Consider the following 72089-nt stretch of genomic DNA (forward strand, 5'->3'; position numbering starts at 1 on the left):
TGGCAACGGCGTTTGCTGGTGGTCTTGCGGTTGCAGTCAGTAAAATAGCAAGTTTTTCTGTAGATGTGGGAAAGCTCGTAACCTGGGTCTTTGAATCTTTCGTAGGTAATTATACTGTTAATTAATTAATTAATTAATCTACTAATACGAAGAATGAGACGAAACTAAAGTGTTTAATTTCACAGGAGGATTGCTGTCATTTCTCAAATTTTCCCCGCGACTGAATGAGAGATATGATAATGGGGTTCATTGCATTTATATTGACCTTCTGTTCAGAATCTCTTTATAAGAGTAGCGAGAATAAACTGTTAATTGTTGCAGGAGTGAGGTTATTAATGATCATATTTGGGAGTTTTATTGCTCTTATGGTAAATATTTGTATACACCCCGTTTGGATCGGCCAGGAACTTCAAAATCAAATTTCTTCCAATGTCGTAAAGCTCGCAGACCTTTGAGAAGGTAATTAATCTGCTTTAATTTTCGCTATCATTTATGCTCTCGTGCCATTCCTATGATTGGTGCCATATTGAACCTGCAGATATTGATCCCTTTTGTTCTGAGCCTCCTCTGTTTTTTACTTTTTTCTTTTCTCTCTGTTTTTTCTTTTAATTAGTAATTTAGTATTTCGATTTTGGTCATCGTGAACGATGCCTAGTAGAATTATGAGTTGTTGACTTATATGTGGACACTCCTCATACTTCATTTCATAATTTTTCACTAATTATGAGAGTGCTTGTTACTGAAATTTAGAAACTAACGAAAAAGTGACAATACAATTGGCAGGATTTAGTGGTAAATACTTCAACAATTTAGAGGATACAGCAGAAGCTGAGGATGATGACCCATTTCTAAGTATACTCTCTTCAAAGACTAGTGAAGAAACAATGGTGAACACCAATAACGATTCATGATTTCACACATTTTTATCCAGAAAATTAAGGTCACCCCAACAATACATATACTCATCACGCTAATCTGCTATATTTAATTTGTTTTGGTATGCATAGGCTTTTTGGGCAAGATGGGAACCTTGTCATGGCAGCTTCAGGTTCCGCCATCCATGGAAGCAATACTTGAAGATTGGAGACAAGATTCGGTCGTGTGCTTGCAGAATTCAAGCTCTCAGTGTCTCTCATCTAGTACGTACAATATTTCACATCTCTTTCATATTAGTTAGTTGAGACTATAATCGTTTAAGTTTAAGATCATTTGTTTAAACTAATTTTAAGTTTAATTCAACACTACAATATACCTCATTTCGTATTTCATTTATATATTATGAAATTATCTTTTTTTCTCGACGGTGACGCGAGACTTTTAACATTTGATAACACTGTTTTTTGCGTTTTGGCATGCAGACCCCATATGAAATTCGAAGCAGGATTGAAGAGCAATGCAAAAACATGATGGTTGAATCTGGGAAGGCCCTTAGGGAATCATCATTTATGCTTAATCTGATGGTTAAGTCAGCAATGCCAAATCTCCATGTGACGAATGCCGAAAGTGCTACTGAATCTCTTAAATCTCTTCTGAGAGCAAACCCGTGGGAAGGTGGTGATTTAGTGGAGATACTACCGGCCATTACAGTGGCATCACATCTAATTCATATAGTTTTGTGTGTTAAGGAAATTTGTGAAGCTGTTGAGGAACTTGCAAACCTTGCAAATTTTGAGCCTTCCGAGATATTCCATCGAGGAACAGTGCAATCTACTTCTGATAATGATGGTACGGTTGCTGTGATTACTGAAAGCCCATATGATGCATGAATAAGACAAACATTCGTGGGATTCGTCCAATAGGATACAAAAATATAGATTATGATACTTTATTTCATATTTAATGTTGTAAAACGTTTATTTTATATGTATAAATGTTGTATTTTAAGATGGTTTGAATTTTTGCTGTAGGTTTACATACTTAATTTTATGATTTTTTTAAACTTTTATAATATTTTATTTGTTGCTATTAATTTAATGTATATTCTATTTAAAATAATCTTTATTTATTGTGATTATTATTTAACGATTCAGTCTAAAATAATTTAAAATGGTTAGATGTTAACACACAAACGTGATTGGTTGGTATAAGGACACAGTGGTTAATAACTTTCTATTTTTCAAACATTTTTTTCTCCTGCCGTCACAACAATTAAGAAACAATAAATTCATCGTCACAACAACTAAGAAACAACTAAGAAGAAGGAGATGCTGACTAACGAGATTGGTCAAAGGTGTAAGCACACCTGATGTTAATAGTTTATAGACTTTTAAGTTTTAAGTTAGAAGCAAGTAGAATGAGTTCAAATATTTCATTGGATTTTTTCATTTTTTTATTTTTTAATATATTTTAAAATTTTAAAATTATAATTCATCTGTTTATTTTAAAGACACAACATACCAACATAATAAAATCTAATAGAAAATTCAAATTCGGTTAGAAACCTTTAAAACTTTTCTAACTAATTTTTATTGGGTTTAACTACACGTTTTATCACTTAATTCTTCTTTTTTTTTATTATTCTTTTCTTTTTCTTCTTCAACATATTTTATAATTAAATTTTAAGTTTACAATTTTATCATTCAAATTTTTTCTACATATTTTACCATCATGTTTTGTGATGCTCTAAACATCTTACCGTGACATCAATTTTGCAAGCAAAATTGTTTTGTTTTTTTATAAAAAAAAAAAAGAGGCATTTTGTTAAATTTTAACATATAAAACGTAGGAACATTTTTATTGAACGAGAAAACGTTACAATGACGGAAAATAAGTTTAAGAACAATCCAGAATGCCAAAAAAAGAGAAATTAAGTATCATCACTTCATTATTTACATCATTAGAGAAGTCAAAAGGAATCCCATTATAGTATTACCAGAGAAAGAAAAATCAAAACAGAAAAAAAAAAATTCATATCCTATTCTATAAAATCCTGGAGACTTTAGGTCAAATAGCTTCTTTTTGTCTTTTCTCTTTTTCTCCCTGCAGCTTAGCAAACGAAGTAGCTCACAGAAAGAACGGCCAAAATGGATAACCAAAATGAAGAACTAATTTTTTATTTTTTAATGAAAATGAAGTAATAAAAAATTATCTTATTTTAAAAACCTTATATATATATATATATATTCTAATTTTATATTTAATAATCATTTCAAAAATTAATTATATATATATATATATATATATATATTTATTTATCTTCACCAATTTTCTATCAAAATTAGAAACACCAATTTTCTATCAAAATTAGAAAATGCACACATGTGTTTTTGCCTGTAGAAAAGAGAATATTTTCAAATTTTTCTATTAATACGGAGTGCAGTCAGTAACTATAGCATATAATTAGAGAGGATATTTTCATCCTTTTCCCCGTTAATAGGAACTGCAGATAGTAATTACAGTGTTGAGGAAGGAATAGCATCCAAGTATCATATTTGGTGTAGTTACATGATATAAAAGCCAATTAATATAATTCTTTTAATAATTTAGAAGTTAAAGGATGGAAATTACGTTAACAAAATTATTCAACTTGCATTGATTTGTTTACTGATGCTTGAGAATTACTTATTTTAAAACTTCTTTTCTTTTTCTAATTTTATAGTGTATAAAAGTGTTTTTCTAAACAATTTCGTTGAAGAAAAAATGGCATCCATATCTAACTAGTTATCTAAAACATATTTAAATTATAAATATTAATCTATACTTACATATATAAAAAATCTATACTTATATCTAATTTTATAATTATAATAATAATAATTTTCCTAATTTTTTATCATAAAAAAACAACACACATACACCTAACCATATATTTCCATTAATTATAAATAAAATGGCTTCATCTCAAATATTGTTCAAATCAAACCACCCTAGTGATCTGAAACATAAAGGCTAATATAAGATTCACATCAGAAGGGATTTCTGTTTCTAAATTATTAAAATATGAAACAGTCATAATTTAATGAACTAAATCATATTTATCTAAGCCAACATAATAAATGCTGATATTTATTGATTGACAAATTAAGAAGCAAAAGCATATAAAATTGCTTCGAATTAAATAAACCAACTCAGACAATACATAAATAAATAAACTAAGATAGTTTCGAAAGTACACTTCATTGAGAGAGGAAGATCTTAGACAATACATAAATAAACCAACTCAGAGAATAAAGAAGAAAATCGAATTAAAAATGACTAATTATAACTTGTATAGTCTGGTACATAAAATTAATTTTTAAAAGGTAAGAAGTATTCAGAAAAAAAAAATGAAAAGTCTCTATAAAAAATTAGCGTACACATTTTTTAAATATACATGATATTATATTAATAGGTGATAATAATGTAGTGTTTTTAAGTTAATGTATAAAATAAAATTATATTTATTAAAAACAAAGTAAAATATATCATAAAAGATCAGAGAATAACGGTTGATACATAGAAAAAGAAAAAAATAGACAATTTTTTAAAAAAATTTGTAAAAATAACAGTTAATTTTTAAAAATTTAATAAACAATTATATTTTTAAAAGATAAAATTGATATTTTAAAGAAATTCTTCTTTTTATATTGTTATAAATTTAATACGAAATTTATAGAGCTAAAGTGATTTTTCTTTTTAATGATACAACTAATATGCTCAAACATATAAAGCCCAGTATAACTCAATGCATAGGCAGATGGTTCCAGCACCCTATATTTTCCTTCTGTAACCCCATAGTCCTGATGAAAAGACATTTTTGCCCTTACTGAAAAATAACCCTTCTTTTCCATCTCTCTTCTTCTCATTCCTCATCCACAACAACAAACATGGTCGGAGAGTAAAAGTCGTACCATTGACTGACTATTGGAACTTTCTTGGAGTGTCATTACCCTTACTACATCACTTGAAGAGGTTGGTTTTTGAAAAAGTTTGGCTTTTGACTTTTGTAGGTTTACTTTTACAATTGAATAATCTGAAAATATTCTTTCTTGAATGCATAATTGGAGACGCATTTTCAAATTTAAAAATATATTTTGAAAGTTACTTTCTAAAATATATTTTTTCAATCATTTCAGAATGTGCTAAAATTTTTAAATATATTCTGTTTTTCCACTCTTACATTTAAAAACAACAAAAACAGAGAGGCCTCTGCAAATAGAAGAATATGGGGTGTAGGAAGCACCTGCACAACGCTTATTTCCATACAACACAAGTCACCGACCATAGGGCTAAATTGCGCATTATAGTTCGCATCTTCAACTTTTTCGCTCGGTAAGATACATTTAATCAAAATCATTCTCTTGAAAAATTTTCAAGTTTTAAACTAAATACCCAAAGATATTTTTTGTGTTTTCACTTTACTTGGTTTCAGACACTATAGGTCAAGCAAAATTTTTCCTTATAAATTTAGCAATTAACCAATTGAGCTTACAAACTTTTAAGTTTTAAGTTAAAAGCAGGTAGAATGAATTCAGATTTTTTTTTCTAAACATTTTATATTGTTATCTTCTGTTAAACATTAAAAATACACTATGTCTTAATAAAAAATTCAAATTTAGTTAAAAAACTTTGAAATTTTTCTAACTAATTTTCATTTGGTTTAATTACACGTTTTATCACTTATTTTTTTTATTATTCTTTTCCTTTTCTTCTTCAACATAGCTTATCATTAAATTTTAAGCTTCACAATTTTATCACTCAAATTTTTTCTACATATTTTACCATCATGTTTTGCAATGCTCTAAACATCTTACCATGACATTATTTTTGTAAAAAAAAAACGTTTTGTTTTATAAAGAGGCATTTTCTTAAACATTTAACATATTAATTAAACATATACAAATTGAAAAATATAATGATAAAATATAAAAAAAAGAAACAAGATGGTAAAATGCACAAAATAATGACATTTGAGTAATAAAATGTTTAATTAAACATTGTTATTATTTCGATACAATAATTAAACATATACAGACACCACACTATATCAATAATAAAAAAATATATTATTATTATTTTTTATTTTTTTTAATTTAAATAATTTTATCTTTTACCCTATTTATCATTTTCTTTTCTTCATTCATGCCATTATCTCAAGCTTCGAGTTTTGTTTATTGAAATTTATACAAATCCACCGTTTTGATCTTTTTTGCCATGTCAAAATGTTACGGACTGTACGGTACATTTGTTACTATTTCTGCTATGCGTTCAACAAATAACATAATGAACACGAGTTCTAGTCAAATAGCTGTCCAGACAAAAGAAAACCACATAGTCTCTTACGTCAAATTCTCGCAAATCTGGTTGCAAATTTCAAAAACCGTTAACTTGATAAAGGAAAAAAATAAAACTTAAACATGGTAATAAGAATAATCAGAAATGTGAAAACTGTGTTTAGAGGATCGATGAGATGAAACATGTCAAACACCCTCGAGTGCAACCATGTGTAACCATTTCACACTATGTAGGATTTTCTCGTGAATGAGAAAATAATTTTTAAGAAAGAAGACTTACACGCTTAATGTTTTAAGATTTAAAATTTAATTAGTATTTTACTCTATATTGAATATATATATATATATATATATATATATATATATATATATATATATATATTTAATTGTTTCTTAATATTTTTTTATTAAATTGAGTTTCAATTTTATTTAAAATCGTGCAGAATCTCTTATTTGAATAGGAACAAGAGAGAAAAGATATTTCATTTCAATGACGTCCAAAATAAATAAAGATGAGACTAGAAAAAAAGAAAGAGAATATTGGAGTGGTAGATAGGGATATTAATGGAGCGGATAGGATCAATGACGGAACAATGTTGGGACTAAGGAAGGTCATGCCTTCCAATTTTTTTTTATATATTTATATAATTTAATATATGATTTTAAATATTTTTTTTAAATTTAATATTTTAATAAATATTTACACATTTATATTTATATATAAGAAAAAGTTTTCTTTTTCACATTTATTTTTCAATTTAATCTTTTAAACATTTTTTAAATAAAAATAATTATTTTATTAATATTATTTTTTAAATGGTTATTTGTTTAATTTAATCATTTTTTATTTTTTAAAATTGAACCATTATAAATGAAAATTAATTTTACTAAGATTATAAAAATTATTTATATCTAATTTTATAATTATAATAATAATAATTGTACTTTTATTATTTTTATTATCATACAAAAACATACAATGTTTTGACTAGTTTATATAAAAATTTTAGGATTACTCTTTTAGTTCCTATTTTCGTTCAAAAATATTAAGTTGGTCATCTAGTTTTTTTTTAATTTTAATTTGGTCCAAATTTTAAAAAATTATGTAATTTTGTTCTTTTTCATTGAATTTATTAAATCAAATCAATAACTTTTCGTCAAAATTGAAGTTGTAAATGATTTGCTTTGTTGGTGTAATTGGCATAGTATTAATTTTGATGAAAAATTTTTGTTCCACTTCAAAAAATTTAACGAAAAAGATAAAATTGCATTAATTTTTATAAAATCGAGACCAAATTGAAACTAAAAAACACTAAAGGACCAACATGATATTTTTGGACAAAAAAATGGACTAAAAAATAATTTAACCGAAATTTTAGCACTCCCAACATATTGCATGAAGTTTTGCCACTGGGTAGGATACGGATCCGTTATACGGGTATCTACATATTTTTTTTAATATCCACGGATATTCACGGATACCCGCAGGTATTTACAAAAAAAAAATATTTAACAATAAATTCAAATAAAAATACAATGCATAACATTTATAAATTTCAAACAAAGTGCAAATAACCCATTTAAATAATATTGAATGACAGTTTACAAAGAAATGGAGTTTTTTTAAAACCAATTGATAAAATATAACTCATTTAATTTCAATGTGTTAATATTTTAATCATTTTTTTTAATTTAAATTAAAATACAACAGGTACAAATATCTACGGCTACAAATACTATGATCCCCGTACCCGTCCCGTTAACATGCGGGTATAAAAAAATATTCGTACCTGTTACCCGTGGGTATCCATTTTCTATTCGTGGCGGATGTTATCTGCAAATACCTGCAAGTACGAATTTTTTTTCGCATCCCTAGTAGTAGAGGAAGGAGAGACACTTCGATGGTGGCAATAGCGTTACCTAAGCATTATGGGAGAGGAGGATCAATGGCAACCACAACATGGCGGCGACTTTGAGCTACGAGCAAACGACGATAGGAATTGTTGAAGCTTGCATGTTGAAGGAGTAGTGGCAACACTTGTGACCAGCAATGGTGACTCGTGCATGGAAGAAGAATTAAAAAAAAACAACGAAAAAAGAAAACAAAAAAAAAGTTTAACATAATGACACGTGACATCCAACGATGTTAGCGCCAATTTTTGCGAAACATCATCATTGCATGATTTTAAATAAAATTGGAACTCGATTGAGTAAAAACAATTGAGAAATAATTAAATATTAGCCTTCAAGGAACCAAAATATTACTTAAAACTTGTTATAAAAAAAAAAATCGTGATCAATTGGATAACACCACCTTTAACAAAAAAAAAAAAAAAACTTAAGGTTTAGGGTTTGTAGATTTTTTTTTTCTTGTATGTTACTCAATCTTTTCATCTATATTTAATGTGAAATCTTTAACTTATACTTGGATTTATAATCCCCTTTAAGTGTGGGTTGAATTTTTGTTATGTACTTTTACTACAATAGGATATACTTGTCTCATCCATCTATCTCAACACACTTCCTTTAACCTTAACAATTATTGGGTCTTACTAGAACGAGATATACTTGTCTTGGTCTAAGTTGGACAACAAAATAAGTCATATACACTGGAGAATTTTTATCTGAGATAAACTAAGAAAATTTCTTACAATAATCTTTTATATAGATTTGTTATGACTCATTCATTTTAATTTTTTTCTTTGAATCACTCTATAAAAACTTATATGTCTGTCTATTTGATTGCTAAATGCTTCCCATTGTAATTGTCATTGTAGCACGTGTGTGGCCCAGCCCATAAGGGCCATGCGGACTTGACGTCATCCCCACCTTCCTCCAGTATATCACTGGCAGTCTCTCGTGAGTGCGGCATGCACCTTTTCGTTTGTTTCGGTTTTGACGGGACGTACTAAACCCACTACGTACCACACCACCGGGCGGCTCACCTGAATGCCGCTAAATCTATAAACGTTGAATAAAAATAAAAAAGTTGAACAAAATACATTTTACATTAAATAAAATGGTAAAAGTTCAACATTATATAAATAAGAATACTCATAAGTTTTATAAATACAAACTAATAAATAAGAAAACTCATATATTAATATTAATTTGAGAAGTTGATTTTGTGAAATTTCATTAAATTTAAAAATCTTATTTTATAAAATCGTATCAGGTTTTAGTATAATTTACTCTAAAAAAATCTTGATAAGTACTCAGTGTTATTCTTTCATCATCTAAGAATTAACATGATATGATAGTTCAATGTTGTATTGTAAGGAGAAGGGTCAAAATCCATAAACAACTAATTTGGCCGGTAATTGAAATTAACACACAGGCCTAATGAAAATGCATTTTCTTCTTCTTCCGTAAGTTCAGGCATCGATTTTTGGAACATCGATTCAGTGTTATAATTTACATGTCTTTTCTTTTACGTCTTGCTTCTTTCATCAAATAAGAAAGAATATATATATATATATATATATATATATATATATATATATATATATATATATATATATATATATATATATATATATAAACAAAAAATAAAATATATTTAATAGAGTATTTAGAATGTTTAAATCCTTTTTACAATTTATGTACAAATATGATTTAACTAGTAAAGTAAATAAAACATCTAAAAACTTCTAAAACTGTTCTACAAACTAAGAAATTTTCTTTGCTTACTAATTGAATCAATCAACAGTACTATATTTATTAATCCAAGTTCAACACCATTATTTTATAAGAGAAAGTACTTAAATATAATGAGCTTGTTGACACAGAAATTCTTATGGTGTATGTAGGTGTGTGTATTTCATTCTGATATTTTGCATATGCTGAAAATCTATTACATTGTTTATTTCAACCATCTAAGTTGGCAAGTTGAAAATTGTCGGGTTCACACAACTCAGATTTTTGGTAAGTTATAATAGAGCGTTAATTAAGGATGTTGGATAAGTAACAAGATCATGAACAAGTGGATTAAGTGTGTAACAGCTAAAAACTCGAACTCTTCATTAAAAAGATCATAATTAAAAAAAATCTCGTTAGCAACTTATTTTAGTCATACAAAAATTGTTAATCATTATAATGACTAATTTACAAAATAAAAAATATTATTTACTAAAAGAGTCAATATTATAAATAAAAAATCATAATTAGTTATTAAATTAGTCACTAATTAATTAAAGATTAATTTATAAATCAATTCCTAGCAAAAATCTTGATAGTTAATATTTATTGACAAATTTTTTTTAGTAACTAAATTTTAGAAATTAATTATAATTTTTTTATTTCTATCACTGACTGTTTAAGTAATTAATAATTTTTTATTTTATAAATTATAATTTAAATTGATCACATAGTGGCTATGTCACTAAGATTAATTCTAAATGAAACATTTTTTTTAGTGTCAATCTTGCTTTAACATGTCACAAAACTTACAAATGTGGTTTATTAATGTTAATTATAATATTAAATGAATATATTATTATGGTTTTATAATACTAAAACTTAAATTGAATTATTCTTCATCATCTAAAGAAATAAATGTGCATAAAAGAGTAAGATTTGTAACCGTAGTTTTTTTTTCTTCCATATTAAAGTTAACTTAGGTATAAATTAATTTGTAAAATGTACTTTATATTAATTTAATTAAAAATTTTAATTTATACATAAGTTAATTTAGTTTGGAGAAAATTTTATCTTTATTTTTTATGAAAAATACCATAATATTTTCCAAATCAAATATATCTTAATATTTATGTTTATATCATAACATAATATAATGATGTCCATTATAAAATGAAAAAAAATATATATCTAAAATGAAAAAATATATCTCTTTGTCCTTTTTAAACATGTTTTCTTATTTACATAATTAATATTTTCAGTTCATTTATAAAACAAAAAACAAAAAACTGGTTTACTTGCACTAAATTTTTTAAAGTGCAAGTTATTAAAACGCGAGAAAAAAAAGAGCAAATAAATAGGAAGTTATTATAGAGCGAACGGAAACAGTGACTACAAGTGGGAAGTATAATAAAAATAAAGTGTTTATTTCATGGAAAAAAATGAAAAAAGAGATAAATAGATTAATTAAAACAGGTAAAAAAAAACTAGTTATTTGTTTAATTTTTTCGGTTTTGGAATGTTTCTTTTAGAAATAATTTTCAAAACACAATATAAATTTTGAATAAGAAATTGATTATTGGTTAATACGAAAATATTTCAGAAAAATATAAATAAAGAAAGGTGTGAAGGGAAACACACACTACACCTTCCCCTTTTGTTTTATTAGTTAGGCCATATCCAACATAGATTTCTCACCAAATTCCTTAAATTGCAAAATTTCTTAAACCACATTTTTTAGTATTCTTCCTGTCAAATCATTTTTAAGAAACTCATGCCTAACTTTGCACCAAGTGGTAAAATTCTTTTAAGAAATCTTGAAAAAAATGATATTTTTACATTTTTACTTTCACTTAATTATGTTTCAAATAAATTTTACATATAGAAAATTCTTTAAGAGAATTCATGTTCTTGCTAAGAAGTAATCACTTCTTGTACAATTTTTTGTTCTTAAGTTGAAAAAATTGAATGTGTGGCGGAAAACTTTTCCAATGATAAATATCTTTAAGAATTGTTTTTTCAAGTTAAGGAATCCATTAAAAGATTACCATTAGAGATGCTCTTGTTTTCAACACCCCAAATGGTGGCCCGGAGATCCATTAAATTCAATATGCTCCATTAATTAATTTTTTAATTAATTTTTTTAGCTATAGAGTTACGGGTTTTGTTAATCAGTCTCTTAAAGTTATTGGTTAAGAATAATTAATACTTATTTAATTTTATAAAAATTCATAGTTAATTATGACATTAAAATAAATCTGACTTAATAATCATTAATGCAATTTTATTTTATTTAAAGAACAAATATTTTCATGTTATACGTCACACACATCACTACAAATTCTCATATTACATGAGAATTTTTATGTAAATTCGTTACAAAACTTTGTAAGAAAAAACTTTTTTTGCTATTTTTTCTAAGAATCTAAGAATCTTAATTGGCATGTAACTTCTTCGTGTAATTATTTTCTACAAAATTATAAAATTCGTAAGTATTTCTTACAAAATTTGTTGTGAAAATTGTTTTATGCCAAATATTTTGCAAAAAAATTGACAACAATTTTCTGCAATTTTTTTTCATAACAAAATTTATAAGTATTTTCTACGAAAAAAATTTCAAAACAAAATTTGCAAAAAATATGAATTCTTTTAGTAGTGACTTTCGTGTTAATATTTTATTTAATGCTCATTGATAAAAGTTAAAAAATAATTAAATAATAAAAAATATATTCAATGTTGCTAAAAATTAAATATAATTAAACATAAAAAGGTTAAACATTTCAAAAGTTCGAAAAATAATAATTAAAGTATTAATTTGAGATTTTATTGAGTTTTCAAAATGCTTATTTTTGTCTTTATAAAATCTGTTATATGTATTTATGTTATTTTAATTAACAAAATTAATTATTTCAGCTTTTAATATAAAAATATTAATCAATGTACATTAATATAAAAATGATGTAGCATTCTCCCATATTTAACTAATGGAATTAAATTAAATCTCTCTCTCTCTCTATATATATATATATATATATATATATATATATATATATATATATTTATATTTTGTTAGATTGTTCATAAATCTAAATCCAAAGAATTGGTTTGAAATTTTTGTGCCTGTGCGTGTATATATATATATATATATATATATATATATATATATATATATATATATATATATATATATATTAAAAAAAATTGATGTCACAATTGAATATGATATTAATTTTAAAATTAATATTTTAAAAAGTTAATAAATTTATTTATAAACACACAACCTTTTTTTATAAAAATTGACTTTAAATTCAAAATTCAATTATTTAAAAATATAAGTTTAACTTAATTTAAATATAATTATTTCAACTTAAATTAAATTAAATTTCTGCCTAATCATTTAAATTTATATTGAATTTAAATTGGATCTTTCCATATCCATCCTGCATCAAAACAATGAAAAAGGTTACTCACATCTAATTTTCATACTTAATTCCCATCCAAAAATTAAAAAATTCATACACAAATTTTGGTTTTATAGAATGTATAGAAACGTATCTGCACTTTAATTCTCATATATCTGTTTATCGAAGCATATTTAGCTGTCCTTTCCCTTCTTATTTTAGTTAAAAAAAATGTGACTTTTTATTTTTATTTTTTATCAGCAGATAAATGCAAAATCTACATCAGCTTTTATATTTTAAAAAAAAAGTTTTCGATATAGATATAGGCACATTATCTAATAAAAAATGGATCATTTTCCAAAATGAGCCCCGTGACTTAATTAACTATAGGTCATAAATTATGACTCTGCTAATTCAATCTGAACCTTATGTATTATCTGTCATTTTCTCATTCTCTTAAAAACAATATTAATGACAGATTAGTAAAATGTATGCATCAATTGCTTCCTATGTGCATCACATGTTCATGAACTTTCTACACAGTTCAAATATATGACTCTGCTAACGTCACAGAACATGATTGTCCTCTATACCACTGTTACTTTGTCTTCACTTTTCCAAAACAACACACGCACACACATTATATATATGAACCTAGAATTACCATACCAAGCGTGCATTCTTGTGTTATTTCCGATCTCATCACGTAGCTCATTGGAAGAACACCAAAAATGGAGAACCCAGGTTGCACTTGTACATGGCGAACCATGTACGAGAAACCACGAACCATGTTAGTTAACTTCACAAACATGGTTGTAAAACTCGGAAAAGATGACCCCAGAAGGATTATTCACTCCTTTAAGTTCGGATTCGCACTGGTATTAATCTCTATTTTGCAGTATTTTCGTCCCTCCTTCTATGTTCTTGGTGACAACATAATGTGGGCCGTTATCACTGTCGTTCTTGTCCTAGAATTTTCCGTGGGTGAGTAATTAATTAACCATGTTTTAATTACCATTTTCCTTTCGTTAATGTAAACGTTTAGTTAACAAATGTGATATGTAATGTAACATTTTCCAGGTGCAACGCTCGGAAAAGGTTTAAACAGGGTGTTGGCAACGGCGTTTGCCGGTGGTCTTGCCGTTGCTCTCCGCACAATAGCGAGTTTTTTTGGAGATAAGGGACAGGTCGTAATGATTTCGGTCTCGGTATTTTTCGTAGGTAATTATACTACTAATTAATTAAAGTTTAATAATAATACTTATTAGATATTGAGACGAAATTAATTAATTTACAAAGGCGTTTGATTTCACAGCTGGAACGGTGTCGTTTATGAGATTTTCCCCGCGACTGAAAGCGAAGTATGAATATGGGATGATTATTTTCATTTTGACCTTTTGTTTAGTCGCTCTTTCTGAGAGCAGTGAGAATGAACTGTTGGAAGTTGCACAAGAGAGGTTATTAACGATCATAATTGGGACTTGCATTGCTATTACGGTTTGTATTTGTGTATGCCCCGTTTGGATTGGACAGGATCTTCACAATCAAATTGCTTCCAATGTTGTAAAAATCGCCGACTTTTTGGAAGGTAATTAATCTGCTTTAATTTTTAATTTTCGCCGCAATCAAACCTAATAATTATCTGTGTTCATTTTCATGCCTAAATCTTGAAAAAATTCTTCGATATTTTCCTATGGGTTTAATTATATCTTCTCCATGTTCCCTTTCTTTGGGTCTTCTTTTTCAACTCTTGATAGTTAGTTCTTAGGTTTGGTCTTTGTGAATAATGATGCGTAATAGAATTATGAGTTTTTGACTTATATGTTCACACTCCTCATACTTCATTTAATAATTTTCACTGATTATGAATGTGCAGGATTTAGAGATGAATACTTCAACAATTTAGAGAACACAGCAGAAGAAGTCGAGGAGGATGATAAGTCATTTCTCCACAAATATGAAAGTATCCTATCTTCAAAAATTAATGAAGAAACAATGGTGAACACAGATAACTATATTCATGTTTTCTCACATAATGTTTTTTTATTTTCAGAAAATTAAGATTGTCAAGTTAATCTGCTATGTTTGATTTGTTTTGGCATGCATAGGCTGTTTTGGCGAGATGGGAACCTCGTCATGGCAGGTTCAGATTTCGCCATCCCTGGAAGCAATACTTGAAGATCGGAAACCAAATTCGGTTGTGTGCTTACAAAATTAAAGCTCTCAGTGTCCTCCTCCTTCGTTCTGATCAAGTACGTTCAACATTTCACATTTTTACTTACGTACACATCATGCAAAGATCATTGAACAACACTGTTTTTCGTGTTTTTCCTTCAGACCCCGTACGAAATTCGAAGCAGGATTGAAGAGCCATGCGCAAACATCATCATTGAATCTGTGAAGGCCCTTAAGGAATCATCATTGATATTCCAACACATGGCAAAGCCAGCAATGCCGAATCTCCATGTGGCGAATGCCAAAAATGCTTCTGAATCTCTCAAATCGGTTCTGAGAACAAATCCGTGGGAAGGAGCTGATCATCTGCAGATAATACCGGCGGCTACAGTGGCATCACTTCTAATTGATGTAGTTTTCCGTGTGGAGAAAATTTGTGAAGCTGTTGAAGAACTTGCAAATCTTGCAAAGTTTGAACCCTCAGAGTTACTCCACCGAGGAACAGTGCAACCTATTTCTGATAGTGATGGTGCGGTTCATGTCATCACCATTGCTGAATGACAGTGGTCACAATGATTGAGAAGAAAGACCTGCTAACGAAATCGGTCAAAGTTGTAAACAGATATAATAAACAGATGATGTTTTTAGTTTCGGTTAATAACAGTTGCGTGGTGTATGGGATAGTTTTGTTATTAGATTTTTTAAAATTATATAAATATCAAGATCAATCAAAATATCGCAATCATGTATTTATATTGCTTTTATTCAAGTGGTTTAATTTTATCGAATTTGGATTATCTTATGGTTTTTTTCTATTTTTTTTATTTTTCTATTTTTTGTGTTGTATCTTTATAATATACTGATTACCATTAATTTTAACGTTTTAAAATATATTAAAAAGATATTTAAAATATCAACACAGTTTATTTTTAATATTTAACAGAGGACAATAAAAAAACTAAAAATCAGTAAAAAATCTGGACTCAATTTTATCACACTAATTTTCAATTCTATTTAAAGATGTTTGACTATCATATAAGTGAATGAGTTCGTAGCTGAAAGGTTATTTTTTGATATATAATTTTAGGAAGGAAAATTATACTTTGATTTGTATTTTTTTAATTTCATTTTTATTTTTTGACGTATTTTAATGTGAATTATTAATTTTTTTAAAAAATATAATGATATATTAATAATAAAAATCAAAAAATCATAATATCATCATTCTTAAAGTTTTGTCATTTGAATCCACCTCTTAATATTTGTGTGGATATAAAATTATGAGATAATATTAGTTATATTAATCGTTAAAAATATGTTTTCTTCTTAATATACGAATGGATTAAAAAATATAAATTAAGATTTAAGGACTTGTTTAAATATTTTCAAAGTGTGGTATCATCTTTATGTCGGTTCTTTAAATGAATTTGTAAATATAGATTTGTAATAAATCAAAATGTGGTATGAACGTCAAGTTATAGTATGATAAGAGACTTCAAAACCTTACATTAATTACACAGGCAAGTAAAAAAATTTAAGCATGATAATGATAACTATGTGTAGGGATGTCAACAGGACGGGGCGGAGCGAGTACGGGTAGTAACTTCTCCGTAGCTTATCTGTTGGATAAATATTTGTCTGTACCCGTATACATATTTGTCGAATATTCGTTATGTAGGTACTTGCATAATTGTTTAATATCTACGGAATTTATGGGTACTCGCAAGTATTTACAAACAAATAAAAAAATATTTAATAATATATTTTAATCATAATTTCAAATAAAATACAATACATGACACTCATAAATTTTAAACAAAGTTCAAATAACTCATTCAAATACGGTTGAATGACGGTTTACAAATAAATATTTTTTGTTAAAACTAATTAATAAAAGAATAACTCATTCAAAATCAATATGTTATTATTTTAATAATGTTTTTTCTATTTTTTTTAATTTAAATTAGAGTATAGCGAATACGGGTATCCATGGGTACGGATATGATATATGTACTCGTCCCGTTACCATGCAGGTATTAAAAATACCCGTATCCGTTACCCACGGATATCCATTTACAATATCAATTTTCCATCTGTTGCGAGTTTTATCCGCAAATACCTACGTGTACAAATTTTTTTGACATTCCTAATTATATGGCCGAAGAGCTTGTAAATTATAATTAATATATACCACCATTATAAAAAATTTGACATTTTCTGAAGGAAAAAAAAATTAGTTGGTAAAACAAATTTTACAAACAAATATTAAAATCTTCATTACCATCATATAAGTAATGGATCCATTAGTATATTAGAATTTTCGTCGATAAAATCTATAAGTAATTGAATGTTGTAATAATTTGTTTATAAAATTTATCTATGGATAAATTATTATTTTTTTATTTTGACCATTTTATAATACATTTTATTGATAAATTCGTCAATAAAAGACTAAATTTTCTACCAAATCTAACAAAATAAATTCGAGATGAGTGAAAATGAAAAAAGAGCAGGAGAGACAATCAAAGGAAGTGACATTGTCAAAGGAGGTAACAACTACGACTTTCAAAGAGAAAAAAGGAGAAGTAAAAGAGTCGGTAATTATTGATAAATTTTGGTCATGATAAATTTGTTTTATCTGTCAATAAAATTTACTAACAAATTTTTTATTGACAAATTTTTCAATACTTACTATTTTCATCATTATTTTTTGTTTTATCGAAGAAATATATTTTTCTATTATTGACAGATTTTGATAGAAATAATTTTTTATTTCTTTTAGTGAAGAATTTCATTATTATGTCCATAACATTTTATTAGATGTTACCTCAAACAAGACAATAGACAACTATTATTTCTACAAATAGTATACAACCATGTTAATCATAAAATGTTGTTAATGAAGCATATTTAAAATATTTTATTATTCTATTTGGATTGAGACAATTTATGTTTTTTTATCCAATTTAAAATTGATTATAAACTAAAATATTTTATTTTAAACATGGAATTTGAAAAAAAAAAAACAAAGATGAAGAAGGATGTTCATCTTAAAGGAGTACAAAATCTTAATTAATATAACTAATGATGATCTTAAACAAAAATAGAAAAAAATTGTAAAAGTTTGTACCATATTTTTTTATTTATTTGTTATTATTGTTGTTGTTTGGTTGGTCTATAAGATGTTGGTGATGCATTAATTGTTTAGATGTGGTAGTCAACTATCTACTTCAAGGAATGCATGTAATTTATGTTAGTAAAGCATTTAATAGATTGGTAAATTTTAATGGTAATTAGATGTTTTAGTCGGTAAATTTTATCGTTAAAAGGGAATGTAAAAGATTTTGTCTTTGTATTTTGATTATTACAGTGATTTAATTTAATCACAGTTGTTTTCAATTTTATTTAAAGATGTTTAACTTCATATAAGTGGTTATTTGGAGATATATTTCTTGGAAATTTGTTAGTTGGATCTAAACATAGGATAAATAAAGAAAAAAAGAGTTTGTCATATGAATCCACATCTTCAACAATTGCCTGGATGTATAGAAAATGAGATAATACTTGTTTTATTAATTGTTAAAAATACAAATTATGCATCTACGAAATATCTTAATAAATAAATACGACTATTTTTCTTTAACTAAGGAGAAGCGTATAAAATGTTTTCATCTTCATTGAAGGTATTTAACATAAAACAAAAGAAACTTAATACATATAAATTGATTAAAAAATTAGAGGTAATAATGCAAAACGGTCCAACCCACAACTTCATAAAAAAAAATGTGAAGTGGGTTGGAATATTGAGTTCGCTGACCCATGTGGGTTTAAGATAGGACGAGTTGTCCAAAGACCCACTTACTAGTCTCCATTAGTTTTTAAGTAAACATGTTTGTTCTTGAAATAATTGCATAGAAGAGAGAAACTTTAAGCTTCTTTTCTTGACAGGAAATTCTTTCGATCATAACAGCTTTTATGGGGATTATTATTTAATTCTTCATTCATTAACTTCTGAAATTTATGATAGTTAAGACTGAAAAGGATTAATATTTAATTATTCATTCATTAACATTAAGTAGTTTTGTTACAAAAGATAATAAATTATTTTGTTTTTGATTTGCTTTGAAATTAAAATTATGTTTTGTTAATTCTGAAAAAACGAATGCGGATCAGGAAAACAAACCAGTTTCTGAGCTACGAGGCGGGCCTGCCTGACCTGCTTTTTATGGGCCAAAACGTGAAGCAGGCCAAATAGATTGGGCTGACCTGATTTTTCATCCCTATAAAAAACATAAACTAAGATTTAGGGTCTTGTTTAAAAATTTTTAAGTGTTATATCATCTTTATTTTGGCTCTTTTAATGAATTTGATAGATTAAAAAAATGTGACATGAATTTTAAGTTCATACTAGTATGATAAGAGAGTTCAAAACCCTACATTAATTACATATAGGAATCTAAAAAATTAAGCATGATAATTGACAATTATTTTTGATAAGTGGTTGAGGAGCTTGTAAATTCTAATTAATATCAATCATTATAAAAAAAGTGATGTTATTGATGGGAAATAAATCAGTTGATAAAACATACATTAAAAAAGTTATTAAATAATGACCAATTTTAATAACAAAAAATATGTAGTGACCAATTTAGAAATCAATTTTCAATTAATTTGGTAGTCAAAACCTTGGTAATTAATAGTAGTGATCAATTTAGAGACCAATTCATAATTGAAACTATTTTAGTTATGAATAATTTTTGTATAAATTGATATCTAAAATGGTCACTATAGTGACTAATTATTTTTTATCACTAAAATTGGTCATTATTCAATTTTTTTTTGTAATAAGATTTTATTAAGAGATATTAAAATTTTTATTAGTAGATATTTCTTTTAGTAATTGATCCGTAGTAAATTATATTTTTTATTACAAGCATATATTTTCGTCGATAAAATATGCCGGTAATAAGATGTTTTAATAATCTATCTACAAATTTTGTCTATGTGTATCAAAGTTTCTATTTTTAAATTTTGAAAATTTCGTAGTAAAATATGTTAGTAAAATCAAATGAACACCAATTTTTTTGAAAAATCTAATGAAATATGTCTAATAAATAAATTGAAGGTTAGTTAAAATAAAAGGAGGAGGAGACAAAGTCAAAAAAGGTGAGAGTCAAAGGAGATAACAATAAGGACGATAGAAAAAGAGGAAGAGGATGGACAAACTATTATAGAACAATGAGAAGAATAAGAAGAGGTGATAATTATTATCAAATTTCAATGTCAATAATTACCAACAATTGTATGAAAATTATTAACAAATATTTCATTGACAAGTTTTTGATCGTCGCTTTTTCATCATAAATTTTTGTTTTACTAATGAAATTTTATTATTATTATTATTGACAAATTTTTTCTGTCAATAATTTTATTATTTTTTAGTGGACAATTTGTTTTATTATACCTATGAAATTTTAATAGATGTTACCTCAAAAAAATAGTAAACAACACTTATTTTTACAACTTTTACGCAACCATATTATTAATCAAAAAATGCTGTTAATAAAGAATATTTAAAATATTTTGTCACAACATATTCTTTTTTTGATTGAGATAATTTATGTTTTTATCCAATTTAAATTTGATTAAAAATTAAAATGTTTTATAAATTAAATATGAAATTTGAGAGAAAAAAAAGTAAAGAAGATGTCCAACTAAATGGAATACAAAATATTGCTTATTATAAATAATAATGATGTTCAACTGAAAGGAATACAAAATAATATTTAATATAAATATAAATAATGATGATGTTAAACAAAAACAGAAAAAAAAAACTGTGAAAGTTTGTACCATAAGTTAATTTGGTAGGTTTATGGATGTTGACGATGCATTAAGTATTAATTATTTAGATGTGGTAGTCCCTGTCTACTTTGGAGGAATGCATGCAATTTATGGTGGTGATGCATTTAATAAATTTGTTAGTAAAATTTTATGGTAATGTGATGTTTAAGTAATTTGTCAATAAATTTAATCGGTAGAATGAATGTTAAAGTTTATATTTGTATTTCAGCTATACGGTGTAATAAAATACATTGATTATTGATAATCGGTAAATTTATCGGTAAAATTTATTTTTTATCAAATTCAACAAAATATGTCTTATAATTTGAAATGAGTGACAAGTCATGAATACGATACATGTATATGATACGTTGATATGTTTATTTTAGAAATAATAGGATACGATATCTAATAAATGCATGATCTATGAATATTGAAATGCATACAATAATTCTTAAAAACACAATAAATATTTGATTGTTATTGTGTGAATCCAAATTAAAACTATATTACTAAAATTGTCAACATAAAAAATATAAATTATTGTCATCATCAAAGTATTATTACAATAAAACTCTTAAAAAATGACCAATTTTAATAACAAAAAATATGTTAAAGACCAATTTCCTAATTAGAAACAAATTATTTTGGTAATCAAAACATTGATAACTAATGTTAGTGACTAATTTAGAAACTAATTCATAATAAAAACTATTTTAATTATAAATTTAGAGACTAATTAAAATTTTGAGAATTATTTTAATTGTCAATAATTTTTAGTTTTTAAATTGGTCACTATATATTGATTAATTATTTATTGTTACTAAAATTGATCATTATTCAAAAATTTTCTTATAGTATACTACGACTTTATAAATTAGATACTTCATTGATAAGTATCTTAAAATGTTGAACACGGATACGTGATTCAAATTGAAATATCAATGTATCATAGTGACAAAAAAAAATAGAGAAGGTAGACGGTGAGAGGGGTGAAAAAGAAAAGAAAAAAGAAAAAGAATAATTTATGATAGTTGAAGATCATAATCCATCAATATCAAGTATTACAAATTTACAAATTGATAATTATCGAGAAACTTATCATTATGATTGTTGCTAATTATTGAAAATTTCTGGCTTATCAACAAAACTTTTACATTTCGTGATAAAAATTATCGATAAATATTTTATTAATGATTTTTTCATCAATTTTCCATAAAAAAATTTGTTTCGTTGACAAAATTTCTTATTTTTTATAAATTTTGTCTCTCGATAATTTATTTTTTAGTGAACTTTTTTTCAATGTGTCCATAAATTTTTTGTAGATGTTGCATCAAATGAAGACAATAAGTGATGCTTGTTTCCACAAATTTTATGCGACTATTTTGTTAAATTATAAATTATTTTAAAAGAACTTTTTTTAGGATAATTTATTCTTTAAGAGAATTTAAAATATTTATTTACAACATATACTGTTTGGATTTAGATAATTTATGTTTTTTATATCCAATTGAAGTTTGATTAATAAAATAAAATATTCTATCAATTAAATATGGAATTTGAAAAAAAATAAGTAAAGAAGGATGCTTAACTAAAAGGGATACAAAATATCAGTTAATATGAATGTGAAACAAAAATAGAAAAAAATGTGAAAGTTTTACCGTAAGTTATTTTCTTTATTTGTCATTATTATTGTTGTTATTTGGTAGGTCTATTACATGTTGGTGAAGCATTTAATTATTTAAATGTGGTAGTCCTCTATCTATTTTTGGAGGAATGCATGAATTCATGGTGATGCATTCAATGGATGTCAGTTAAATACGTTGGTAATTGAATATTTTAGTAATTTATCAGTAAATTTTGTTAATAAAATAAATATCAAAATTTTTAATTTTAGACTTTCGCTATTTTCTGATAAAATTCATTATTGTTTAAAATTTTATCGGTATAATAGGTGTTAAATATTTTTTTCAAATTCGACGAAATATATCTCATAGATGAACCGGAAATGAGTGAGAAAAAAAGAAGAAGAAGGAGGAGGAGAAAGAAAAGAATTTTTCTTTTTTGTCAATAAAATTTATTAATAAAGTATTTTATTGATGAATTTTTTTTATCATCCTTCATGACAAAAATTGTTTTATTGACAAACTATTACTATTATTGACAAAATTTTTCCACTAATAATTCTGTTTTTTCTTCTCGTAAACATTTCTTTACTAAACCTCCAAAATTTATGCAACCATTTTGTTAATTATAAAATGTTGGCAATGAATAATTTCTTTTAGGATAATTTATTTTTTAAGAGAATTTAAAACATTTTACTACAAAATATATTGTTTAGATTGAGATCATTTATGTTTCTTTGTATTCACTTTAAATTTGGTTAATAAATTAAAATATTTTATCAATTAAATATGGAATTTGAGAATAAAAATAAAAAATAAAGAAAGATGTTCAAATTAAAAGGAATACAAAATATTATTTAGTATACCTTAACAAAAAATAGAAAAAAAAACTGTAATATTTTATTTTTTTTGTATAAGATCGTTGTTTCTTTATTTGTATTTGGTAGGTCTGTGAGATGTTGGTGATGCATTTAATTATTTAAATGCGGTAGTCCCCTATCTATTTAGAGGAATATGCATGCAATTACAAAAATAACATTCAGAGTCCTGAGTTGTATTCATTAAAATCAAGGCATAATGTAAAGACTTAACATGAACCATAGCAACCTATTTAATGAATAAGAACACCAAAATTGAAGCAAAAATTCTCACAAATATACTTTTTTAAGTTTTAAACTTTTGTTTAACATCGTTATATAAATATATATATATATATATATATATATATATATATTAAATAATATTTTGTATTTCTTTTAGTTGATCAACAACGTATTTTGCTTACCTTTTTAATTTTATCAAATTTCATTAGATTAGTGAAAAATAATTCATCAACCAAATTTAAATTTGATTTTTTTTAAAATAATAATTTTATAGATAAACAATATTTAAAATAAATATTTAAGAAATGTATCTATTTCGTTACATTATCAATGGTTAGAAAACAGAGAAATTAAAATTATGCATGCGAATCAAATAATTTGTATTAGTAAAACCGTCTTCAACTTACTGAAAATAAAAACTTAAAATTATGCATTGAAATAAAAAATTCATAGGGAAATTAATTTAAAACACAACTCATCTCGATTCATAATTTTTTAAATATACGTATTTAACGTTTTAATAATATAATATATATATATATATATATATATATATATATATATCACTTTTGTCTTAAAAAACATACAAATTTTCATTTAAAATTAAATATTTTTAGAAATTATTTATATTAATATTAAATTTTAAGATAATACTTTTTGTTAAGTACAACTTGTAATTACTTTGAATTTTGAAAGTGAATTAAGTACATTAATCTATAATATTTAATGTTTTTCATTGTAAAATTATACTTTTGAATATACATTATAGTAGTTGCACATTTAATTATATTTATAAATGTTGAAAATTTTACTTCTGTCGTCTTCTATTACAACAATTTATAAATATTGATTTTAATAGTTTATATATGCACATAAATGATTTTTGGGAAAAAACTTAAAATTACTGTCTGCCAACTTTTCTAAAGGATTGTATAAACGCTAATTAGATAAAAAAAAAACTATTTGACCTAATAAGTTAGGTCATATATTAGAATATTGATTAAGAAACACAATTATGCAAATAACTGTGCATGAACGCATTTAAAACATTTTATTCTGGTTACAATTATGAAAAGAAAAAGTTAGGTTTAAAATTATTAAAAAAGATGGAACTTTGATGGAGTTGTCACACTTGAATGTATTTATATGATTATCTTATTTTGATAGTAGTTTGGAGGGAGAAAAATTTTTTTGGACGGAGAAAAATTTTAAGACTATTAGACGTTTAGTGATATAAATATCTTATTTTAATGTAATTATTTTTAAAATCTTATTTAACTAAAATAAGATTATGAGTTATTTTTCTTTTAAATTATAAGACAAATTAAGGATTATCACTAAAGGATTAAATAAGAATTTTTTCTATTATAAGTGCTTCTCTATTAGGAATTAATTAAAGTTTTTAAATAAAATTAAATTCACCTGTTTGTTTAATTAAAATTTTGAAATAAAATTAAATTTAGAGCTATCAAAATGGGTTGGAACTCGCGAGTCAACCTGGTCCACCACATTCTGGTCAGGTTGGATTAAATTTTTTTTATCAATTTTAATACAGGTTAATTTTTGATCCAGCTCTCTTAGAACTCGACTCATCCTGGTTGAGTTCATGGTCAGCCAACCCAGGTCACACAAACATTTTTTATTATATTGAGTTTTTGCATTTGTGACGTGTTTGGTTATTGTTTTTAACTAACACATTGATAATTTATATTTTTGTGATTTTTTGTTGTATTTGGAATTTAACATTCTTTTGGATTGTAGTTGGAATCTATTAAAGTTTATGTAAATTTTAATCATAATTATAATTTAGTTTTTTTTTTCTATAGACTGAAGAAAAAATTGTATTTTTTTAATTAAATAAGTGAGTAAGTCATTTTGTCTAACCTACCAATCCATGCTAGTCGGACTATATTAGAATTTTTTTGGCTCATTAATAAATGAGTTGGGTTGAATTAACTTTTAAATGATAAATTTGTAATAAATCGAATTGGACCGAACCAAATTACTATTTTGGCAGCTATGATTAAATTCAGATTAGGAATATGTTTGTTTGGACAATGTACGATAAGAGAAAAGAAAAAGAAATACAAATTTATTTGAATGAACTCATTTAAAGAAATTTGTAGCTTTGTTGGGTTCTTCCACAAGTGAAAATATTAGTAGAGAAAATCAAGTCACTTTATGTTTAATTACAAAATAACCCTCTATCTTTTTACTCTTTCACTATCCAAGTCATGCATCCATCGGCGGACCTTCTATGGGACTAAGGAGAGGCATGACTCCCCCAAACTTTTAATTTTATTATATATATATATATATATATATATATTGATATTAATATTATATATATTTTTAGTGTTTAAAAAGTAAAATAAAATTAATTTGATGGATTAATAACTGGATTAAAGAGATTTAGATTTTATATCTCGTTATAAGGTTTTTTCACAACAAGTCATCAAAAAAGTGTGAAATAAAAGAAAGACAAATTAGGAAAAAGAAATTGGAGAACGTAGAGAACAAGTAATGCATACTCACACGATCTCATGAATAAGTATCTTAGTATGATTTATGTATGTTAGATTTATGATTCTTCCATTACGATATTTCTCCCAAATTAAGTTTTCCTAAATTAGTATGAATCCTAACTATGATTTTAGAAATTTTTTGTATGAAATTGGCATGAACCCTAATTATATTTTCTCAAATTAGTATAACCCAACATTATAAAATATTGATATTTTGTATTTTCAACTGCATACAATGAATTAGTTGAATAGTCTTCAGTTGAAATAAAAATTAGAATACTCATTTATGTGGATTCAATAAATTAGGAAGATTAAAAATTGAAAAATTTGAATTGCACGGTTTAAATAAAGGAAATAATTTTTTTAATTAAAAAATTATATGTAAAAAATCTAATTTGACACTCCTAAATATTTTTTCCAAGTTCCGCCACTGCATGCATATGCAACTCCATTTTATCACATTAAATTTTCTCATTTTAAATATTAAATCACATTTCATAATAATAATAATACTTTTATTTAAACTAATCACTTACTCACAATTTATTTTATCTTAATTTCTGGCATTCCCATTTTATTTCAATATAATTTTATCAATATTTTTTACTTTAAATAATAAGTCACAACATAATTTAAACTTATTATACATTATTTTAACTTACTTTTATAATCAAAGATAAAATAATAATCTTCTAATTTTAATAATTAAAATATTATTTTTTACTTTATCAAACTCATGTATCATTCACAAATTTTTATAAATTTTTTTCTAAAAACTTTTTATTTTTTTCTTAATTTAAACAACCTTCTTTTATTTATTTTTTCCTCTCAAATCCACGGTCTTAAATCCGTCTTTGGAATAGAACATATCAAATTGCACATTAAAATTATACGCTTAAATAAAAGATTACTCCTTTCGTAAGATTATGCTTCATTTCATATAAGAAATGTTTTATATGCGATGTAATATCATGAATTTGAAAATATTATTAATACAAAAAAGTAAAATAAATATTTACAAAAAATAAAATAAAATAATAAATATTTTCTAATGTTATTTATAATTTTAATTTAAAGAAATTATATGAATTAGGAATGATATGGGGGTAGTATGAGTTTTGTCCATTCTCGACTTTGTTCATTTTATGCCTTCTCTTAATCCTGTTACGACTGGAAATTGAGTTTCTATATGTTGTGATTTGAATTCAGACTGAGATGCATAACAAAATAAAATAATAAATATTAAGAGAAGTTTTTTTGATAGTAAATCCTATAACATTATGTAAGATGAATTATTTACCTAAGAGTGCTGGTGTGATATTCAATGTTGTTTTTAAAATCGAAGCTTATAAGTTCTTTGTTAAATTTATAACATACGAATTTTCAAAACGGATCATCCGGTTCTGTACGGATCGATCCAGTATGAGTTGGTTATTTATGGAATCACAATTCACTTTTTAGTGAGTTCAAAAAATTTAAATCTAACCTAAACGTTATGGATCGATGAGTTAAATGAGTTGACTTAATTAAAAAAATATAATTTTTTTTAATATGTAACCAAAAAACAAAAAATCCAAGTCTATTTTAAAAATATATTTTTTCTCATATTAGATAACAAATAAATCATATAAATCATTAATGACAATAATTAAATAAAAATTATAAATAAAATCTAAATATTCTCAAAACAATCAAACATTTTTTATATGTTCAGATTGGTGAGTGAGCACACAATATCCAATATAAATGAATTGGATTCTTAACGGATCCATTTTTGACCCAATTTACAAATTAATTTTAAATCAATCTAACTCAAATTTGTAATGAATCATATTAATTCATAAATTTTAACCTATTTTAACAGCTATATATTCTATATATTCAAGAGAGATGAATTATTAATTTACATATTAAAGATATTCCTCTTATCATGACCTAAAGTTTGAGGTACCGAGTATCTGATTTGATCCACAAAATTATTTTTGTATGAATAGAAAAGAGATAATGCAAATGAGAAGAGAAAAAGTAAAGATAATTCCAAAAAAATCGAGAGAAAATAAGAGAGAAAAATGTGTATGTGACTTCTAATTAAATCTTTTACAAAATTTCGGTAAATGTGCTTAAGCTCAAAAAATCATAAAAAAATAACGCAAGACTCTAAATTTAATGAATCATGCATCCATCTTGAAATCCCATAAATGTATATACTTTATTAAAATTGCAATCACTAAAAAAAAAGACCAAAATGAGTAAACAAATGTCATAATAGCTGAAAAACAAAACCAAAACAATAATGTTTAGTAAATCAAGTTTAGTATTATTAAAATAAAAATATTTAAAAACTGAAAATAATATAACAAAATGATATATGCATATAAAAAATACGTGTAGGTGTCATTATAGTATGGTGATTTGTTTGAATTCCGAAAGATAATATATAAAATTAAATGGTAAGCTAGATGGGAGCATGGTGCAAGTAGGAGATGAGGGTTACATACCCTAAACCCCAAATTTTGTTGTTATGGTTAGTAAAAAATTGATTATTATTCTAGAGTGAATTCAAAATATAATTAAATTAAGATTTAATGCATATCATAATAAACAGATAACCATGTTGAATTGTTAAAACTTGTTAACCTTTCACAATCTTATTATTCATGTGATTCAGTTGATGTCTTTTATTTTAATAGACATAGGCTAATCTTGTGTTTGGATGAAGCATTTTAACAATTATGAGAAATTGAAATACATTGTATTTGAATTGCTTGCAATTAAATTTTCTTCATTTTCCAAATAACTTGTTTGGGTAAAGAAATTAAAATACAATACATTTCAATATCTTGTTTGGATAAAATAATTGAATTTCTTGTGAGATAAAATTTCATTTTAAAAATATTTATTTTAGACTTAATTATGTTTTGAGTTCATGATAAATTTGGAACGGGCTCGACCACCCGGATGGGTCGAGCCGACCCGACGACTCAACTAGGCCATAAAACCTAGACGGGCTAGGTGGGGTCAGTTCAAAGATCCAAACAAGTTTGATCAGCCTAACGACCCATACGGGCAGGTCATGCCTGTTAAGTTCGTCAACCCAGTCCAACTCAACCCGCCTAGGTTGTTGGCCTGACTCTAACCTACTAGATCATCGAGCCCGCCCGACCCATCTAGGTTATCGGGCATGCTGACCCATCTCGGTTGTTGGGCCTGCTGACCCATCTCGGTTGTCGGGCATGTTTGTGTCATTGGGCACACCCGACAAGTTTGTGTCGTTGGGCCAACCTAACCTAGCAAGGTCGTTAGGTCGGTCAATATCGCCTGAGTCGTCGGACCGACCAGGCTTGATTAGGTCATCAGGTCAGTCAAGCTTGTCGGGTCAACAGGTCAGTTGGGTCGTTGGGCCTGCTCGACATGTCTGGGTCGTTAGACCCGCCCGACACCTCTAGGTCATCTGGCTCGCCAAACCTGTATGGGTCGTTGGGCCTGCTCGACCCGTTTGTGTTGTTAGGTCGGTCTGATCCGTATGGAGTGTTTGACCAGCCCAGTCTGTCATGGTTGTCGAGTTTGCTGGGTCTCTTTGGGGTTGAGTCCAGATTGTGAGGTTGAGTGAGAAGAATTTCAAATTCCACCTTTTTTTAGGGTATTTGAATTCCTTCTAATTTAGCTAATTGAAATACTTAAAAAAATACATGCATTTTAAATGCTTTTTAATTTATCTATCCAAACAAAACATTTCGTTACAAAAAAAATTCAAATTCTCCAAATAAATGAATTATTCTCTTAAATTGTCTCACCCAAACACACCATAAAAATTTTTAGTAATATTTGTCAAGTTGAACAATGAAATATGTTTAAATAAAGTATTAAAGTTGATGTTTACATTGGTCTAAAAATTACATTAAAGACGGAATATTCTATCGTTTTCATGATTTTGGGTGCTCGAAACCATACTTTTATTGTCGTTTCGTAATGAGTGTGTACAACGAAAATTAAACACGAAAGCTTTTCAATTTGCTGAAGAGGTCTTGTGCAGGCATATACTTTACCTTCGTATTTTAATAAACAAATAGTTTTTATAAGAAAAAGGTATTATAAGTACAAATCAATGAACACAATTTTCAAATGCAAAAAAAAAAATCATGAATTTTAATTAAATAGTTAGAAATGTGTCTCAGGTGAGAAAAGCAAGGGCGTATACGTAGTGAAAAAGGGTGACAAATAAGAAATTGAAAATAAAAAAATGGGTAACAGAAGAAAATAGGCCCATAACAGGTCCAGTGAGTTTAGTTTTTCGGCTAGCCCACTCGGCCATTCAAGAACAGTGTAGTTGCGAGTGTGAAGCAGAGAGAAGAGAAGCGAGAACGAAGGAGGGTGCAGCATGGGTGATGCAGGTGCAGGTGCAGGTGTGAAAATTGACGTGTTCTGGGACGAAGGAATGTTGAAGCACGATACTGGAATTGGTGTATTTGACACGGGAATGGAAATAGGGTTCTTAGAGGTGTTGGAGAAGCACCCTGAAAATTCCGACAGAGTTCGGAACATGGTTTCTATTCTGAAAAAGGGTCCAATCGCTCCTTACATTTCTTGGAACTCTGGTAGATCCGCTCTCATCTCTGAGCTTCTTTCCTTTCACACTCCTGGTACTCTTTTCTTTCTCCATCATCATCGTTATATTTTTACCTTAATTCTGTGTATTCACACATCTTTGAGGTTGTTGTTACTTGTTATTATTTTCAATTTAGGATAAAGATGGGATTTTGGTAAACAATTCGTGCTTTGCATGAAAGAGATGTTGGGATTTTGTTGATCTGGTTTTGTCCTTCTTGCTTAGGAAGTAAGTGTGTTTGGATTTTGGTTAACAAATTAAATTTACTTCAATTTAATTAGAGTTGCTATAGCTTTGGAGTTAAAACAATGATTGATATTTACTCTCTTAAAATAATAGCATATTTATAACAATGATTGATATGAAAAAATTGTAAAATTTTAGAACAATCAATTTCAATTTCATATGTTCTTGGCGTTAGTCATTGTGTATAACAAAAGAAAGCTAAGAAAGTTAATTTATAAAATAAGAAGATTAAGAGTTGCAAAGTGATAATATAGAAATCGAGATGCATAATTGTTTTGGAGATAATTTGGTGAATGGTGTGAAACAATGTATTGAAATGGTTTTCAAATGTTGTAAATCATTGTGTACCAAGAGAGCAACAGAACACCTAAAGTGAGTTATTTAAGAGGATGAAAAAAATAGGAGTTATACTTTCTAAAATTAATCCTCAAATAGATATAGATATATATATAGCTGTGTTGGAGATAATTTGGGGATTGATATGAAACTGTATGATGAGGTTTGAAATGCTGTAATTTTCTAGAATACGTAAATGAACTCTTAGACGCTGATAAAGAAGGGGGAAAGGAAATTTGTGCTGGGACATTCTTGAACCCCGGATCATGGGATGCTGCACTTCTTGCTGCTGGGACTACACTTTCTGCAATGAAGCATTTACTGGATGGCCATGGAAAAGTTGCTTATGCCTTGGTTAGGCCCCCTGGTCACCATGCTCAACCTTCTCAGGCTGATGGCTACTGTTTCTTTAACAATGCAGGTCTAGCAGTGCAATTGGCTCTAGATTCTGGGTGCAAGAAGGTTGCAGTTATAGATATTGATGTTCATTATGGAAATGGCACAGCAGAGGGGTTTTATAGATCTAATAAGGTTCTTACCATCTCTCTTCATATGAATCATGGATCATGGGGTCCATCTCATCCCCAAAGTGGATCGGTTGATGAGCTGGGCGAAGGAGAAGGTTATGGCTATAACTTGAACTTACCTCTACCAAATGGAACTGGGAACAAGGGATATATATATGCCTTCAATGAGTTGGTTGTTCCATCAATTCAAAAGTTTGGACCTGATATGATAGTTTTGGTTGCTGGGCAAGACTCCAGTGCAGTAAGTTATGATTTTTTTCTGCACCCAAATAATATTTATTGCCAAGTTTATACAAACTTGATTTCATGCTCACAGATAAATCAAAATCTGATAAGATAATGGCAGTGGCACGTGATTTTCAAGGGATATCCGTAGTTTTTTAACCATGGTATGAAAACTTGGACAGTAGCATGAAACGAAACAGATAAAATGAGTGTAGAAACATGTTTGAGTCTGATACCCCCATCAATCCAACAAATACTTTTCTGAATTTTGAAATATACCCTCCAAAAAGAAAACTTAGACAGTAGCATGGACTTACGTTTTCTGATAAATTATACTATAACTTACAAATAATCAAACGTCTAAGTCCTTTCATTCATTCAGAGACTGATTGCTTCACTTATAAATAATCTGCATACTGTTATTAGTAGTTGCAACTTTGTTACACTAATTTTTCATGATCCACATTCTTTGTTTCATTGGATTAATCACCTCACTTGTTTGTTCCAAGGTTACAACAGTGACCTTATGCGGCTATGTTGTAATGTTGAATCCAGGTTAAAAAAATGTGTTTTACTTATGTTATAACCTGGTGTGCCTCAGTTTGATCCCAACGGAAGACAGTGCTTAACAATGGAGGGCTATAGAGAAATTGGACGGATTGTTCATGATCTTGCGAAAAGTGAGAGTGATGGGCGGCTTCTAATTGTGCAGGAAGGTGGATATCATGTTACATATTCTGCATATTGTTTGCATGCAACACTTGAGGGGATTCTCAACCTTCCAATCACTCTACTATCAGACGCTCTAGGAGGGTACCCAGAGGACGAGACATTTTCAGTCAAAGTTATAGAAGCCATTAAGAATTATCAGAAAGATAAAGTGCCCTTCTGGAGAAACTCGTAAGATTCTTCCTCCTCGGAGTATGAGATTCACCTCCAATTTTCTGTTTACCCAACTCAATTCAATTATATTTCTGCAAATTGAGTTGACTGCCATATTAGCATGTTTACAATCCAATTATTCTGCTCCACTCCAGAACAATGTATATATATTATAGTAATAATGAAATGATTGTCAGTATTATTTTGGACTTGTATTATGCCATTTAGGACATACATTTGTGTTGTGACATTCAACAATTGGACTCACATTTTAAGTAATTCCCTGCTTTTCAATTCTAGGAAAAGAAATTCATTTTTTTAAATTTTAAGTCACCTAATTATATTATTATAATCAATTCATTCAACTACTCAATCCAACTTAATTATCTGGATATGTAAACTTTATGTCATGGTTAAATGTGGGGGAAGTAAATCTGTTAATGATTCGTTAAAGAAATTAATAAAGATACGAAAGGTTGATATTTATCATGTAATTATTGAGGGATTGTCAAAATTATCTTATAAATGTAATATTTTCCATCTAGTTGAGTTTGATGGTTAAGGTCCGGCTTTCGTTTTATTCTTTTGTGTAGTTTAATTTAAGGGGTATATTATCAACTAATTAAAAATTATATTTTACATTCAAAAGATTAAGCTTTTTCTATTTGAGAAAGATGATACAAATCAATGAAGTAAATTATGATTAATTAGATTTTCTGAAATACGCCTGTGGTTTTATAATATTTTAACCTGTATTAAAAATAGTTATTATAAAATTCTTACTTCTATAAAACGCGACACATTTTTCCCATCATTAAATTTTGACAGTTTTATTGACATCATTCATTCTTTCTTTTTCACCTTTTTATGAAATACATTAGAAGTTTCATGTAAACATTTGTGTCCCATTTATCTTTATCAATTCCTAAGTAAATATTTTATTTCTATAACTAGACTCTATTTGAATCACTCATACTTCTAACATGAAACCACTCATTAACTGGAAGGAGAAATATCTTTGGTCGAATTCTTACGCTGCACGCCACTTTAGTTTGCTTTTACAAGATGTGTTAGTAAATGAACTTTAATTTAAGTCTAATCAATTTATAATATAAGATTTGTATTTATTTATTTATTTTATATCTAGATAATATGAAAATTTTAATACATTATACATCTTAAAGGTGATAAATGATACAATATTATATATTCAATAAAAAAACAAATCTCATTAGAATGAAATTTAAATAATTATGATATTTTATTAAAAAGTAAATCTAAATTTAACTCAATCAAATTGACTTGTAAAATAAAATATATTATAAATCTATAGAAGTGATGTGCTCTATAAAAATCTCCAAATATTTCACAAAACATGATTACGTGAGTAAAGAACAAGAATGTTCTAATAACGAAAACAAAGGCACAACGATATTTGAGTGACTATGAAAAAGGCATCGACAAAGCAAATCAACTTTAATGTAAACTAAAAGAGACATTTGAAGTTAGGTTAAGAAAACTGTGCCAATTGACGCCGCGGAAAGTGGGTGAAATTGGTATGACTTTATTTTGCTTAGCTGAAATTCCCTAACCAACATTGTTTTAATAATAACATTCTACTTTGAAGCTATTTGCTATGCAACAATGCTTAATTAGCATAAGATACCAAAAGTTACTTGGTTACAAAACCAAATTAAAGTAATATATGCTTTAGGAATAACAATTTCAAAGTTGAAATAACAAATGAATAATAAACTTTTGGACGTTACAAAAATATTGTTTCAATTTGATGAAAGTCCATCCAGTAATATCATTAGTAATATCATTAGATATCATTAGATATCATCAGGAACAATGACCGCGTATTTAATACTAAATCCTAAATTCTAAATCGCATACTTAACCTAAGCTAAGTCGTCTTTAGAAAGTACAGTTCTATAATAATTTTGTTCTTAAAAAACATTTTAGTGAAAGAAAAAAATAGTATTTAAATTATATTTTAAATGATGTGATATTTATTGAATGTAATAGAATAAACAAATATGAATATAAAATCCCAAATTCCACCCTCCAATACCTAGATGCAAATTCTGTGATGAACTCCAACCTCCACTTAAATTACAATATCATGTGCTGTGGTTCAAAATTATCTTTCGTCTCACACCTTTGAATCAATTTCCATCAGCATATGCATGTGTAGGTCTTTATTCCAAACATCATAATAGAGACACATTTAAACAGTGCATGAATTAATTTATTGCATGTGGGTCATTCTTCAGTCCTAGCAAGTCAATATCCTAATTAATTCCATGTCCAATAATGCATCTTTATCATTGAAATTTACAAAGGTTTAATTAAATATTAAATGTTTTATAAATCTAGATATTTTTAAGTTGAATTTTTACTACAAAAATTATTATATTTATATTTAGTCTTTAAAATTATTTTTTTCTATCAATTTATCGTTTCATCTTACCATGTAAGAAATAATTCTTTACATTTTTTAATTTTTTTATTCGTTGATGAAATTACTGTTTCATTTTTCAATATCTAATAATTTACTTGTTAGTTGGTTGTTAAAGAAAAAAAATTCATTCCGTTAACAATAAAATACTTAAAATAAATAAAAGTATTCTAAATATTGAATAAAACAATTTTTTAATAAAAAATTCATTAAAAATACTTAAATTTGGGTACTTAATTAAACTTTTAATAAATAATAGACTAAGATTGGTTAAAGAATTAATTGGGATTGTGAGTGAACCGAGTCATGTTAAAAACCCCACCTCTTAATTTAGCTGATTCCACGGCACCTTTACAAATAACACTCATCTACTTTAAGTATTTGATTAAAAGTATATTTGTTCAAATATTTAATTGAATCATTATACTCGGAACGTGATTATTAAAATTTGTAATAATTATAAACTATCAACTTTTCCAGAGCACAAGCTTTACGTTAATTAGGGGTGATCATGAATTGGATTTGTAATGATTCAATCCACATCTATTTTGGATTCAAAATAATTGGATTAGATTTTTAATCCAAATTCATTTTTTCAAAAAAAGTTGATTGGATTTTTTAAAAATCCAGATCCAAATATTTAGATCAAGTTTAAATCCAGATCTAAATATTTGGATCAAGATCAAAATCCAAAATTTATTTTTCATAAAATAAATTCAAATTAAATTTTGTAAAACTTGTGTCCATAGGACTAACACCATAGAATTTGACAGATTTTTTGTCGGGGCCAACGAGGCCAAATTTCAGCATGGAATGAACTTGGATGACTTTCGGACGAATTTCGGTCGGGGACGACGTGACCAAATTTGGGCCAAGGACGACTTGACAAAATTTCAGTGGAGATCAACTTGACTGGATTCGACTGAATTTCGGTCAGGGCCGATTTTGCCTAATACGACCGAATTTTGACCGAAGCCGACTCTATTGAATTCGACCGAATTTCGGTTGTGGCTGACTCAGTTGAATACGACCAAATTTTGATCGTGACCGACTCATTTGAATACGACCAAATTTCATCTTAGGCCGTCTCAATCGAATACGACCAAATTTGGACCAGGGCCGATTCGGTCAAATCTCAATCGGGGCCAACTCGATTGAATTCGACTGAATTTTGACTAGAGTCAACTAGGTTAAATACAACCAAATTTTGGTTGCGGTTGTCTCGGTCGAATACGGTCAAATTTTGTCTAGGTCGACTCAGCCCAATGCAGTCAAATTTGGGTCGGGGTGAACTCAACCGAATACTTCCAAATTTTTCCCAGAACCAGTTGGGCCAAATTTCGATCAGGACCGACTTTACAGAATTTGGCCTAATTTAGCCAAATTTTGTATAGGGTCACGCCAACTCAATCAAATACGACTAAATTTAGGTTAGTCCGTCTCAACCTTTAGCCTAACCTACCAAAAATATAAACTGAAAATTTGGATTGAATATTTTGGATTATCCATTTTGAAAATCTAGATTTAGAGTATGAATATACAATCCATAAAATATATAAAATGTAGATCAGATTGATATCCAGATCCAATAAAATGGATTGGATTTTTAATAAAATGAATATTAAATGGATTGGATCATAGCAAAAGTGGATTGGATCATGAAAATTATATTTTTTGACCATCCTTAGTTTAACTTTTCAGATCATCTTCTACTTCCTTCCGCTGTTCAATAAATATAAATTATTGTTGTTATCCTCATAATTTTTTTTAGGTGTTAAATTAACATTAATTATTACTTTTACTCTCATATTTTCATTCTTTCACTTTTATATGTATTTAATCTTTTTTATTAATACATTTTTTACAAGAATATAATTTAAATTTGTTAGTACAAATTTATGGATATATTAACAATTTTTTTATTAAACTTCTAAATTTTTTAATTAAATTGTAAGGTTTAAAGTTTATGAATATAAATTTTAGGGTTTAGTGTTTACGGACGTCTCAATTCTCATGTCGCACGTCGCACGTCCACCTCGCATGTCGCACGTCCACCTCGAACGTCGCACGACACACGTCTCAAGTGTCACGTCTCACGTCCACCTCGAACGTCGCACGTCGCACGACACACGTCTCACGTCCCAGGTCTCTCGTCCCACGTCTCTCGTCCCACGTTCCACGTCCCACGTCCCACGTCCCACGTCCCACGTCTCATGTTCCACGTCCCACGACACACGTCTCACGTCTCACGTCTCACGTTCCATGTCTCACGTCTCACGTCTCACGTCTCTCGTCCGTCTCATGTCTCACATCTCACGTCCCTCACGTCTCACGCTCCCCGTCTCACGTCTCACGTCCCACGTCCTACGTCCCATGTCTTACGTCTCACGTCTCACGTTTCACGTTCCACATTCCACGTCCCACATCTCACGTCCCACGTCCCACGTCTCATGTCCCATGTCTCACGTCCCATGTCGTCTCACGTTCCACATCCCACGTTCTACGACTCACGTCCCACGTCTCACGTCCTACGTCCCACGTCCCACGTCTCACGTCCCACGTCTCACGTCGTACGTCTTACGTCTCACGTCTCACGCCTCATGTCTCACGTCGAATGTCCCACGTCCCACGTATCACGCCCACGTCTCGCATTCCACGTCCAACGTATGACGCCCACATCTCACATTCCACGTTCCACATCCCACATAGCACATTTTAAGTCTCACGTCGCACGTCTCACATTATTGCACTGAAATACTTGATTCTTTCATAAAATAATGGTGCTTTGGTTTAGTGGTTGCAGTATAGCTAAGGTTCTTCTTTGTTGTTTATCCTTCTTCAGATAATAGTTTCTTATTGATCGAAAGAAGGAAGAGAAAGGACATTATTTTACCGGAAATAGGAAAGTTAAACTTATGCAACAATAGTAATTTGAAACTTTTGCAGATGTCTGCTATCATTACATGAATGATTTGGGAAAAGTTTTTAGATATTGGCAGACAATATTTTTTTTATTGGTTTTTTGTTCTAACATTCAATATGTGAAGAGATGTGTCACAAAATTCTAATCAAGGGTGGGCAAAAAATCCATTTTTTATAATCCAATCTATTTTTTCTATGATATAATCCATTTAATATCTATCTTATTAAAAATTCAATCCAATTAAAATCCATTTTATTGGATATGGATATCAATCTGATATATATTTTATGAATTGGATATCCATTCTCTAAATCTAAATTTTCAAAATCGGTAATCCAAAATATCCAATCCAAATTTTTAATTTATATTTTTGGTTAGGTTAGGCTAAAAGTTGAGACCGACTAGTCTAAATTTAGTCGTATTTGATTGAGTTGGTGTGACCCTATACAAAATTTGGCCGAATTCTATCAAGTCGATCTCGATCGAAATTTAGCCCAACTGGTCCTAGACAAAATTTGGAAGTATTTGGTTGAGTTCACCTCGACCCAAATTTGACTGCATTGGATTGAGTCGACCTAGACAAAATTTGACTGTATTCGGCCGAGACAATTGCGACCAAAATTTGGCTGTATTCAGCCTAGTTGACTCCAATCAAAATTTGGTCGAATTCAATCGAGTTGGCCCCGATTGAGATTTGGCCAAGTCGGCCTTGACCCAAATTTGCTCGTATTTGCTGAGACAGCCTAGGGTGAAATTTGGTCGTATTCAAATGAGTCGGTCACGATCAAAATTTGGCCGTATTTAACTGAGTCGACCACAACCGAAATTCGACCGAATTTAGTCGAGTTGGCTCCGATCAAAATTCGGTCGTGTTGGCCTCGACCAAAATTTGACCGAGTTTGTCCTGGCCTGAATTTGGTCGTATTCGGTAGAGTCGATCGCGGCAAAAATTTGGTCATATTTAAGCGAGTCGGTCCTAACCTAAATTTGGCCAAATTCATCGAGTTGGTCATGACCAAAATTTGGTCAAGTCAGCACTTGTCCAAATTTAGCCGTATTCGGTCGACTAAGTTCCGAACGAAATTTGACTATATTCAACTTAGTCAGCTGTGATCGAAAATTGGCCATATTCAGTTAAGTCGGTCCCGACCAAAGAATTTAGTGGAGTCAACCTTGACCGAAATTTGACTGATCAGGCCCTGACCCAAATGTGGTCATATTTGGCCAAGTCGGCTCTGGTCAAAATTTTGTCGTATTAGGCAAAATTGACCCTGGCCAAAATTCAGTCAAATCCAGTCAAGTCGATCTCGCCTGAAATTTTGTCGAGTCGACCTTAGTCCAAATTTGGTCACGTCGTCCCCGACCGAAAGTCGTTCGAAAGTCATCTAAGTTCATCCCATGCTGAAATTTAGCCTCGACAAAAAATTTGCCAAATTCTATGATGTCAGTCCTATCGAAAATCTAATCCACATCCATTTTGAATCCAAATAATGGATGTGGATCCAAATTTGTGTCCATAGGGTTGACACCAAAGAATTTGACAGATTTAGCTGAATACTTCCAAATTTTGTCCAGAACCAACTGGGTCAAATCTCGATCGGGACCGACTTGACAGAATTTGGCCTAATTCGGCCAAATTTTGTATAGGGTCACGTCAACTCAATCAAATACGACTAAATTTGGGCTAGTCCGTCTCAACCTTTAGCCTAACCTAACAAAAAATATAAAGTGAAAATTTGGATTGAATATTTTTGATTATCCATTTTGAAAATCTAAATTTCGAGAATGGATATCCAATCCATAAAATATATAAAATATAGATTAGATTGATATCCAAATCCAATAAAATGGATTTTAAATGGATTGGATTTTTAATATAATAAATATTAAATAGATTGGATCATAAAAAAAATGGATTGGATCATAAAAATTGGATTTTTTGCCCAACTTTAACGTTAAGAATTCATTGAAGTTATATTTTCATAACATAATGATCAAACTACTAAAACATTATGGGAGATAAATCAAAGTTTAATACTTCGATATTCCTTAAACATAAGAATGGAAGTTTGTCAAACGATTTTTATTTAAAAATAAAATTAATTGTTTTTGTAAAATGCAAAACAGATGAATGAAAAAAAAATAAAACAAAGAAATAAAATTTTGAAAATTATGATTATAAAAGTCAATTTTTTTCCTTTTGTCCTGTCATTATCGCGAAAGTCGTATCATTTTCCCAATCTTTAACTTCCATTTTATTTTCTCTAGATTTGGGACACAAAAATGTTAATTATGAAAAAAAGGATACTGAATAATTCTAATTTAATTTATTTTTTTATATGTAATCTAAATGATTAAAAATATAATTCAATAATAAAATAAACAAAAAAAATCTTAAATTAATTTTAAAAAAATACATATTAATTCTTAAAATTTCTGATTTTATGTTTATCTATAAACTAATCTTAAACTTATAACTTTTTTGTTTGGGGTATAAAGTGGAGCGTGTAATGCAATAAAAGCTGGTTTCTAGTTTCTACCTACCAAAAGAAAAGAAGGGCAAGTTGTCTCCAAAACCGTGAAATGAAATTTTTTAAGAAACTGAATAATTATGGGTAATGTTTTGAAAGATGAGTGCACATGATGATAGAACTTTTAGGTAGAAACTTTATATAAATAAGAAATTGGAAAAATGTATATAAGTCTTCAAATATTTAATTTTGAAAAAAAATATTTTTTAACAAATATTCATGAAGAAAGAGGAGATAAATTTCTCAATATTTAATTTATATGAAAAATTTAACCAAACAAGCATACTCATTCGAAAAGATGAATTTAGATCTTTGTTAGAAAAATCATATATTTAAAAGAATTTATTGCAAAAAAGAAATAAAATAGTGGCATTTGAGGAATTAATCTTGGTACCGACATTAGCGGAACACTCTCCTAAATTGACCCGCCACCACAATCTATGGAACTTTCCTAAATATGGGACCCACCTTTTGTTTTTGTCTTTCATTTTTGCATGCCGACGACAGAACAAAACCATGGTTCTGCAACATCACCAGGTTCCTAAAACCTCACAGCATGTGTTACCTTCAACCTCAGATTTTTGTTTCTCACTACAACTTCAGATGCCTTCACTGTGTTACGATTTGACCGACAGAACTGTGAATACCAGATAAAAAAACATGTTGTTTTGGATTATTGCTTCAGTTAAATGAGAACAAAGATTCTATTTTTTATGGAATTTGAGTTTTAAACTTTATAAAGATCAAATCTTTTTATTTTATAAATATCATGAATTTTTAAAGATAGAAAAATAAGTTTGTTTGTTGTTTAAAATTTGAGCAGTAAATTCATTTATGAAATATATAAATATGATGTAGTTGACGGGAAATATTGAAAAGATTAAAAACATAATCTTTTTTCAATGAATGAAATTCCAAGCCCACATGATTCGTACATGCCATCCACTTGCCACTGTAGTTAATCAAAACATGGGGGACAAAATCATTGTGAAGTTCGTTCTTTTTTACTTCCTTTTACAATGCCTCACAAATTTTTAATAGAAATCATAAGCCAACCAATGGTAAGAGGCAAAAAGAAAAAGGAAAAAAAGAAAAGAAAAGGAAAAGAGGGTTTGGAGAGGGACAATCTTTGTGGAGTAGCCTGACACTTTGTTTAGGGTTCCTTCCTTCCTTCGTAAAATGTGAAAAAGTTAGAGACATTCCACATTGGCACATTCTCCTTCCTGTCTTTTTCTCAATTTTGGGAACTTCAATTTCCTGATCCGTTCAACGTTTTCTCAGCAAAAAAACTCTTTGTTTATGCATACCTATAGGTAAGTGTAACTACCAAGCACGCACTCTCACATTCACACTCAAGTTTTGTTCTTGTGACTTCTAAGCTTGTCATTATCGTTTTTCTGAGTCTTGTGGCTGGTGTCTCATTTTTGCGTCTGAGATATAATGGGGTTCTGATTTTACTGGGAAAGTTCGTATATTGATACTCTCTTTTGTTTTTTTCTTTCTGTTTTACTAGGCTAACCATGGAAGGTGTTCAGATAGAAGAAGTCTTCATCTTGTTTTGTTTTTGTCTGATCACTACAGTGAGCTTTGGTGCTACAAACTCAAATGATGTCAAAGTTTTGAATGATTTCAGAAAAGGGTTGGAAAATCCTGAGCTTTTGAAGTGGCCGGAGGAGGGAGATGATCCCTGTGGTCCTCCTTTATGGCCTTATGTGTACTGTTCTGGAGACAGAGTCAATCAGATTCAGGCCAAGAATCTTGGTCTTAGAGGGTCATTGCCTCAAAACTTTAACCAACTCTCAGAACTCTACAATCTGGGTCTGCAACGCAACAACCTCAGTGGGATGTTGCCCTCTTTTAGTGGATTATCCAAATTGGAATTTGCTTTCTTAGATTACAATAAATTTGATTCAATTCCATCTGATTTCTTTAGTGGGCTTAGCAGCCTTAGAGTCTTGTCTTTGGAAGAAAATCCACTGAATATGAGTAGTGGCTGGTTTTTTCCCCTGGATTTGCAAAAATCAGTGCAGTTAACCAACCTTTCTCTGGTGCAATGTAACTTGGTCGGACCATTACCGGATTTTCTGGGCACATTGGCATCTCTCACAAATCTGAGGCTTTCAGGTAACAAGCTGTCTGGTGCCATACCAGCAACTTTTGCACAATCTTCAATCCAGGTTTTGTGGTTGAATAATCAAGAAGGTGGTGGGTTGAGTGGTCCTATTGATGTTATTGCTTCAATGCCTTTCCTTAGACAGGTTTGGCTACATGGAAACCAGTTCACTGGGCCAATTCCTCGGAATATTGGAAATCTAATTTCCTTGCAGGAACTCAATCTCAACAGCAATCAACTTGTTGGCTTGATTCCAGAGTCCCTGGCACTTATGGATCTTGATATCCTTGTGTTAAACAACAACATGCTAATGGGTCCAATACCGAAATTTAAGGCTGCCAATGTTTCTTATGATTACAATTTATTTTGTCAGAATGAGCCTGGACTAGAATGTGGCCCTCAAGTTACTGTTTTGCTGGATTTTCTTGATAAGCTGAATTACCCTTCATTTCTGGTTTCTGATTGGTCTGGTGATGAACCATGCACACGCAGCACAGGGTCATGGTTTGGATTGAGCTGCAATTCCAACTCAGAGATATCTATTATGAATCTACCTAGACACAAGCTAAATGGTACACTAAGTCCCTCACTTGCTAAGTTAGATTCACTTCGTCAAATTAGGCTTTCAGGAAACAACATAACCGGCTCTGTTCCTACTAATTTCACCAAATTAACATCTTTGGAGTTGTTGGATTTAAGTTATAACAATCTTGAGCCTCCATTTCCAAATTTTCATGATGATTTGAAGATTATTATTACGGGTAATCCCCTTCTTCTGAATAAAACTGGAGGAAGTCCCAGTCCTATGCCTATTGACAGCCCACCTTCACCACAAAATCCATCACAGCCTCCATCCTCTCATAAGCCACCTATTCCAGATCAGAGTTCAAGATCAAACCAATCCAAGCCCAATGACTTGAAAAGATTCAAAACAACAGTAATAGTGGCTGGAGTTGTGTTGTTTACACTTGTAGCACTTTTGGTTGTTTATCTCTTGCTATGTTGTAGGAAGAACAAAAAAGCCTCCTTGGATGCTCCAAGTACCATTGTGGTTCATCCTCGCAATCCATCTGATCCAGACAACATAGTTAAAATTGCAGTTTCAAACGCCACTGGAAGTTTGTCTACAAAGACTGGTACAAGTTCTCTGAGTAACATCAGTGGTGAAACTCAAAACTCTCACATGATTGAGGATGGCAACCTTGTCATCTCTATACAAGTACTACGCAAGGTTACCAATGACTTTGCTTCAGAAAATGAACTAGGTCGTGGAGGGTTTGGGACTGTTTACAGGGGAGAACTTGAAGATGGGACAAAAATAGCAGTGAAGAGAATGGAGCATGGGGTTATTACCAGTAAGGCAATAGAGGAGTTTCAAGCAGAAATAGCTGTTCTTTCCAAGGTACGGCACCGCCATCTGGTATCCTTGTTGGGGTATTCCATTGAAGGCAATGAAAGACTTTTGGTTTATGAATATATGTCTCTTGGAGCTCTAAGCCAGCATCTTTTTCATTGGAAAAGCTTGAACTTTGAGCCTTTGTCTTGGTCAAAGAGGCTTGCAATAGCACTAGATGTTGCCAGAGGGATAGAATACCTTCATAGTCTTGCCCGTCAGACTTTTATTCATCGAGATCTTAAGTCTTCTAATATCTTATTGGGTGATGATTTCCGGGCTAAAGTTTCAGACTTTGGTTTGGTGAAGCATGCCCCAGACAGTGAGAAGTCTGTAGTTACCAAGCTTGCTGGGACATTTGGATACCTTGCCCCTGAATATGCAGGTATGGCCTTATTAAAATCACCTCTTCTGACCATAATGTATATGTAGAAATTTAGCATTAACTGCCTAATGGAATCATTATACCCTCTCTGTATATTAATTTATATTCAGTTACATTGTTCTTAGATGAAAACATCTTAGTAGTGTGCAAGAATTAACAAGGAATGATGTCTAATTACAAGTCATAATGTTTCAAAATTTGTAAGCAATGCGATACTTGTATCACTCATCTAACAGTTGGTCATACCATTGCAATGTGAGGTTTTATCATTTCAGTGTGTTTGATGTGCCTGCCTAGCTTTTAATACTATGTATCGATGTGTTTCAGTGATGGGGAAAATCACCACAAAGGTTGATGTGTTCAGCTACGGTGTGGTGTTGATGGAACTTCTGACTGGACTTGTGGCACTTGATGAGAGCCGACCAGAGGAGAGCCGATACTTGGCTGAATGGTTTTGGCGAATTAAATCAAGCAAGGAGAAGCTTATGGCTGCCATTGATCCAGTTGTGGAAGCATCTGAAGAAACTTTTGAGAGCATAACTATTGTAGCTGAACTTGCTGGACATTGCACGGCAAGGGAAGCACATCATAGGCCAGATATGGGTCATGCAGTCAATGTTCTATCAGCATTAGTGGAAAAATGGCAACCAGTTGATGATGAATTAGACTGCTACTCTGGCATCGACTACACAAGACCACTTCCTCAGATGTTGAAGATTTGGAAGGAAGCAGAAAGCAAAGAGTTCAGCTATACTTCTAGTCTTGACAACAGCAGAAGCAGTATTGCAGCCAGGCCTACTGGGTTTGCAGACTCTTTTACTTCTGCTGATGCAAGATAATTTTGAGGCAAATTTAGTGCAATTTGTGGATCCTGTTGTTGTATCCTTATTCAAATTCACTTGGATTCACCATGTCTGTTTCTTCAGCCAAGAGGCAAAAAAATCATGTCTCGGCATTTTGTTCTGTTTTTGGACATTAAAATACCATAGGAAGATGTAGATAATTATACATGTTTTCTCTTTGTTTTGTCTTGTATACAGGAACACCAATTTCTACTTGATAGTAATGATTCTGCGTGACAAGTCACATTCATCTATGTTGTTATCCCATCCATGTTATCATGGGAGGTGTCATTATTGAAATGCTAAGCAGAATAATTTATCCATGATATTTTCCACCTGCATTGATAAATTAAAAATGGTGACACATTTTTAGGCACATGAAGTCTTGGTAGCCTCTTTAGTGCTTTTTCTTCTCATTGAATCTTCCCCTATGTTATATCACTCCAAAGAGGGGTGAAGCCTAGTGTTAGATAACAAAAGGGTAGAGATTTGTCAGATTTGTCACTTGAAATTTGTTGTGTTCATACTGAGGGGAGACTGAGTTTCAACATTGAGTGATTTATGGAAGAATTCTAAAATGTACAATATGGTGAAAACAAACTATAGCGTAAGAGTTCATAAAAGCTTCTATGCTTTTATTCCCTTGGCTATGCGATCTTCTTTCATGTTTTGATATTAATGAACTTCATTATTGAAGCTAGTCTCTGTTATGCTATTACTTGCCACAAGAAAATACACTTGTACGTATTTCTCATCAAAACTTTCTTAACTAATGTGATAAGATAATTTGCTGGTTTTTGTACTGGTAATTTTCTCCTTTAATGTTACAGCAATCTCCTTCAGTCGTGGAATCACAGTAATAAGATAGTAGTTTCATAGATTATCTTCTGCAATTTTTAAATGTTTGACTTCCAAGATAGATAGAACAATTTTTTATTTTAAGGAACTCAACTGCAACTGTTCTTTAATGATTTTCGCTTTACTCATTTGCCATACTAATACTTAAACTCTTTCTCGTTGATCTCATTTGATTCTTGCCAAATCAAACGTTCAGAATTCTTAGAAAATTTTCACTGTCTACGTGAATGTTACATTTTCAGTGTGTTTTTAGCTTTAAGGAGCAACTACAGAGGTGGTTTAAGTTTGAATACTAAGTTTGATGAGCTTATTTGTTTGGTAGAAGGTTAGTATTGAAACTTTTTTGAGGCATGATCACCTTTTGGGAAGAGAAATGAAAGCTAATTCATCTTGAAATTCGTAAGGTTTTTAAAGATAAGTCAAAGAAGTTAAATGTTACGATGGTGTGACAATTTCCTCTAGTATAACGTTGACACTAATTTAATTTCGGATCAAATAACATCAATGTCAAGCACGTTAACCTTTTTTAATACGAATTAATCTGAATCAAAATTTTGTTGATTCATGTTTATTTGAAAGAGTTTGCCCATAAGTTTCTTCTGAAGAGAAAAATAATTGAAACTATGAACTAGTTAAAATAAAAATATACATAAATTATATAAGAAAAACTTCTACAAATGAATTTATGCATAATTTAGTTTTAGATTATAGAAAAAGTAATTTGTGCATAAATTTTAAATGTCTTATCTCAGTTCAACAACTTTCTTTTTTAACAACAATAAATGAGAGTAAATTAATCCACCACCTTACCTATTTAGTGTGATGGGTCCAGCTCAACAAGAACTCATTCTTTTAGCTCAAAAAGGGTGAGTCAACCCATGTGCCTCTGTTTCAAAACTACTCCTGATATGCTTGAAACACTGTTCAAAAAAATGATGTTGTAAAGTAGAATCTTCTTATTTATCACAACAAGAAACGCAGAAGCTTAATCTCATGAGAGAGGATTTTGATTCTCAAGAAGAATGATCCTTCCTGCGTGCGCGATTAATCCAACTCAGCTTCCCCATCCTCCAAAACCATCTTCACTAAATTCAGTTCCAAATCAAACACACTTCAACACCAATCAAAGCCTATCCCTAAAACACCCCTCAAAATACACTGACCCCATTGTAGCATGGACATCTTCCATAGCTCAGTATTGTAAAGGTGGTCATTTGGTTAAAGCTGCCTCCGAGTTTGTGCGAATGAGAGAAGCTAACATTGAACCTAATCATATCACTCTCATCACACTCCTCTCTGTTTGCGCTCATCATCCTTCGCAGATTAGTATTTCCTTTGGAACTACCGTACATGCACATGCATGCAAATTGGGCTTGCACGTGAACGATGTCATGGTGGGGACTGCGCTGATTGACATGTACGCTAAGTGTGGTCGTGTGGATTTCGCAAGGTTGGCATTCAATCAAATGGGTGTCAGAAATTTGGTGTCTTGGAACACGATGATTGATGGGTATATGAGGAATGGGAGAATTGAAGATGCCCTCCAATTGTTTGATCAATTGCCCGTGAAGAATGCTGTTTCTTGGACTGCTCTAATTGGTGGGTTTGTGAAGAAGGACTTTCACGAGGAAGCTCTGGAGTGCTTTCGAGAAATGCAGCTCGCTGGGGTGGCGTATGATTATGTGACCATTATTGCTGTTATTGCGGCGTGTGCCAACTTGGGCACACTCGGTCTTGGCTTGTGGGTGCACCGACTTGTGATGACACAAGCTTTCAGGAACAATGTTAGAGTTTCAAACTCTTTGATTGACATGTATTCTCGATGTGGATGCATAGAGTTAGCTCGCCAGGTGTTTGATAGAATGTCCAATAGAACTTTAGTGACGTGGAACTCGATCATTGTGGGTTTTGCTGTCAATGGTTTTGCGGACGAGGCTCTGAATTACTTCAATTCAATGCAGGAGGAAGGTTTCAAACCAGATGGAGTCAGCTACACAGGTGCTCTAATGGCGTGTAGTCATGCAGGATTAATTAACGAGGGACTCAAAATCTTTGAAAATATGAGGAGAGTTCATAGGATTTCGCCTAGAATCGAGCATTATGGTTGTTTAGTTGATCTCTATAGTAGAGCTGGGAGGTTAGAGGAGGCATGGAATGTTTTGAAGAATATGCCCATGAGGCCAAATGAAGTTGTTTTGGGGTCATTGCTCGCAGCTTGTAGGACTCAGGGGAACATTGGGTTGGCTGAAAATGTAATGAAATATCTTATTGAATTGGACCCAGGGAAAGATTCCAATTATGTGCTTCTTTCTAACATATATGCAGCAGTTGGAAAGTGGGATGGTGCGACCAAGGTTAGGAGGAGAATGAAGGAACGTGGGATACAAAAGATACCAGGCTTTAGTTCTATTGAGATTGACTCCAGCATTCACAAATTTGTGGCTGGAGATAAATCTCATGAAGAGAAAGATCATATTTACGCAGCATTGGAACTTTTGTCTTTTGAGTTGCAATTATGTGGCTATGTTCCAGATTTCCCTAGAAAAGAAAGTTACGAGGATGAATAATTTTGGAATAGACCATTAGTTCAGTTCAAGAAAGTAACTGATTATACAAATGTGCTCTCTTTACAAGTATACCAATCTAGAAATATCTTTTCTAACTACATATACCAGTTCAAATTGTTTATCATTAACTGGGACGAAATTTGGAAGACACTGGTTATTGCGTCTCAGATTAAAGTCCCTGAAAAAATATTGAATATATAAGAAAGAATGTACACAATATCTAAAGTATGGCCATGCAAGACTGCAAAATGCTTATCCTTAAGCTGCACGTTTTTTAGTATATGAAAGAATGTACACAATATCTAAAGTATGGCCATGCAAGATTGAAAATTGGTGCAGATTTTGTGTTCTGAATTAAAACTATGCTTAAACTGATATTTTTAACATTTGAACAAGTATATTATGATGTAAATGAAATATAGAAACAAAGAAACGAGCAGAATATAAAGAGAATTCGAAAATGACCAGTTAAATTAAAGTAATTGCAAAATGGCTTTTTATTTTTTAAAACGTTGTTAAAATGCATATGAAGATCAAAGTTGTGTTTCATGCCTTGTAAATGCTTTGAACAAGTTTTAATATGCTAAGGTATGCAATGTGGATGATCAGAACTGACTAGAAAACACTAAAACAGAAAATCACTCATCAAAAACAGTGAGAAAAATTCAGAACTGGATTTAAAACTAAAAATGTCATGTGGGTTGAGGTAGTGAAAATGAGTTTTTGAAGGCAAAACTTAGAATCATGGGTTGGTCAATAATTTCAGATTCTTGGATCCACTTCCGTTCATGAGAACCTATTAAATCAAGTGGTGATACTGCCCTCCTTTTATCTAATCCTAAATCCAGAAATCAATCAAGAAAAAGAAGAAATCTAGAATTATGAACCAAGCATCATGAACTAGATTTTGACAGCAAAAGAGAATTGGTGTGGATCTGCAAAATGGAATGGCTCATACAAGAAACTGATATCATGGCACGAAAATATAAAGGAATATACAAGGACAATTAGAAAACAAAAACATCAAACCTTCAACAGAAAATCCTAAAACAAATGGGTTTAAATCAGAAATGAGAACTTGAATGTTGGGTGAATGGGTCTTAATCTTTGTTTCAATATCTCTAATCTGAAATATTGAATCCAGTGGTCACATTGTACTCTTTAGAAACCAGATTTGAATCCAAACCTGACCCTAAGTAAAGGCAAAGAATAATCATTCAACCTTCATCCAAGAAAGCATCTCTAGATCAAAAACCAGCAAAATTGGTACAAAAGAGGTACAAAACTGTAAATTGCTAAGAGGTAAAGATTACATGAATGGAAACGAAAAATAGAAAGCAAAACTTAAAATTCACAACTCAACAGAATAAAGGAATAAACAAGAAAATTGAATTGCATTGAAGATTGAAATGTACAATTGGTTTGAGATTACATATGCTGCCAAGAACAAGAATGCCTCTTGCTCACATTGTAGACTTGTGCACCATGATCTTCACAGCTTACTCCTCCCAGCCCAGAAAACTCAGAATCTAAGATCTAAAGAAAGCTATAAAAATGCAGAAAAGAAAATTGGTGGGTCGTGTGAAAGGATGGATGTGTTTGGAGTGATAGTAGTGTGGGCGTGGTGTTGGTGGTGTCCATCCTCTCCCTAATCTATCCTATTTAAAGAAAAGAAAATACAATGAACTAACTAGAATTCTAACAGATAGATTCTAGAACAAAAATTAGTTTCGTGTATAATGTATCTCTCGTTACAAAGGCTTTTATAGGTAACTAACTTTTCAACCTTATAACTTCCAGCTGCAGCAAACACTCCTTCTCAGTCCAAACCGTCCAGTCAGCTTCAATAAGCAAATTTTCTGTTGCCATGTTGGACAGCTTCTCTCCAAGTCATTTCTCTTTTTAATGGTCTTGTCATCTGCTACTGCTAGGAAAAAGTCAGAATTGACTTGTAGGCTTCCATTTTTCCTTGGCATAAGTCCAAGTCTCTCTTCCGGATTCTCTAAATTTTACTGCAGTAAAAATTCACAAGAATTAATCAAGCTGAAAATGTCAATTGCCTATTTAAAACTACATTCTATTTAACTAAACTAAGGACTCAAAACTTACTAAACTAAAATTTATACTAAAATCACTCTATTTTGACACATTTTTATTAAAACCAAGATTTTTAGAAGAAAATACTAAAACACTATAAAAACAGAAAATAAAGAAAAGAAAATCTCAAAAGAAGTGGTCTAAAACACCAAATAAGTGTCTAACATGACACTTAACACATCCCCACACTAGGAGGCTTGCACTCCTGGGGGGCCAAATAAAAGGGAAAACAGCACCCGAAACATCTTCACAGATCTGAATCATCCTTCCACTGCTCTGCTGCAACTGTTCTGCACAAACCAAACTCCAAACCCAACTTCAAGAGCTCCTAGCTGTCAAAAACTGGTCAAACATGTCAAGTGTAAACAGCATTCAATCAAAACTCAGTTTAGATCAGCCTTATATCCTCATAAGACAGTGCTTAACTCTCATTCTCTCATGTGTACAGGGTTTGTGTATCACGTAGCTCATCATATCATGATCCTAGTCTCGGTATAGGCTTGGAAAGCCTCTAGCATCCACTACTCATCATGAATTATAACTCAAGATCAATTAGAAGCGCTCGTCGCATAGAACTCTAGAAAATTCCTAGTTCTCCCCCTTAAGGGACAACCTAGGTATCAATCGAAGGAATTGTCTAATTTTGTAACTAAAATGTGTCCAATTATCAATCTAAAAATGAAAGAAATAATGGGGAAAGTAAAAAACAATGTAAAATCTACTTTAGAACAAGGCAAATGATCAATGCAATGAATTTAAAATTGCTGGAACATAAAGTTATTACTGCAGCAGAATATTTGATAGGTTTTAAAGGGAAAATGCTCAAATCTATAAGCAAATGATGATGGAATGCTCTAATATGATGAACGAACCTATAAAACTATAAAGAAACATGAATGAAAGATGATAAAAACCTCAAATTGTCCTAAAATATCTCCTAAATGTAAAACAGAAAAGTGTTTGATGAAATGTCTCAGTGAAAACCTAGTTTTCAACAAGTGTTTGATGAAATACTTGAATGGACTAAACTATTATTTATGCAATGTAAACGACCTAGACAAGTTTCTATATGTAGAACTAAGTAAAATGAATGGTTAAACTGCACTCCAAATACTCAAAATTTTGTGCTAAACTAAACTAGACAGCAAATGCACCAAAGCTGTTTTTTCACAGCAAAGTATTTTATGCAGAATCTGGGTCAATATGCAATGATAATGATCTGGACATGTTTCAGCATGCGTAAGTATGCAAATGCAATGCTTAAACATGATCAAATGTGCTGGAATCACAAAACCACATATTAAACCAAACTTGACAGCACTTAGTCAAAACAGAATTTTTGACAGCATTTGAAAATTGGTGCAGATTTTGTGTTCTGAATTAAAACTATGCTTGAACTGATACTTTTAGCATGTGAACAAGTATATTATGATGCAAATGAAATGTAGAAACAAAGAAATGAAAAAAATATAAAGGGAATTCGAAATTGACTAGTTAAACTAAAGTAAGTGCAAAATGACTTTTAAAAAGTTGCTAAAGGGTAGAGATTTGTCACTTGAAATTTGTTGTGTTCATACTAAGGGAAGACTGAGTTTCAACAGTGAGGGATTTTATGGGAGAGAACTAGTGTTCCATTCAGCCAAATTCAATCATGCCCCTTCTGTGATTCAATCACTTGAATTCTAAAATGTACAATATGGTGAAAACAAAACTATAGCGTAAGAATTTGGAAGCTTCTATGCTTTTATTCCATTGGCTATGCAATCTTCTTTCATGTTTTGATATTACTGAACTTCATTATAGAAGCTAGACTCTGTTATACTATTACTTGCCACAAGAAAATAGACTTGTACATTTTTCTTATCAAAACTTGCTTAACTAATGTAATAAGATAATTTGCTGGTTTTTCTACCGGAAATTTTCTCCTTTAATGTTACAGCAGTCTCCTTCAGTCGTGGAAATCAGTGATAAAATAGTAGTTTCATAGATTATGTTCTGCAATTTTTAAATGCTTGCGACTTCCAAGATAGATAGAACAATTTTTGGTTTTAAGACACTGGTTATTGCGTCTCAGATCAAAGTCCGTAAAAAAATGTTGAATACATATGAAATAATGTACACAATATCTAAGGTATGGCCATGCAAGACTGGAAAATGCTTATCCTTAAGCTGGCTGCAGGCATTCTCTGATGAGCAAAATCCACGTACACAAAATTTAAATTGACGATGCAATACTCAGTTCCCTTCCATAAACCCTCTCTGCTACTCTCTCAGCCACCTCAACCTTCCCATGAGTTTTACAAGCTGCCAGCAAGGCACGCCACAAAGCCCCATCAGGCTTAACCTCCATTCTCCAAATTAACTTTTCTGCTTCCTCAACCTGACCAACCCTCCCCAACATATCCACCATGCACGTATAATGGTGCAGTCCAGGTTTCACTCCAAACCTTACCTCCATCATCTCAAAATATTCTCTCCCCTTGTCTATTAACCCCCCATGACTACACGCACTCAGAACCGTAGTAAAAATCACACCATCAGGCCTCTCCCCTGCCTCCACCAATTTATCAAATAGCTCGAACACCTCCTCACACTCCCCATGCATTCCATAACCCTTCATCATGGTTGAAAACGTAACCTCATTCCTTTGCCACATTCTATCAAACACCTTGCGCGCACTATCCAAATGGCCGCACTTGGTATACATGTTTACCAAAGCATTAGAATTTGCCAAGTCCAAGGCAAACCCATTAACCAAAACAGCTCCATGGACTTGTTGCCCAAGCCGTAGAGCCGATAAACCAGCGCAAGATTTCAACACCACGGGTAACGTGTGACGATCAAAGGGCTTGTGAGCAAGGACCATGTGGCGAAAGATGGAAAGGGATTGAGAGAAAAAGCCGAGAGACGAATGTGCTCTGATGAGAGAGTTGAAAAGGAAAGTGGGTTGCCGAATGGTGAAGGAGAAGATGATATTCGCTTCGTGCAATTGGGCACAGCAAGCGTAGGAAGACACAAGCTTGCTTCGAATGAAGTCATTGCTTGAAATGCCTAAGGTGATGGTCATCGCATGGATTCGTTTCAGATTCTTTAAGTGCTTCGCGGAAGAGCAAGCGTCGAGAAGCGTAGCGTAGAGAGGCACGAGTTCGCGAGGTTTAGCCATCATCTTTACCGATACATCATAGCAATGTTTCACGAATTATATATTTCTTAAAAACAAAAATGATTGTTTGACACCGCATTTCTCAGTTACCTTCATTTGATACTGGCTTTTTGACAATTTTTTAATCGTTTGGTGAAGAGAATAGAAAAGGGTGAATGAGTCATTTTAGGATATGGAATGAATTTTGAATTTTATGGCTTTTCGTAACTCCAGCATCAAAAGATGAAGATAGTGCAGAATCCAAGGCATCCAACCTAGAGATTAATAGAATGCACAGAAACATATCAATTTTGTCTGAAACCATAACCAAGCAATTGCATGTCCATAACCAAGAATGTCAAGATCAATTCCAGAGCACAGAAAGGCAAAGAGGAGAAATTAAGATATAAGAGAATGCTTTGTAATATATCATGAGAGGTGAAGGTCCCAATGAGCTGAATACCGTGATAAACATTAATTCTATTTAAGAAGGATACACCAACAAGATCCATGTATCACTACTCTTCTGAAAACATGCATGCCTTCAATAATATGATCAGATAATATTTTACTGGATTTGGGTATGGTCATGGTTACTTTTTGTTCCCATTAACTATGTTGTATGGGTTAGATATTTGGGTGTTTTTTGAAAATGGAAATGATTCGCTTGCGTCATCTTTGTGACAATGCTGTCATATCTAACTGACCCGCGTCAGCATGAGCATAGATAGATAGATATGAATAGAAGCTCAAGGTTAGTTATTGCAGAAGCATATCTGCAGATACATATTTTTGTAGTATTCGGGTGAAAGGAGCCAGAACACATCATGTCACTGTTGTTCATGTCCAATCCATGAATGAGCTGTGTGCACAATGTTTTAGCAGATACAAAATATTCCATCATTAATAACACTGCTTTCAGTTAACTTTTTAAATACTACTTAATTAACAAAGCTAAGTACAAAAAACAACATCACATATATAATGTTACTACAAGTCAAAGCTAAAACACTGATACATTTGAGCACCCATAAACATACACTTGGAAATGGGGTGGCTGAGGTGAAGGAAAACCAGAAATACAAAGAGATAACGAAAAAGAAAACGAGTGTATGTTTATATATTTTTTTCTTCAATGAACTTATGTCATGGATGTTGACACTGATAACAAAAAACTAGGGCAAAGCTGGTTCAAGTGGTGAGTTTAAGGGGTTTGAGGTTTCTTGGGGTTGACACCATTATGATGCAGCGGGTCTGGACCTGAAGGAACCTTCCTCAACTCCCAACTCAGTGGCTTTTCACCATACTTGATGCTTGATGATCCTTGCAAACCAGCCTTCAGAGCAGTTTTCTTATTCTTCAAAATAGACAGCGCCTGCACAAGCAAATAAAGTTACAGAAATGAAGAACAACATATACATGTTCCAAAAACATCATTCTCGTATGTTATGGTCGTATAAAATTAACTGCCAAAAAGAGAAAAACCCTTTGAAATATGTAGTGTAACTTATGTTAAGTGTGACAGACCTTCCTGTTTGGAATGTCTCTGAGACCAGCTGCATTAGCACCAAAGCATTCATATGCAGAACCACAACCTGCAATAGCAACAAACATGAATAAAACAGTTATTACTCCATGCATTTGTTTCGTCCCTCGACTAAACCAGAACAAGAAAAAGAACATGGACAAACCAGAAGGCTCCCTCGTAAGAAGCAGGCACAGAAGCATAAGTAAAACGAAAGTGGTGAAAATCAACTTTGATGCCATAGAAAAAACAAAGTCTAAAGAGAATGACGAAAAGGGTGCAAGATTTGCAGGGAGAGGAAGGGGTGTTGAGGTGAAGATGAGAATGGTGTGTGGAGTTATTTATAGTGGTATGATTCAAAGATTAGAATGATGGGTGATGCAGCCATTTGAAAAAGAAATGATTAAAGAAAGTAACGCTAAAGATTTAATAATTGCAAAACACATTCGATAGATACCACTGCTATGTATCTCTGTGACAGCGCCGTCTTGTGTGGTTGTCGAGCCACCTGAAAATCACCTGGTGGCAGGTGCCAACAATGCAAGTGTCATCTAATGCATCATGCCAAAATAAACTCATGAGGATATGCCACAATATTATAATGTTTTTTAAGATTAAAATCGAAACATATGGATATGTCTGCTACAGAGTTCTTCTCATTGTGTCTGTTATGGGAAGAATCAGTATAATGAGTTGTTTTTGAAACTAAAAAATCATAGTATAAATGTAGTTTTAACTTACGTATGTGTGTGTGCAGTTTAAGGTAAACGTAGTGATGATGGGTTGTGTTTGGCATTGGTGGAAACAGATTTTGAGTATGATTTTTGGTTTTGAATTGAATTGGGTGATGATGTGTATCGAATGAGAAGATGATCAAGTGATAGCAAAGGGAAAATTTTTGAAAAGATGAAGTGACTGATTGATGTGGTTATTGGCATCTTTGGCACAAAAGTGAGATTTTCATGGGGCTGGGCTGAAGATGCGTTTGCAGTAACAAGACCTTTTGAAGATTTAACCATTATTATTATCTTTAATTCATTTCCACCATAACATGCAAAATTTCTATCACCATCACCTTCTTTCTAGTTTCTTGATAAGTACAAAATGTTTTTTTTAAATAGATAATACAAAGATGAAATACTAGTTAACGAAATTTAAATTTCATCTGTTGATAAGATTAATAAATAACCTTCTCCTGGTTGTATACCAAATAATTTGGTAATAAAGTATGCATGATTAATTATTGAAAATGTTTTGTAAATAATAACATACTTTTAACATAATTAATTGTGTTTAAAAATGTTATTTTTATTATTTACATTCATATATAAGGATGTTTGTAATAATTATATTACTGATATTGTATTATGTTATAATAGTATACATTAAATATAAAAGTAACAACTTTTTTATTAAAAAAATATAATAACATATATTTAAAGTAAAAAAATTAAAATCATAGTAAAATTAAATGTTGATATCTCGTAAACTAATTTATTTTAATATATTTTTATTTTGAAATACAAAATATTTATTTCTTACAAAATTATAATAAATTTTTTTATTTAAATTATATTTTAACTCTAATTTATATTTTTCTAAAACTTAACTCCTATATCAAATTAGTTTTCAAACATTATTTTATAAATATATTAATATAAAAAATATTTTATTAGATCAAAGTAATTATAAACTTTCCTTAAACTTTCTACTATCCTTTTTTCATCTAAACAATTCAATTTCTTTTTTCTTTATCTCGTTCTAATTCAAACAAAACATCAATGATTATAGTTTTGACAATTCTTATATAATAAAATTTTACTAGAATGCTGGTTAGAAAGTAAAAAATATTTCCTTTATTCAAATATAAAAAATTACTTTATTATGTGATTTGCAGTGATTTTTTTAATCAAATGAGAAGAAGTGGAAGAAAGTGAATGTGATTTGGTAGATTTCTTTTCAATAACAGAGAAGAAAAAATTTTGAACTTTTTTATGCATCCACCAATAGAAACTTCTCAAAACAAATGTGAAGAAGTTGAAATCGCACTCCTCCTAAACCCAGAAAAACATTTTCATGGTCTAAAATCGATTTTTTTTTTTTTTTGCGATAATATGTTAATCAATTTGTTATCATATCTGGTTTTATTATTATTATTATTATTATTATTATTATTCATTTTATTGTTTATTTATTTATTATTATTATTATTGCATTTGATTTTTATTATTAGATTTTTTTTTTATAAAATGTTTATATAAGGAATCATTACTTTATGGTTGATTCATTATTACTCAATTTACTATTTCTTACGCATTACTTACTTTACTTTACTTGAATGTTGAAGTCATCTTTGACTTGAAGCACTTGAAATGAAAGAGTAGAGACTTGAAGCACTTGAAAGGAAAGAGTAGAGGAAGAAATTTTATAACAACATCCTAACCTTTGTAAAAACACTTTTTGGTAACTGAATGATTCAAAAGATAATTTTTTAAAAATGAAATTTTAAATTTATTTTAATTTCACAAAAATAAGGTTATAAAATGAAATTTGAACTAATAATATACTATAATTTAATTTATACTAGACCATCAACTTAAATATTTAGTTAATCTAAAATTTGAAAATTTACTACCAAATTATTAAACTAATCAGTCATATTTTTTAAAATGTGTAAATTATCGAATTTTTTTTATAATATTTGGTTATATGAATATAAGAAAATATGTCATAGATCAAAAAATAAAAAAAAATGTTATTTTTTTCTTATGAAATGAAAAGTTCCTAAAAAAAAGTGGCTAATATTTTCAGAAGCTCAACCGGTCATGATTCCTCAAAATTTATTCTTTGTATACACACGTGCTTTCGTATACGAGTATCCATTTTTGTTTTATGTTTATAAAAATTAAAAAATTAATTATCGTGATTATTATTGAAATAAAAATGTTATTAAATTTATAAAAATATATTTTTAGAAAACAATTGTGATACCCCTCTTTCTTAATTTCCTAAAAACAGAAACCTTACTTCTCTCTCAACTTCTCTGCAACCCACCCTTCTCCCAACTTCTCATCCTTGTTGCTGTCATATCTCACTGTTTCTATAATCCATACTCAAATTCTGGAAGGACCAACCAACAGGAACCTCAGCAGCTTCCTCCCTCAGCTTCCATTCTCCTAGGTAGGTTTCATTTTTTTTAAATTGGGTTCAATTCCAGCTAGAATTCGCTAGTTAATCTCTGAATTTTGAGTCTGATCATGTAATTCTTCCTTCTCCATGTCGTGGTGATGGATTCTCCTAGGTTAAACTGAAAACTTTGTTGTCTTGCAATTTTCTTGATTCCACCAACTAAATTCTTGGCAAAAAGGTAAGGGAAGCTAACTCTTCGCCCAATTTTCGTAGGAGCTGTGTTCATGAGTGATAGAATTGCCTGATTATGTGTTTAATCTGTGTTTGGATTTGCCTGGGTGTGAATTTGAGTGTTGGATGATTCTGGGCGAGACTGCATGTGAAGAACAGATGAAATTTTCTGGTAGTTTCGCCCAGGCGAGCAGCTCTCGCCTGAGCGAAAATATCAGAAGATTGCCTCTGTCACTACGCAAAGTCTTGCCTAGGCGAGCTGGAGTCGCCTGAGCGAGATAACTTCTCGTCTAGACGAGCCAGTTTAGCCTGAGCGAGAATTCGCCTATGATTTTTTTAATTTGCCATTGTAAGAGGTCTCGCCCAAGCGAGACAACTCTCTAGCTTAGGCGCGACCCTCTAGCCTAAGTGAGATTCCCTGCAGGATTTGAATTCTTTCTCTGCTTTTGATTTATTGCTAGTGCATTAATTGAATTGATGTGATAATAACTAGTCTTGCACGTGACCCTTATGCATGATAGACATTGTGATGGATTTGAGTGTGAAATTGGTCTGTATGAGAATGTGTTGGAGTTAGGATTTCAAGGAAAATTCTAAGGAATGTGGTTTTTAGTAAATGTAAGGACATGAGGACTCATATTGGTGGCATCCTGACGCTCCTAATAACCATTAAAACTCATATAGAGTATAATGGATTATGTCGGGGGGAGTAGCAGGAGGTCCTGGTCTATGGACCCGATCCGTCATAGACGTGAAGGGGCTTACCTTGGGAGTGGTTGGGTGAATACTCCTTGTGCCCAAAACTCAGCAGAGTTTGGGAACCGTCACAGGTGCACGCCACCAAGAGCTCTAATGTCACTTACATAATCCGGATATCGAGTCTAGAATGGTGATGTTGTGTTATAGTCATGGTGAATTGTATGAAGTTCTGATAATTTGTGTGATCAACCCTGATTGATGCTTAACCATTAAATTGTATGATTTATTATGAACTAAGTTAGCTTACCCTTCTTGTATATGTGTGTTCTGTGTGTCTTCTACTTTTGCAATGATCGTCTTATTAAATGGCGTGAGCAGAAAAAGGTGCAGGTGAGGATACACCCCTCCTAGATCGGATTGAGTGGTGTTGGACGCTTTCAGCTGTTATTGTCAACTTTGGGTTTGCTTAGATGTTTTGGGTGTTGTAATTTTTTTCTTGGCTTTGTATGGGCTGTATGTATGGACAGTACATGTATAGTTATTTTGAGGATGACTGTACTGTACTTTATACTGGCTTGTTTCTATCAATTGCTTTTGAATTATTCAAAATTAAATGTTCTTTTTGATAGTATGAAAACTATTAAATTGGGATGTTACAACAATTATAAAAACATAGATACAAAATTTAAATGATAATATAAATAATAAAATAGGTTTTTTACTAACTAGTGTAGTTTTTTAACAAAATTACCGGCATATTTTTAAAATATTATCTCTAAATAGATAAAGTTGTGCTTATTAAACACAATTTTAAAACATTAAAAAGTATGAGATCGTGTTAAAAAGGTAGAGCTTCTAATATATTATATAATTTTTTTCTAAAGATATAAATTTATGTATTTTATATTTTATACATAAACATTTTTTTAAATTGTTTTTTAATATAATAGTTAATAGTTTTTCAATTTTTTGGTGTATATTTTGTGCTTTATTTTCTCCTTCCATTTTATTAAAAAGAATATACTTATGTATTTTATATGTAAAGCAACTTTCTTCCCTTTATGAGTAGTATCCTAACCGCCATTTTTTTTTTCATTCATGGTGCGTTTGGTGCAATAAATTTACTATTTATGAAAAAGATTTGAGTATATTGTGAGGATTTAAAATATTTGGTAGAGGTAATATGAATTTGTAAGAAAAAGTTTCGAGGGAGGAAATTACATTAGAAAGTATGGGATTTTGGGATATTGTTTATATATCACTATTTTATTCTTATTAATTTATTTTTTCAAAAAAAAAATATTGTCAATTAATAAATAATATTTTTAATAATTCATTTTTTTTTTCATTTTTAAGTAATTTTTCTAAAAAAATATATATAATTTTAAAAAGACAATTCTAACTTTACACTAAAATTAACTGACTAACCTCTTAATTCAATTTAATCAATTACACGTATCAATCAATCTTCTTTTCAAATTCACCATCTTTCTGTTAAACTAAACCATCTCATTTTCTATTTACTTACTCTTCAAATCACTCCTCATCACAATTCCCTCCTTCTACCAAACAAAGCATTAATGTGCCTTCTGAAACACAACTTTTCAGCAACATAACATAGAAAACAGTTGTGGTTTTAATTTTTGTAGCAGGATATAAAAACATAACTCTCAATACTTTCGCACATTAATACACGTGATTTAGTACAAGTGTGAATGTTAAATAGCGAATTTTCACTTTGCATGAAAGCTTTCTTGGTTAAAATTTGTGAGTCAATCTACTCTATCACAGATTTGACACGGGTTGAATTAATAATAAAGTTAAAAAATTCAGTAAAAACTAAAGTGGATTGATTCACTAAAAACCTTATTTGTTTGAATTGAATCCGTGATAAGCCGACCAACCCAAACACATAAAAAATTATTTAGATTTTATTTAAAATTATGATTTAGTTTTTGAAATAAATTATTTATTTATTGTCTAAGATAAGAAAAAAATTAATTTTTAAAATAAGTTTAAAAGCTGTGGTGGGTCGGAGAAACTCAAATTTCTTGAGCTCACTGATAAGTGAGTTAGGTGGGTTGACTTACTGATTGGTCAACTCGTGGTGGGTCAGGCTAGGTAAATCATTTTGATAGCTTTAGTTTGCATTCGTTTATATATTATGAAATCGTTAAAAAATGAATTTTAAGTCTAACTCAACTTTATAAAACCAATTTGCAAAGTGAAGTTTGCACCCACTTATATATTATGAAATCGTGAGATGAACAATAATTAAAGAGAACAAATCTTATGTTCAACCTTATTTTGTTGGAGGTCTCACATTTACTAATGATTAGTTTACAATATATAAAAGGATGCAAATCTTTCCACAAACATATGTTATAGTATTAAGTTAGGTTTAATGTTCATTTCTTAATATGATATCAAAGTCATTAATTAGAGTCTATCCTAATAAGATTTGTTGTTTGTTCGATATATTATTAAAATGTTTTTTGTTTGTTGGACATATTGTTTCACCCACTATTAGATCGTCATTCGAACCACATATTAATTATAGTTTTACGGTTTGATACGTATAAACTTTGACATAAAGGAATATGTTAAAGATCTACATCGATTATAAATAAAGTCAATTTATAATATATAAATAAATGTAAAACACACCTTATAAATTCAAACCCTAAACCTTGAATAAAACTAACTCTATAAACTCACTTTTGAGTTAAAATCCACTTCTTTTAACTTATTTCTTAATGAAAACATATATGCAATGCATGCCAGGTTGTCCTACACATTGTTTATTTCTGCACGATACTTGTATATTTTCATGGTTACACATTACGTATTCCATTGAAAATCACGCGTGAAATCGTTGTTGGAGATGCTACGTTAGGTGACAAATTAATGGTTCATTTATTTGAGAGATGAGCATGCAAGGCACCAACTAAAAGCAGAAAATGAAGAGGCATGGACAGTGATGATGAATACAACCTTCGATTCGACTAAGATATGCCACCCAATTTACTCATATTTACTCATATGCATGTGGTGATTCTTGACTTTCTGAAACATATAACCTATCTAGCCTGTAATTGACCACAGGAATAGGTAATAATTAAAGTTACTCATACTCTCTTTATTGTCTTTCATTCTCCTCTTTTCTCTGTCATATGCTAAGAGTTAAGAAAAGGAAGTCACAGAACAGAAAAACAAAACCAAGTTCATAGTTTACAAGAGATACACAAGGTGCATTCATTGTTTATTTTTTGTTTTTTTTTTTTCCAATGGCTATCTTAACAAAAATTAATCACCTCTTTTAATAATTATTAAATGACTTTTCTTAATGACAAAGTATTAATTTAAATAATAATAATATTAATAACAAATATAAATATAATTTTAGAATGAAATACTAATATATTTAGCTATGTAGTGGTTGTATAAAATTTCCATAAAATTTTAAATTAAAAAAAGAAAACTGTTTTTCATATATGTTTTTTAGTTTTTTCTTTTTACTTTTTTATCTTGTATATATGTACATTAATATTAACATACTAAATTAGTTTTATCTTGTATTCTTTCGTTCCTGAAAGAACTTAGAGGAACTTGATTCAAGTATAAGGATCAGTTTGAACTAAAATTTTATATAAGGATTTTTAATTACTGTTATATTTATCTATATATATAGACGGGATTTTCTTTCTTAATTTTTATTTCTTTTTCAATTTTTAAATCACTCTTTTATTTAAATTCAATTATTTTATAAATTTTAACAAAATTTTCAAATTTAATTATTTTTTAAATTAATTAAATAAAAATTATCTACTAAATAAATTATAATCATCTATAAAAGAAATAAAAATGGTTTACAATTAAATTATAAAATTTCTTTATGTTTACTTTTATAATTCTAATTATTATTTGTTATCATACAAGTAAACATGTGCACGTGTTTTCACAAATAAAAAATAAAAAATATATATTAATAAGGACTATGCACTGCTAACTTCTGGGTTTTATCAATTCTAGTAATACAGGAATTTGAATGAGTAGAGTAACGATTTAATATTAATTATCTATCTGTAATATTTTCATTTCTGTTTTTTGTAGTGTAGTTTCTGATGTATTTATGTTACTTTATAGTGTGTTTGGTAAAAGAAAATTTACAACAAAACGACTTCTATGCTGAAAACAAAAAAGAGCACTTTTATATAATAGGCACTTAATGTTTAACTTTCTTTAAAAAAACTATTATTATACCAGACATATATACAGTAAATGTAAATATTTTTACACTATTATTCAGAGTAGATTGAATTCATTCCACTTGACTTTTATTCATATTATAGTTACGTTTTTTTAACATTATTTTTACCTCTTTCAGGAATTTCAGTAATGCTGTTAAACATTGTTAAAAGTTTAATGCTTTATGACCGATATAGACGACGGATGTTCTTTTGTTTTGAAACCTAGAATAATATTTTTTATACATAAGCTGCAAAACAAAGTAAATATTGTTCTTTTACTCTTTTAGTAATGATGTTAAACATTGTTAAAAGTTTAATGTTTTATGATCAATATAGACATAGACGGATGTTCTTTTGTTTTGAAACCTAGAATATTTTTTATACATAAGCTGTAAAACAAAGTAAATCAAACACAATTTAAATACTCCTTTTACTCTTTAAGATGTCTTTTTGAGACAAAACTCTTCACACTCTAAAGCAGATTATCGCGGGGATGCAGTGGCTTCTATGCTTAGAAGTCGAGGTCAAATGTCTTTTTTCCTTTTTTTAGATGGTAAATATTTTTCAGAACATAGAGTGTGAATCTAACCCATGTTTGAATTGAAATTGAGATACTGGTACAAGTTATTCCCTTCTCAATCAGGTACATTCAGATATGAAAGAGGTTGACAATAAATTTTTTCAAAATGGACTATTTTGTCCTTCTTTCAGAGGTGTTCCAAAAATGTTTATGATCAAGTAAATAATTTCACGCACGAATGAGTCATATTGAATTGGAAACTCGAAAAATTTGTAGAAATTATGCCTTTCGTCTCTACTTTACTGAAAATCGTTATGTATCAATTAGATTATTGTAACTCAACCAATGAAATAATATATTTCTTAAAAAAAACATGTTAAGATTTTATTGTGAATAAACAATATTTAAAAAATGCAGTGATTAATTTTAATGATATTGTTGGATTTGTGGTTGGAACAAAAATATATCTCCATACTTCACCAATTATATCATGTGTGAAACGTTTAATTACACACCTATAATTATGTCTTCATCTTTACAATTTTTTTAGTTACTTCAAATATTTAGATTGTTGAGCTATTATTGGTTGACAATTTTTTTTTAACAAAGTTTTAACAAACTTTCTTATGTAGGTAAAAAAAATATTATTTTATTATTTTATTTTAATTAAAAATAAAAATTTAAGTTTGTTAATTCTATCTTTAGAAATTTTGTTAAGTTTGTCAAATTTTTTCTTGTAAAAAGATAATTTTCCTAGATTGTTTGCATGTGTCTATTATTCTCTCTCTATATTGATTTCTATATCTAGATATTTCCTTAATTTTTCAAAGTGTTTTGTTTGTGACATTACCGTTTTCCATTGAAATTAATCCTTAATGTAAAAAAGTAATATAAGATTGTTATAATACAATATAACCTTTATAAGTTAAGCACCTATGTTTTCTCGTCATATAACAATATTGGTATGTCGAACACTTATATATGCTTTTTCATTGTAACAGTACTTACACCTTTTCCAAATTATGAGACTACGATAATTTTGCAATTGTAGTATAGTTCTAACATTTGTAGAAAATATAAAAATAAAATATAAGGTTGTTGATGATTATTATAACACATTTCAATTGAGAAACATGAAGTACTAAGTGAATTTTAGTTGTTAAATAAGTAACAACTAAACTATGATTGGACGAATACATTGCATAATCGAAAAGGGACCAAAATATTCTATACCTAATTATTAGTTATTTCTCAAGGTCACAAAAAATTGTGCGTATGATTGGAGTTTAATAAAATTTTGTTGATGACATAATTTTTTAATGGTCTCCTTCACAAGTGTGAGTTAAACTTTACTAATAATTTTTATCGAAATAAACACGTTAAATAGAAAAGAAAAAGTTGAATAGCATATAGAAAAAACAAAACTTATAAATGTTAAATCTTAATATTTTATGTTGAAAGTGATATCATATCTCTTATAAGCAATTTTATAAAAAAGAAAATTCTACCTTACAAATCTATTAAAACATATTAAAATACGAAAAAATATAATTAATTTAGTGTTACAAACTTGAATCGGTTGTGTTCAATTATGTATTCCACCCATGGACCTACAATGAAAGAATGAAAACAGCAATGTGATACAAAGAGTAAAAGAGTAAAAGAAGGTGGAAAAAAAATATATTTTTTAGCTTACTAAAATAGGTTATAAAGACGTCGTGCATCTTTTTCTCTCCTATCAATAGATTATATATCCCTCAAAATATATTTATGTGAATTTTTACTTTTTATCCTTACACTTTGTTTGATTACTTATATTTGTTGGATCGCTAATTGTCTATTTTTCTTTATAAATTGATACATTTTTTATACACCTCTTGTTCTTATACTATTTTTTTTTTTTTATAACAAATTAATGAAAATATATTTTCATTTTCGAAGGAGGATCTTGTAGTTCATTTATCTGTAAATATACATATAAATGTTATATAGTGGTTTATATAAATATAAATTTTATTATTAGCCTTAGTCCATTAAACAAAAGTAAAAACTTTTAAATAAAAATATTTTTATTTTGATAATAAAACTAAGGGCAATCTTAAAGTTATATCTTTTTTCTATAATCTACAAGATATGCAAAATAACCTTAAAAATAAAACTCTTCCTCACAATAAAATGCAACTTCACTACTTCTTTAAGTTAAAAAAACATCAACACCTCACTTCGGAGAATACATAAGGATGAAGGAGGAAATATCATAGGAATTAAAAGTACTTAAAAATCACGTGTAATATGAATGTCTCTTCTCATTGACAAAGGTTGTGTCGTTTACCATGTAAGGTATGTTTTGTGTAACAACAACACAATAACTTTTTTAAGGCGAGAAAATAGAAGGATATCTATATCATATGTCGTTCTTTTATTTAATTAGAAAGTATCATAATACGTCATTAGACATTATAACAAGAATAAGATATATTATATTGTTATAAAATAAAGGTAATAAGAGAGACAAAGGAGAGGAAGAATAGAGAATGAGAGAGTAGGGAGCAACTTCTGTTTTTATGTGTGTCTCATTACTGATAGGACGAGTCCTATTTATAGGTACAATATGGTAACCCAGAAAGGATATAAAATCAAATAGTAAATACAAAATATTACATCATAAAGAGTAATGAATAATATGATTATCAATCATATGAGTAATTGTATAAATCAATGGACGACCATTAATTCATAACACTCCCCCTTGGGTGTCCATTGATAAAAGAATGTGCCTCGTTAAAACCTTACTAGGAAAAACCCTTTGGGATAAAAACCTAGTGAAGGAAAAAGAGTACATCATTCTATATAATATTGTTCTTTGCATCTTCTAATTTCTCCCCCTCATGTAAACTTACATCATTAAGATGGCGGAGTCCAATCCTATGAACCAATTGCTCAAAAGTTCTCCTTGGCAAAGACTTTGTAAATAAATCTGCTAGATTTTCACATGAGCGAATCTTTTGGATCTCTACATCACCATTTCTTTGAAGATCATGAGTGAAAAAGAATTTTGGAAGAATATGTTTTGTTCTGTCTCCTTTAATATATCCTTCTTTCAATTGAGCAATGCATGCACTATTGTCTTCATATATCGTTGTTGGTTTCATTTTTCCCAAGGATAAACCACAAGTTTGTCGCACATGTTGAATTATAGACCTTAACCAAACACATTCACGACTTGCCTCATGTAATGCTAAAATTTCTGCATGATTTGACGATGTTGCTGTTATTGTTTGTTTCACAGATCGCCATGAAATCGCTGTGCCACCACATGTGAACAAATATCCTGTTTGTGATCGACCATTATGAGGATCTGATAAATAACCTGCATCTGCATAACCCATTAGATCTAATTTTGAATCATTTGGGTAAAACAAGCCCATATTCATAGTGCCTTTAAGGTAACGGAGTATTTGTTTTACTCCATTCCAATGTCTTCTTGTAGGTGAAGAACTATATCTTGCTAACAAACTTACAGCAAATGCTATATCGGGTCGAGTATAATTAGCAAGATACATTAGTGCTCCTATAGCACTAAGATATGGTACTTCAGGACCAAGTAGTTCTTCATCTTTTTCTTGAGGTCTAAAAGGGTCTTTATCAACATCTAATGACCTCACCACCATTGGAGTGCATAGTGAATGTGATTTGTCCATATAGAACTTTTTAAGCACTTTCGTTATATAAGCTTCTTGATGTACAAGAACACCTTTGTTTAAATACTCAATTTGTAATCCCAAACAAAACTTTGTCCTTCCAAGATCCTTCATCTCAAATTCTTTCTTTAAACAATCAATTGCCTTTGTGAGCTCATTAGGAGTTCCAACTATGTTTATGTCATCTACATAAACAGCAATTATGGCAAATTCATTCTCGGATCTTTTCATATAAATACAAGGACAAATAGGGTCATTTTTATACCCTTCCTTTAATAAGTACTCACTTAGACGGTTATACCACATACGTCCTGATTGTTTCAATCCATAAAGGGACTTATTCAATTTTATTGAATAATCCTTTTTAGAATTTGCTTTGTTGGGCACATTAAATCCTTCAGGGAGTTTCATATAAATATCATTTTCCAAAGAGCCATACAAATAGGCTGTAACAACATCCATGAGGTGCAAATTCAAACCTTCTTGTGCAACAAGGCTAATTAAATATCTAAATGTTGTTGCATCCAATACTGGAGAATATGTCTCCTCAAAATCAATACCAGGTCTTTGTGAAAAACCTTGAGCAACTAACCGTGCTTTGTATCTAACAATTTCACCATTCTCATTTCGTTTTTGTACAAAAACCCATCTGTACCCAATAGGTTTTACACCCTCAGGTGTGCGAACTACAGGTCCAAAAACCTTTCGTTTAGCAAGCGAATCTAATTCTGCTTGGATTGCATCTTTCCATTTTGGCCAATCATTTCTTTGCCGACAATCTTCAATTGTCATTGGTTCTTGATCATCATTGTCACTTATGACATCCTTTGCTACATTATATGCAAAAACCTCGTCAATATTGACTTTATTTCGATTCCATATTTTATGATTCATGACATAATTTATTGAGATCTCATCATTTTCAACAATTTCAGGTACCTGAGGTTCTTCTGGAACCGAATCATTGATTATGTCAAAAGAATCTTTTGGGACTTTTACCCCCTCGATTAGGCCATCTTGCCTTTTTTCCCTTTTTCTCACACGAGGATTTTTATCTTTGGAACCCAAAGGCCTACCACGCTTTAGGCGTGTTTGAGATTCATTTGCTATATTAGATTGTCCAACAGGAATATCAATTCTGATTGGAGTATTAGCAGCGGGTATATGCGACTTAGTTACCCTTTTTGTGTCAGTAAAAGCATCTGGTAATTGGTTGGCCAATTTTTGTAAATGAATTATCCGTTGAACTTCTAGTTCACACTCTTTTGTACGAGGATCAAGATGAGATAATGATAATTCATTCCAACCAATATCTTTTTCCAGTTTCTTTCTTTCTCCCCCTAACGTTGGAAAAATTGATTCATCAAAATGACTATCAGCAAATCGAGCTGTAAATAAGTCACCTGTTGATGGTTCAAGATATTTTATTATCGATGGAGAATCATATCCAACATATATTCCCAAACGTCTTTGAGGACCCATCATAGTCCTTTTTGGTGGGGAAATTGGGACATATACAGCACACCCAAAAATTCTTAAATGAGAAATATTTGGTTGTTGACCAAAAACCAACTGTAAAGGAGAGTATTTGTGATAACTTGTTGGTCTGATGCGAATCAATACTGCAGCATGCAGAATTGCATATCCCCAAGTAGTCATTGGAAGATTAGCTTTCATAAGTAAAGGTCGTGCAATCAATTTTAGACGTTTTATCAATGATTCTGCAAGTCCATTTTGAGTATGAACATGTGCTACTGGATGTTCAACTTCAATTCCAATTGACATACAATACTCATTAAAAGCATGAGATGTAAATTCACCAGCATTATCAAGACGAATTTTCTTAATTGGATAATCTGGGAAGTGGGCTCTTAACTTGATCAATTGTGCTAATAACTTAGCAAATGCTTGATTTCGAGTTGATAGTAAACAAATATGTGACCATCTAGTGGACGCATCAATTAATACCATGAAATATCTAAATGATCCACATGGTGGGTGTATTGGACCACAAATATCACCTTGTATTCGTTCTAAAAATGAGATTGACTCATTTCTAATTTTTTCTGGTGATGGTCTTATTATCAATTTTCCCTGCGAACATGCAGTACATGAGAAATCATTGGACTGAAGAAGCTTTTGACTTTTAAGTGGATGTCCACATGAGTTTTTCAGCTATTTTTCGCATCATGATATATCTAGGATGACCCAACCGATCATGCCAAACAAGAAATTCATTCTTATTTGTAAGCTTCTGGCTTACAATAACATGCGTCTCAATCGCATTAATATATGTGTAGTACAAGCCATAAGAGAAGGCTGATAATTTCTCCAATACACATTTTTTATTTGACTCAATTTGAGTGATATAAAGATATTCAACATCTCCTTCATTATTTGTCTCAATATGATATCCATTTAGACGAATATCCTTGAAACTTAATAAGTTTCTATTGGACTTAGGAGAATAAAATGCATTTTTAATATGCAATCTTGTACCTCTTGGCAGAAGTACTGTAGCTCTTCCAGAGCCTTCAATTATATTTGTAGTACCAGAAATAGTACTAACATTGACTTCTCGCATTACCAAAGTAGAGAAAAATTTATTACTCTTGAGAATTGTATGAGTTGTTGCACTATCAGCAAGGCACAGATCCTCATCATTGGTGTTAATGCCAATATTCATTCTTCATATAAACATAAATATCAATATTAGAGATTACTTTGTAAGAGGAGAGAAAGAAAAAAAAAATAAAATAGAGGATTTTATTCATAAAAACATAAAAACTTGTACATATAAAAGCAACATGAATTAAATATAAAACATTGTCTTAAAAATTAATCATAAAATAAAACTATTTTCTAACACTCCCATCACCAATAAGGTGATCAATGCTTCCATCGGGTTTAGAAAAGAAATCACCAATATCAAGATGAGTAGTATCCATATGACCATAATCAGAATCACCATCTTCATAAGCAAAGTGTGTTTCTACATTCTTCTTTTTAAGTGATTCTTGGTAGAGTTCAACAAGATGCTTTGGTGTATAACAGGCACGGGTCCAATGACCTTTACTACCACAACGGTAACATATATTTTCAGCCTTTTTGCCATTATTTTCACCCCTTTCTTTTTCCTTTTTCGCATTCTTGTTCCACTTCTGTTGATGAAGTTTCTCTTTGAAAATTTCCTTTATAACCATGTCAACGACCATGATTAATAGCACGACCACGACCACGACCATGGCTACGACCACGGCCAAAATTACGACCACGATTATTATTATGGTCTTGACCTCGTCCATGATTATATGGATCAGATGTTGCTGCATTCACTTCTGGGAATGGAGCAGAACCAGTTGGTCGGGCCTCATGA

At 30.0% G+C, this 72089-nt stretch overlaps 8 protein-coding genes across 8 annotated transcripts in view; 6 read left to right on the forward strand and 2 right to left on the reverse strand.

The window, feature by feature from the left end:
* LOC114184739 (aluminum-activated malate transporter 8-like) overlaps positions 1-1766 on the forward strand; it is a 2126-nt gene extending 360 nt beyond the window's left edge. Inside the window, exons 3-7 of the mRNA XM_028072050.1 lie at positions 1-105; positions 277-443; positions 816-887; positions 1008-1139; positions 1359-1766. The exon at positions 1-105 is cut by the window's left edge and continues 33 nt beyond it. Of these exons, the coding sequence (XP_027927851.1) occupies positions 1-105; positions 277-443; positions 816-887; positions 1008-1139; positions 1359-1766 (884 nt within the window). The remainder of the gene's footprint in view (positions 106-276; positions 444-815; positions 888-1007; positions 1140-1358) is intronic.
* Positions 1767-13980: 12214 nt separating this feature from the next.
* LOC114184740 (aluminum-activated malate transporter 2-like) lies at positions 13981-15615 on the forward strand. The gene is made up of 6 exons (XM_028072051.1): positions 13981-14233; positions 14330-14436; positions 14549-14837; positions 15126-15247; positions 15358-15501; positions 15610-15615. The coding sequence occupies exons 1-6, from the start codon at positions 13981-13983 to the stop codon at positions 15613-15615; spliced, it is 921 nt and encodes a 306-aa protein (XP_027927852.1).
* On the forward strand, positions 15594-16072 carry LOC114183251 (aluminum-activated malate transporter 8-like). The gene has a single exon (XM_028070189.1). The coding sequence runs from the start codon at positions 15686-15688 to the stop codon at positions 15983-15985; it is 300 nt and encodes a 99-aa protein (XP_027925990.1). The 5' UTR covers positions 15594-15685; the 3' UTR covers positions 15986-16072.
* A 14745-nt stretch (positions 16073-30817) lies between these two features.
* LOC114185592 (histone deacetylase 8) lies at positions 30818-33622 on the forward strand. The gene is made up of 3 exons (XM_028073414.1): positions 30818-31161; positions 31897-32477; positions 33063-33622. Exons 1-3 carry the CDS (start codon positions 30900-30902, stop codon positions 33363-33365), a joined length of 1146 nt encoding a protein of 381 aa, XP_027929215.1. The 5' UTR covers positions 30818-30899; the 3' UTR covers positions 33366-33622.
* Positions 33623-42339: 8717 nt separating this feature from the next.
* Positions 42340-46317, forward strand: LOC114185622 (receptor protein kinase TMK1-like). Its single transcript, XM_028073465.1, has 3 exons — positions 42340-42574; positions 42775-45152; positions 45480-46317. Exons 1-3 carry the CDS (start codon positions 42561-42563, stop codon positions 45989-45991), a joined length of 2904 nt encoding a protein of 967 aa, XP_027929266.1. The 5' UTR covers positions 42340-42560; the 3' UTR covers positions 45992-46317.
* Positions 46318-47716: 1399 nt separating this feature from the next.
* LOC114184059 (pentatricopeptide repeat-containing protein At1g05750, chloroplastic) lies at positions 47717-49598 on the forward strand. The gene has a single exon (XM_028071297.1). The coding sequence runs from the start codon at positions 47875-47877 to the stop codon at positions 49417-49419; it is 1545 nt and encodes a 514-aa protein (XP_027927098.1). The 5' UTR covers positions 47717-47874; the 3' UTR covers positions 49420-49598.
* A 3883-nt stretch (positions 49599-53481) lies between these two features.
* Positions 53482-54981, reverse strand: LOC114184187 (pentatricopeptide repeat-containing protein At1g03540-like). Its single transcript, XM_028071459.1, has one exon. It carries the CDS (start codon positions 54680-54682, stop codon positions 53732-53734), a length of 951 nt encoding a protein of 316 aa, XP_027927260.1. The 5' UTR covers positions 54683-54981; the 3' UTR covers positions 53482-53731.
* A 785-nt stretch (positions 54982-55766) lies between these two features.
* LOC114184741 (protein CLAVATA 3) lies at positions 55767-56425 on the reverse strand. The gene is made up of 3 exons (XM_028072052.1): positions 56350-56425; positions 56186-56253; positions 55767-56033 (listed from the first exon to the last, which is right to left on the reverse strand). Exons 1-3 carry the CDS (start codon positions 56423-56425, stop codon positions 55863-55865), a joined length of 315 nt encoding a protein of 104 aa, XP_027927853.1. The 3' UTR covers positions 55767-55862.
* Positions 56426-72089: the final 15664 nt, after the last annotated feature.

Source organism: Vigna unguiculata, chromosome 5 (assembly GCF_004118075.2).
Source record: "Vigna unguiculata cultivar IT97K-499-35 chromosome 5, ASM411807v1, whole genome shotgun sequence".
NCBI classification, from domain to species: domain Eukaryota; kingdom Viridiplantae; phylum Streptophyta; class Magnoliopsida; order Fabales; family Fabaceae; genus Vigna; species Vigna unguiculata.

Coding starts and splice junctions, on each gene's coding strand:
- LOC114185592 (XM_028073414.1), top strand. CDS start 30,900: ATGGGTGATGCAGGTGCAGGTGCAGGTGTGAAAATTGACGTGTTCTGG. Junction 31,162..31,896: donor TCTTTCCTTTCACACTCCTG/GTACTCTTTTCT, acceptor GTAATTTTCTAG/AATACGTAAATGAACTCTTA. Junction 32,478..33,062: donor CTGGGCAAGACTCCAGTGCA/GTAAGTTATGAT, acceptor GGTGTGCCTCAG/TTTGATCCCAACGGAAGACA.
- LOC114184741 (XM_028072052.1), bottom strand. CDS start 56,425: ATGGCATCAAAGTTGATTTTCACCACTTTCGTTTTACTTATGCTTCTG. Junction 56,254..56,349: donor TCTTACGAGGGAGCCTTCTG/GTTTGTCCATGT, acceptor TTGCTATTGCAG/GTTGTGGTTCTGCATATGAA. Junction 56,034..56,185: donor GAGACATTCCAAACAGGAAG/GTCTGTCACACT, acceptor TTGCTTGTGCAG/GCGCTGTCTATTTTGAAGAA.
- LOC114184187 (XM_028071459.1), bottom strand. CDS start 54,682: ATGATGGCTAAACCTCGCGAACTCGTGCCTCTCTACGCTACGCTTCTC.
- LOC114185622 (XM_028073465.1), top strand. Junction 45,153..45,479: donor CCTTGCCCCTGAATATGCAG/GTATGGCCTTAT, acceptor GATGTGTTTCAG/TGATGGGGAAAATCACCACA.
- LOC114184740 (XM_028072051.1), top strand. CDS start 13,981: ATGGAGAACCCAGGTTGCACTTGTACATGGCGAACCATGTACGAGAAA. Junction 14,437..14,548: donor TTTTTGGAGATAAGGGACAG/GTCGTAATGATT, acceptor TAATTTACAAAG/GCGTTTGATTTCACAGCTGG. Junction 14,838..15,125: donor AATCGCCGACTTTTTGGAAG/GTAATTAATCTG, acceptor ATGAATGTGCAG/GATTTAGAGATGAATACTTC.
- LOC114183251 (XM_028070189.1), top strand. CDS start 15,686: ATGGCAAAGCCAGCAATGCCGAATCTCCATGTGGCGAATGCCAAAAAT.
- LOC114184059 (XM_028071297.1), top strand. CDS start 47,875: ATGATCCTTCCTGCGTGCGCGATTAATCCAACTCAGCTTCCCCATCCT.